This window comes from Arachis ipaensis, chromosome B2 (genome assembly GCF_059453495.1).
Source record: "Arachis ipaensis isolate K30076 ecotype BB chromosome B2, ASM5945349v1, whole genome shotgun sequence".
NCBI classification, from domain to species: domain Eukaryota; kingdom Viridiplantae; phylum Streptophyta; class Magnoliopsida; order Fabales; family Fabaceae; genus Arachis; species Arachis ipaensis.
The window spans coordinates 40,933,270-41,005,358 of NC_142437.1; the positions used below are offsets into that span (position 1 = coordinate 40,933,270).

A 72,089-nucleotide genomic window follows, 5' to 3' on the forward strand; every position below is an offset into this window, starting at 1 on the left:
GCTTTATATAGGGAAGGGAGGGGGTTTAGGTTTCGACTATATGGGTGGGTTTGGGTGGGAAATTGATTTTGAATTTTGAAGGTAGGTGGAGTTTATTGGGTAGGTTTATGGGGAAGAGTGGGTGGATGTGAGTGGTGAAGGGTTAATAGGGAAGAGAGATGGAGGTGATGGGTGAAGGGTTTTGGGGAAGAGTGTTTATGGGATTGTGTGAAAGAGGGGTGAGAAGAGAGTGAGTGGAGGTAGGTGGGGATCCTGTGGGGTCCACAGATCCTAAGATGATCCTGTGGGGTCCACAGATCCTGAGGTGTTCAAGTATTTACAACCTTGCACCAAATGAGACATGTAAAATGCCCTTGCACCCAATTCTGGGCGTTCAGCGCCAGGTTGGTGCCCATTTTGGGCGTTCAACGCCCATTTGTTGCCCATTTCTGGCGTTGAACGCCAGAACCATGCTTGTTCTGGGCGTTCAGCGCCAGCTCTTCTCCAAGGCGTAATTCTGGCGTTCAGCGCCCAGATGCTGCCCATTTTGGGCGTTCAGCGCCCAGATACTGCCCATTTTGGGCGTTCAGCGCTAGAACCATGCTCTGTTCTGGCGTTGAACGCCAGACAGGTGCTTCCTCCAGGGTGTGATTTTTCTTCTGCTGTTTTTGATTCCGTTTTCAAAATTTTTTTATTTATTTTGTGACTCCACATGATCATGAACCTATAAAGACATATAACTAAGAAAAATATAGTTAGATATATAAAAATTGGGTTGCCTCCCAACAAGTGCTTCTTTAATGTTAATAGCTTGACAGTGGGCTCTCATGGAGCCTCACAGATGTGCAGAGCTTTGTTGAGACCTCCCAACACCAAACTTAGAGTTTGACTATGGGGGCTTTGGTTGACTCTGCTTTGAGAGAAGCTTTTTATGCTTCCTCTCCATGGATGCAGAGAGAGATCCTTGAGTTGTAAACCCAAGGTTGTCCTCATTTATTTGAAGGATCAATTCTCCTCTGTCCACATCAATCACAGCTCTTGCTGTGGCTAGGAAAGGTCTTCCTAGGATGATGGATTCATCCTCTTCCTTTCCAGTATCCAGGACTATGAAATCAGCAGGGATGTAAAGGCCTTCAACCTTTACTAACACGTCCTCTACTTGTCCATAAGCCTGTTTTCTTGAATTGTCTGTCATCTCTAATGAGATTTTAGCAGCTTGCACCCCATAGATTCCCAGTTTCTCTATTACATAGAGGGGTATGAGGTTTATTCCTGAACCAAGGTCACACAGAGCCTTAAAGATCATGGTGCCTATAGTACAAGGTATTATGAACTTTCCAGGATCCTGTCTCTTCTGAGGCAATGTCAGTTGATCCAGATCACTTAGTTCATTGGTGAACAAGGGAGGTTCATCTTCCCAAGTTTCAATGCCAAATAATTTGGCATTCAGCTTCATGATTGCACCAAGACACTTGGCAGCTTGCTCTTCAGTAACATCCTCATTCTCTTCAGAAGAGGAATACTTATCAGAGCTCATGAATGGCATAAGGAGGTTTAATGGAATCTCTATGGTCTCTAGCTGAGCCTCAGATTCCTTTGGTTCCTCAGAGGGAAGCTCCTTATTGATCACTGGACGTCCCAGGAGGTCTTCTTCCTTGGGATTCAGGTCCTTCTCCTCTCTTGTGGGTTCGGCCATGGTAGTTAATTCAATGGCCTTGCACTCTCCTTTTGGATTCTCTTCTGTATTGCTTAGGAGAGTACTAGGAGGGATTTCAGTGATCCTTTTACTCAGCTGGCCCACTTGTGCTTTCAAATTTCTAATGGAAGACCTTGTTTCATTCATGAAACTCACAGTGGCCTTAGATAGATCAGAGACTAAATTTGCTAAGCTAGATGGATTCTGCTCAGAATTCTCTGTCTGTTGCTGAGTGGATGATGGAAAAGGCTTGCTATTGCTAAACCTGTTTCTTCCACCATTATTAAAGCCTTGTTGAGGCCTTTGATCCTTCCATGAGAGATTTGGGTGATTTCTCCATGATGGATTATAGGTGTTTCCATAAGGTTCACCTAAGTAATTTACCTCTGCTATTGCAGGGTTCTCAGGATCATAAGCTTCTTCTTCAGAAGATGCCTCTTGAGTACTGTTGGATGCAGCTTGCATTCCATTCAGACTCTGAGAAATCATATTGACTTGCTGAGTCAATATTTTATTCTGAGCCAATATGGCATTCAGAGTATCAATTTCAAGAACTCCCTTCTTCATAGGCGTCCCATTACTCACAGGACTCCTCTCAGAAGTGTACATAAACTGGTTATTAGCAACCATGTCAATGAGTTCTTGAGCTTCTGCAGGCATTTTCTTTAGGTGAATGGATCCACCTGCAGAAGTATCCAATGACATCTTTGATAGTTCAGATAAACCATCATAGAATATGTCCAGGATGGTCCATTCTAAAAGCATGTTAGAAGGACACTTTTTGGTCAGCTGCTTGTATCTTTCCCAAGCTTCATAGAGGGATTCACCTTCTGTCTATCTGAAGGTTTGAACATCCACTCTAAGCTTGCTCAGTTTTTGAGGAGGAAAGAACTTGGCTAAGAAAGCCGTGACCAGCTTATCCCAAGAGTTCAAGCTGTCTTTGGGTTGAGAGTCCAACCACACTCTAGCTCTGTCTCTTACAGCAAAAGGAAAAAGCATGAGCCTGTAGACTTCAGGATCTACTCCATTAGTCTTAACAGTATCAAAGATCTGCAAGAATTCAGTTAAGAACTGGAAAGGATCTTTAGATGGAAGTCCATGAAACTTGCAGTTCTGCTGCATCAGAGAAACTAGTTGAGGTTTCAGCTCAAAGTTGTTTGCTCCAATGGCAGGAATGGAGATGCTTCTTCCATGTAAATTGGAATTAGGTGCAGTAAAGTCACCAAGCATTCTCCTTGCATTATTGTTGTTGGGTTCGGCTGCCATCTCCTTTACTTGTTCGAAATTTTCAATAAGGTTGTCTCTGGTTTGTTGTAATTTAGCTTCTCTTAGTTTCCTCTTCAGAGTCCTTTCAGGTTCTGGATCAGCTTCAACAAGAATGCCTTTTTCTTTGTCCCTTCTCATAAGAAAGAGAAGAGAAAAAGAGAAGAAGAGGAATCCTCTATGTCACAGTAAAGAGGTTCCTTATTGTTAGTAGAAGAAGAAAAGAAGAAAAAAATTCGAACACAGATAGAAGAGGGGGTTCGAATTTGGTGAGTGATGTGAGGAAGAGATGTTAGTAGATGAATAAATAAATAGAATAAGATGAGAGAGGAAGAGAATTTTCAAAAATTATTTTTTTAAAAAAAAAAGAGTTAGTGATTTTCGAAAATAGTTTTTGAAAAAGGTTAGAAATTTTCGAAAAAATATCAAAAATTAAAATAATTAGTTAATTAAAAAGAATTTTTGAAAAAGAGGGAAGATATTTTCGAAAATTAGAGAGAGAGAGTTAGTTAGGTAGTTTTGAAAAAGGTAAGAAACAAACAAAAAGTTAGTTAGTTAGTTCAAACAAATTTTGAAAAGATAAGAAGTTAGGAAGTTAGAAAAGATATTTTGCAATCACTTTTTTGAAAAAGGTAAGATAAGAAGATATTTTTGAAAAGATATGATTGAAATTAGTTTTTGAAAAAGATTTGATTTTTAAAATCACAATTAATGACTTGATTCACAAGAAATCACAAGATATGATTCTAGACTTAAAGTTTGAATCTTTCTTAACAAGCAAGTAACAAACTTTAAATTTTTGAATCAAAACATTAATTGATGATGTTATTTTCGAAAATATGATGTAAAATTAAGAAAAAGATTTTTGAAAAATATTTTTGAAATTTTCGAAAATAACTAAAAAAATTGAAAAAGATTTGATTTTTGAAAAAGATTTTGAAAAAGATAAGATTTTCAAATTGAAAATTTGATTTGACTCATAAGAACAACTTGATTTTAAAATTTTTTTTGAAAAAGTCAACTCAAATTTTCGAATTTGATGAGACAAAAAGGGGAAAGATATTTTTTTGATTTTTGAATTTTTATGATGAGAGAGAAAAACAACAAAAATGATGTAAAGCATGAAAATTTTAGATCAAAACATGTGATGAATGCAAGAACACTATGAATGTCAAGATGAACACCAAGAACACTTTGAATGTCAAGATGAACACCAAGAACATATTTTTGAAAAATTTTTAATGCAAAGAAAACATGCAAGACACCAAACTTAGAATTCTTTAATGCTTAGACACTAAGAATTCAAGAATGCATATGAAAAATAAGAAAAGACACAAAACATGCAAATGCAAAGATCAAACAAGAAGACTTACCAAGAACAACTTGAAGATCATGAAGAACACTATGAATGCATGAAAATTTTCGAAAAATGCAAGACGAGTATGCAATTGACACCAAACTTATAACATGACTCAAGACTCAAACAAGAGACACAAAAAATATTTTTGATTTTTATGATTTTCTAATTTTTTTTTTTGTATTTTTATTCTATAATTTTCGAAAATCATTTTGAAAAAGAAAAATAAGGATTCCAAAATCTTTAAGAAGAATTCCAGGAATTTTTCAATATTAGCCCAAAGCTCCAATCAAAGGGTTGGACATGGCTTAATAGCCAGTCAGCTTTAGGATGGAATTACATGCATTGTGGTGATTAGTTGAAGACCAATCCCAAAGCGGTTTGGGTGTGGCTTTACAGCCAGATAGGATTCAACATGTAACCATGAAACTCTAGAATTCATTCTTGAAAGTTTTGAAGCCATAGAATAATTTAAAAAAAAAAATTTTTCGAAAACAAAGGAGAAATTTTTGAAAACAAAACAAAAAGAAAATTACCTAATCTGAGCAACAAGATGAACTGTCAGTTGTCCAAACTCGAACAATCCCCGGCAACGGCGCCAAAAACTTGGTAAACGAAATTGTGATCTCTGGTAATGGCTCCAAAAACTTGGTGCTCTAATCTCAATTCATAATTTGTCACAACTTCGATACAACTAACCAGCAAGTGCACTGGGTCGTCCAAGTAATACCTTACGTGAGTAAGGGTCGAATCCCACGGAGATTGTTGGTATGAAGCAAGCTATGGTCACCTTGTAAATCTCAGTCAGGCGGATAATAATTGATTATGGAGTTTTCGAAAATAATACTAATTAAACAGAAAATAAGGATAGAAACACTTATGTAATTCATTGGTGAGAATTTCAGATAAGCGCATAGAGATGCATTCGTTCCTCTGAATCTCCGCTTTCCTGCTGTCTTCATCCAATCAGTCTTACTCCTTTCTATGGCTGACTTTATGTAAGGATGTCACCGGTGCCACTGGCTACTTTCAATCCTCTCGAGAAAATGGTCCAAATGCTCTGCAACAGCACGGCTAATCGTCTGGAGGCATCACCCTTGTCGTTGGTTACATCCTATTCCTCTCTGTGAAAATGGTCTGATGCGCTGTCACTGCATGGCTAATCATCTTGGAGGTTCTCGATCATACTGGAATAGAATTTACTATCATTTTGCGTCTGTCACTACGCCCAGCACTCGTGAGTTTTGAGTTTGTCACAGTCATTCAATCCCAGAGTCCTACTCGGAATACCACGGACAAGGTTTAGACTTTCTGGACTCTCATGAATGCCACCATCAATCTAGCTTATACCACGAAGATTCTGATTAAGAGATCTAAGAGATACTCATTCAATCTAATGTAGAACGGAAGTGGTTGTCAGGCACGCGTTCATAGGGAATGATGATGATTGTCACGTTCATCACATTCAGGTTGAAGTGCGAATGAATATCTTAGAAGCGAAATTAGATGAATTGAATAGAAAACAGTAGTACTTTGCATTAATCTTTGAGGAACAGCAGAGCTCCACACCTTAATCTATGGAGTGCAGAAACTCTACCGTTTGAAAATACATAAGTGAAAAGTTCAGGCATGGCCGAATGGCCAGCCCCTCTGATCTAAGAACCAGGCGTCCAAGATGTCTAATACAATAGTAAAAGGTCCTATTTATAATAAACTAGCTACTAGGGTTTACAGAAGTAAGTAATTGATGCATAAATCCACTTCCGGGGCTCACTTGGTGTGTGCTTGGGCTGAGCTTGAAGTCTGCACGTGGAGAGGTCATTCTTGGAGTTGAACGCCAGCTTTTGTGCCAGTTTGGGCGTTGAACTCCACTTTGCAACTTGTTTCTGGCGCTGGACGCTAGAATTGGGCAGAGAGCTGGCGTTGAACGCCAGTTTGCATCGTCTAAACTTGGGCAAAGTATGAACTATTATATATTGCTGGAAAGCCCTGGATGTCTACTTTCCAACGCAATTAAAAGCGTGCCATTTTGATTTCTATAGCTCCAGAAAATCCATTTTGAGTGCAGGGAGGTCAGAATCCAACAGCATCAGCAGTCCTTCTTCAACCTCTGAATCTGATTTTTGCTCAAGTCCCTCAATTTCAGCCAGAAAATACCTGAAATCACAGAAAAACACACAAACTCATAGTAAAGTCCAGAAATGTGAATTTAACATAAAAACTAATGAAAACATCCCTAAAAGTAACTAGATTCTACTAAAAACATACTAAAAACAATGCCAAAAAGCGTATAAATTTTTCGCTCATCACACACCCCCTTGAAATTTTTCAGGGTGTGCATACGCACACCCCCTTGTACGTAAGAACGAGTCACCGCACACGCTTTGGTCCATGCGTGCACACGATAGTGTGCGTGGGCACACAACCAGAATTTCTGCAATTTTACAGATTTCAGTTTTTTGCACCTAACTTCCAACATTTATAACTTTCTCTACGAAATTTTTATTTCTCTATTCTTTATATCGTCTTAAAACTCTCTCAACCATCTTTAATTTGAAATAAATTTCACTCGAATCCAAACTCCAAGGGCTAAGTTATGGCCCGTTGAAATTAGTTAAAAAAAAAGATTTTACCCAATTTGCCAAATCCTCAAAAATACCAAATCTCTCAATTCAAACCAATTTTACTCACAACCTAAACAATACCAAAATAACTCAAGACTTTATATCAAATATTCCTTAATTATTCAACCTAGATCACATCGACGCTCTTCAATTTTCATTAATCCACATCAACATCACCCTCAATATTCAACATCAATCATAATCAATATTATTAATCATCATCAATCATAACCAACATCAATACTCATCATTTTATCATCATAATTATACTCCAACACATGCAACTCATTCAATCTTCATCATAATTCATATACCACATATATCCAAGACTCCACATCATCATCATCATCATCATCATCATCATCATCATACACTCATCATCAAACATAACAATTTACATAAATTAATCATACACCTAATTATTCAATCCTATCTTAAAGGTCACTAGCCTAAATTTCACAAAACATTTCATATTAACTAAAGAAAACTGAAACCATACTTTGGCCGATTCCCACACAAGCAAAACTTTACCAAATTGATTCCTTAAACAAGCTCAACCATGCCTAGCCACCAAGGATCAACTCCAAGTGCACCATTCTTCAATTCAACTCCAACTCAACAATAATTCAAGCTATAACCATACAAGTTACCAAAAATCAATCTTAGGGTTTAACAAATTGACAACCCACAAGGTTTAAGAGCTTTCTTATCTTATCCACTGTGGATTGGGATAAAACCCAATAATTTTTCAATGTTGGATACCACCTAAACAATCAAAAGCACAAAATCTACTCAACAACCAAATCCAAAATGCAAAATCTGTTAGGACAGAGAATTGGAGTATAGACTTCGAATTCTTACCAACTTTGTTTAGCTAAAAATGACGGGCTCAACGAGAGTTTTGCGTGGCCATAAAGGGCACATAAATCGGAGCTCTATAACTCAAGTTATGAGCTTGAAAAAGTGATGAATGAATAGTGGAAACTCAAACCCTTTCTTCTTCAATTCAGCTGCACACTTTCCTTTTTGTGTGTGTTATGATGCTGAATGGCCTCTAATTAGCTTATATACATGTTGGGTTTGGGCCCAACTTGGGTCCGGTCTAACCAGTTAACATTTTTGGTTTGTTTAGCCCAACTTCGGGCTAAAATCTATAGAATTAGCATCCGATTTTCAATTCTAAATATTTTTCTAAATTTTTCTGTAGTTTTATTTTCTAACTCACAGTATTGGACAAACTTAATCCGGTACTGCCGGCTAATTTATCGGTATGCATTTTAACACAATTTTTTGCAGAAAATTATATTTTTCTACTCGAAAAAATCACTGAATTCAAATCTCACCTTTAAATTTTTAAATTATGTCTAAATTTTGGAACTTATTTCGAACAATTAATTTATTATTTTATCTTATCTAAGCGATTAATTTAATTCTGATTCTTACACATAGCTTAACGAATCAGTTGCGATATCGATGGGTATGCATGCTACGAAAGATAGGATAGAGTCTGATACATCAACCATCTACTCAATATCCTTGTACGAGTCCACAATTACTACACTAGATGAACCTTGATTTGGTGAATTGAAGTTGGCCTAAGGTGTAAAAGGACTCCCAGTTATTGCGCGCAATCGTATACTGAGGTGTTCCCTACCGGTTGTTGGTACGACGTGAGCCAGGCCTCCACTCAAAAAGATGAAGGGTCCAAACAAAGGTCAAAATAGGGGGTACAAATGCCCAGGGCAGAAAACGAATCGACATCTCGATGTGATATAAGCCTTTTCAATTTTAATTGGGAAAAAACGATGAAGTCCATCCGAACTGTCCAATGAGGAACAAATAAGAGAAGAGCAAAACCCCAATATTGTGTGAAGCGCATGCGAAATAGGCACAAAGATAAATAAGTGTGGAGGATAAGAAGTTGAGCTCATTCTCTTCGTTTTCTGAGCCCTAAGCAGTGTAGTCTTTAATGGCGAAATCCTTGATTGGAGGCTTTTTGTTGCACTACTTAAATACAAAAAGACTTTTTTTAGTCATATATATTAATAGAAAGATAGATCCATCTATCCTATCCAATTTAGATTTATATAAGAAAGAATTTTTTTTATTCAATGATTGATTCAAAGAACTGTGCTAAACCCCCTTCTCCCATCATGAAAAGGCTCTGCTGCAATAGATGGCAAAGGGTCCGTAGTATCTAAAGCACTGGATTAATCTAGTAGCCAGGAAGGGGCTTAGAAGTTCCTACTACTATACCACACTACACTCGGTACTAAAATTTACAAAGCTAACCCCTGTCCAGTCCTTGGCAGAATGAAGGGGGTTTCGGTCCTTTTTCCCTATCCCCTCGCCCAGGCAGGCTAACGGGGCCTTACTTATTCTGGGGGAGAGTAGAGCCCAGAGATGCACTGTATAGAGGAAGATCCTCGGCCCCTCCTCATTCTCTACATTGTTCTAAACCTTTCTTTAACATAGGTGACAACGAGCAGGGCAAAATAGAACAGATCGAACACGAGAATAAGAAGCAAGCTCGCTTTCCTTTTTGATCATTTTGATAGAGAGGGATGGAGAAAATGGACAAATCGGAGTAGCATTTTTCAGTCGAAAAGAGATGGGTTCTCATCTTGCATTTCTCATCAAACAAATACGGAAAAAAATCATATTAAAAAATGTTCTAACCCACCAACCCCTTCCTTCATAGAACTGTGTATTGTAAGTGATCCGAACATGCCCAGAGTGAGTCTCCCATAAAGGCAAGTGAAGTTGGTGAGCCGTAATATGGGCAACTATCTCCTGCAGTTCAGAGAGGACTCAGCTGTTAGTTAGTACTCCCTTTCGGGGTGGACCTTTCACCCTATTTTATTATATACGCTTAGCAAAAAGAATATTTTTTGATACACCTAGGACATCGATTTTATATGAACCAATGGATCGTGACAAGTCTTGTTACTACTAGCAATGACTTTGTCTTTCATTACTTTATCAGTTCATCCTTTCCATATCCCTCTCCCTTGTTCTCAGTTACTCATCAAATGGCACTCAGTTCATATTTTTAAATTTGATCATTGACAAGGTTCAAAGAAAAGGTGGGCTATTGATAAAGAATGGATTCCAAAGCGTAATGCTAGCAAGGGCCTCCACTTTTCTTTTCATTAAAGATAGTTCCATTCTATTAGTTAGCTCATAATCAGTCTTTACTTAATTGAAAAAGCAAGAAAACGGATGCGCATCATTAGCGCAACGGCTTTCACCTAGCTCAATCCCTTGCTTGTTCTCAAAAGTTCCAATAATGGGGAACTGGCCTTCGACTTCATAGCCTGCTTTCTTAGCTCTCAAAAAGGAATTTGATGTCAAATATTATAGAATAGCACAGTCTAATACTTAGATCTCTGCTAATAGAAAATAACGATTCTTTCCTTTGGATGTTCGAAAAAGTCATTAATGATATCTAGAGCCTTATAGAATGAAGAAAGGCCTTTGGTTCACAGAGTAACCAAACCTGTAGGTTAGCGGCTTACATACCTATTGGTAAAGCTGCCTACACGACCGTCTAAGAAGGAAAGAAACATGTTTTTCCTATGATTTGAGGCCATCAGACCTTTTAGCTATGAGTGATTATGTTCCTTAAACCTACTTGCTGTAGAATTCATCTTTTTATTCACCATAGGAGGATTCACTGGAATAATCCCGGCTAATTCTGGGTTAGACATTGCTCTATATGGGCGAGCCTTCCCCTTTGCTGTATCTTTTGCCTTGTAAGAGTAGAAATTTTCTGGCAGCCTAAGTGCAGTTGAGGTGGCAATTTGGCAACGGTATTACATATTTTAAAATATAATATTTTCTTTTTATTAAGTGACATATTTTGGTTCGATTGCCATGTAACATTTACTCAATTTCGTATTGTAGGTTTGAGGATATGTGCCAACTCATAAAACTTTTGGGATAAACTTATGGAGGATGAAATTATTTTGTATGTGTGATTATGTGTGAGAATGACCAATCATTAGTTGGAAAACTTGGAATTTCCTACTTTTATGTAGCCTAAAACAGATAGTTACAATTGATATTAAGGTGAAGGATTGATGTTTGCTAAAGTGAGCTAGTGGGAAGAAGGATGGGGGATGAAGATGACATGTTTAGTTCTTACTTTTTATAGATGCTGTCATTCTAATCTACCAACAAAGCGAGCTCCCTACCTATGCTAAACCTACTAGACCACCTCCACCTAAGGTATCCAAAAAGTGCCATTTGCCATCCCTACAACTGTCTCAATTCAATAAGCTAGAGAGTCATAGCCACCACAAGCAGCCATCATAGACGTCATCTTATTTGTGTGATGTGAATCTAAAAAACTTGGATTCAATAAAAGTATGAAATGCATACCCTAGCATAGTTACCTTAAAGTCACAAGACAAGAAAACATAAGTTTGGAAAAAGACATAAGGTTTCGATTTTAGTTCACAGACTAAATTTAGTAGATGTTTCCCTTTCAAGATGTTGATATTTCTAATTTGAACATCATGTCATCCTCCTTGATCTACCATCTCGATTGACAAAGAAAACAAACCACCTCAAGAAATTAGACAGCTCAAAACATCAGCACTGCTAGTGCTAACTTCATTAACATGAAACCGAAAAATTTTTGGAATGAATCTTTGAGAAGTGTTTGCTTGAACTCGACTTGGCCCATGGAACTAAAGGAATGCTTAATAAGCTGGGAGGTATTCCAATCCCATCAAAAGATAAGACGTGCTAATTGATGATATTTTTTGCAGTAGTGTGGTGCATTTGGAATTACAGAAATAAAAAGATTTTTCAATCAAAAGAGATCAAATTTAATGAGATAAAATAGAAAATAATACAAATGATTAAGAATTGGGAGTGGGAGCTTGAAACAGGTGGCTGCTGGTTGTTCACTTTTATTTATTAGTATCTCCTATCTAGTTGTGTTTTTGTAGTGCCTGTATGCTTATTTGTTGTGTGCCTTTTGATTTTTTTGTTGTCTCTCACTTCCCGTTGGGAGCTTTGTGAGCGGTGTTGTATCGGAAAAAAAAAAGCAACCTGAGTTGATATGACAATTTTGCAAAGCAAGACGATGTCATCATTAATTCCAATGTGACTTCAATGAGCTCCTGGAGGTGGTTGCTTTGGAGGCATGTTCGTGTGTTTGACTTTAGCAAGATTAGTCGAGGAAGAGGATGAGAAGAAGGCAAAGGCAGAAGCGATGGGGGGAGAAAGAAAGAAGAAGAAATGGAGGCAGATTTCGGAAACGGTTGTAGTGGCAGAGGAAAACGCTGAAGAAAAGAGGCTGAGAAATAAAGGAAATATAATTTTAGAAAATGTTATCTCACCCTAATACACATAGGTAGACTAAATACAAAGCCAAGAAACAATAACAAGTAACACACATAACAGAAGATCATAAATAGTACAACAAAATCGTAGATACATGTAAGATATTTAAACCATGACCAAACAAACAACAATAATAAATGAAAAATGGCATGGTCACCATTTGAATTGCCTCCAAGGCTCTATTTTGTCAAATTCCCTAAGTATTTAGATGGAGCAACCAGTAGTGGACGATGTCAAATGACGCCTTGATGGGAGCCAGTGAGGGAAATACCAATGAAATAAAGGCAAGGTGGCCAACTACCCAAGGGGGAGAGAGTTGCTAGCCACCATTACTTAGGAGTTAGGAGCGGCAGTCAACAGATGAAGCTAATGACATCCGAACACAAGGTGGCATTTGAAGATGAAGGGGCAAGAAACAGGAGGAAATAAGGCAAGGACTATCAGCAGCTGCCAGGGTTAACGACGTCAACTCCTAACAACAGCTCTAATAGTTGACAGCAGCTACCCATATAATAAAATGGTAATGCTAAGGAGATCATATTTAAAGTTATCTTATATAACATAACATCTATAATTTTATACACATAATATCTGTAAATATATATTTATTACATTTAAAATTGCACAATTATTTTAGCGATAATTAATAAATACTAAATAAGATAATTTTAGACTATTTGAACAAATTTTTTATTATTTTTCAAACATTATTGATGGTAAAAAGTGGCTATCACTCCAAAAACTTGGCTAATTTTTTATATGAAAAAATATTGGTATTTTTGTTGGAAATGAGATTATTTGGTGTAATTACAAGTGGATGAATTTTGTAGGTGGAGGTCAACACATGGGAGACATGTTGCCTACGTGGCAACATCCTAGCCAATACACAGAGGGTGTTAGACCATCTCCTGTAGGGAACTCATCCCATTTCCTATTTATGGCCTATCTATCATAAAAAGTAACTTCACATCAGTTTTTGTATTATAAACAGTAAATAGGAACTCAAAGCATCTCTCTCTTCTTTATTAGGAGGAACTAACTTTAGTCCGTGTTGTGGTCCCACTTAATTAATTAATTAAAATAATTAAAATTAATGTAGTTACTATTTTTTTCGATAATACTATTTAAATTTATAAATTTAAAAATAATTCACTATTAAAATATATTAATATTAAAAAAATTCATATATAACAATAATACACAATATATAATTCGGGATTACACTAATTTGTAAAATTACTTAATACAAAGAAAAACATAGTTAAGCTCTATAGTTGACGACAAGCATTGTGAAATTGTCATATGTATTCAATCAAGTCCTCTTTCAACTATCTATGCTGCTGCCTATTTCGAAGTTGGGCATTTCTTTGGAGAAATTGATGGTATAGTGCAAAATCTTCCTCTCCCAGCTGAGGTTATGATAAGCCATTTTCGACATTGTCATACTCTAAGCCTTGAGTAAAACTTCCTGGATAATTGTCTCTTTCATCCTCAACAATCATATTATGCAATATAATACAAGCTCTCATTATGTTTGCAAGTTTCTTCTTTTTCCAAAAGCAAGCTGGACCACGTATAATTGCAAAGCGTACTTGCAACACTCCGAATGCTCGCTTCACATCTTTTTTTTGCTCTTCTTGGTATTGTGCAAATAACTTGTGTTTTTTCCCTTGTGGCCTTGAGATTGATTTGACAAATGTGGCCCATTCAGGATAAATACCATCTGTTAAATAGTATCCCATAGTATAATTATTACCATTAATCGTATAATTTACCTCCGGAGCACGGTCATTTAGAATATCATCGAACATTGGAGAACGATCTAAGACGTTGATATCGTTATTTGAACCAGAAAGTCCAAAGAACGCATGCCATATCCAAAGGTCTGAAGATAATACAACCTCAAGTATTATGGTTGCAACTCCACGATAACCACTCATGTACATACCTTTCCACACCTTTGGACAATTTTTTCATTGCCAATTCATGCAGTCAATGCTACCCAACATGCCAAGGAAGCCACGACCCTCCGCCATTTGTAGCAGGTGTCGTACATCATTTGGATTTGGTTTTTGTTAGTATTCATCCTCGAACACCGAAATGACACCTTCAACAAATTTTTTCAAGCATTCAATTGTAGTACTCTCGTCTATGCGCACATAATCATCAACAGCATCAGCTGCTACGCCATATGCTAACATCCATATCGCAGTGGTTCATTTTTAGAGTGGTGACAAGCCTCTTCTTCTGGTTGCATCGACCCTCTTTGGAAATACGGATAGACGTTTGAGAGAGCGTCTACTATCCAAAGGAACACATGTCTTCTCATTCGAAATCTCCGTCGGAAAATGTCAGCATTATACACCGGTTCATTTGCAAAGTAATCTTGGAAAAGGCGATTTTGTCCTGCTTCTCGATCTCTGTTGATCCATCTACGAGTAGTTGGGATAGAGCTTCTATTGATATCTTCTTCTTCTGAATCATCGAATAAACACTCATTGATCCAATTATCCATGAGTGTGTTATCTTGCCGTCTTGTTTGACCATACAAACTCTCATTAAACATATCATCAAAATTTCTAGCCATATCCATGCATTTTTTAGTATTTTTTTTAGTATTTTTAATGTATTTTTTAATATTTTTAGTATTTTTTATGTATTTTTTATGTATTTTTTATTATTCTTTTTTTAGTTTTTAGTATTATTTTTTAGCCATATCTTTCTAGCCATATAGGCCAACTCCTTTATATCATGAGTGTTTGAACCACTTCTTATGTTTCGACTAGCTTGATTGTAGCAACCAGCAAATTGTGCAACAGTCTTGTTGATCTTATACCATCGTTTCTTACATGCAACTACCCCCTTGTCATGTTGGCGCAAAATTCTACACAGTAGCTGTGAATTCGACTCCAAAATGTTTCGCCCTTTTGATCAGTATCAACTATAGGGTCAATTGAAACATTTAACCATGCACTAATCAACATCTCATCCTCTTTCCAATACCAGTGTTGAATACTATCTTGCCTCCGATTTTTAATATCATTATCATTGAGGTAGATAGCATCTAATCCACGAGGGTTGACAAAATCTGAATATTACAAATTTGGACTAGATTGTATCGGAATCTGAGAGGATGGGTTAGAAGCGCCACCAACACCAGATGAGTTATGTTTTGATGCACTGAAATGAGTTGGAAACGGCAAAGATGTTGGAGTAACATTTTCGATAGAGGGGTTAAATATGGATAAAAATGGAAAATGTGGTGTTTGTGAATTTTTGATTTTGTGGTTGGAATATAGGAAATTGATTATTATAAGGAGTTTGAAAATTGAAATTAGAAAAATTTTATGGATTTGGATTTTGAAATGTATTTGGTAGTGTGAAGTTTTGGTTTAGAACTTGAGAGTTTGAGGTTTGAGATTGTTGGGTATTTGGAGTTTGAGAAAAATTTTGTAAATAATTGAAAAAATAGTTGAGTTGTTTTGGATCCATTTTTTCGAACAAAAAATAATATCAGCAGAACTTTGATTTCGTAAACTTGGAAGAGGATGAAGAAGAATAGAACAAAGTGTGAGAATAGAAGTGTATGTAAGTAGTATATATAGAGTAATAAAATATTAATTTATTAATAATAACGGTAACATAGTAACGGCTAGTTTTCAACGGCTAATTTAACAACGGCTAGTTTTGCAACGGCTAATTTTAATAATGTGGTTAGCATTTTAAATTTTATAAATAAAAATAACCAACCCAACAAAAAATTATTTTATAAGGTGCAAAAATTAAATTTTTTTATGTAAATAAATTTAATTAATTATAATTTAATATAATAATATAAATAATATTCAATATTAATTATGATATAAATAATTAATATAAATTATTAATCAAATAAAAATTTAATTATTTAATATAATTAATTATTTTAATTATTAATAAATTAATTATGATTTAATTATTTAATTAATTATTATTTAAATAATTAATATAAATTATTAATTAATTATAAATATAATTATTTAATTAATTAAGATTTTATATAATTATTTATTTTTATAATAACATGCCAAGTGACATGTTATTATTGAATAATACAAGTCTCCATTCAGAGAGATTCTTTCTTCTTAAAATACGTGCAAAAATTCCTTTTTTCTTCTCTTCACATGTGAAAAAAATTATAATGAAAATTGGACCGTTAAAAATACTCTTATAGCAACACATCCCTTATATGTTGTATCAACATTTTCTGTATATCTATAATATTATAATATATTTCAAATATTAATATTCAACTAAAACATCATCTCTATTTTCATATTAAAAAAAAATTCTGCCAAAAACTCCTGGATACACTAGGTTGAATACATTTTGGGACAAATTGACAAAATTATTTTACCTCCACAAAATTCATACAATGAGGGGGCCACGTGGAGAGTTAGTCAAGAACACTTCTTAAAATACATTGAATTCTATCCAGGATTTAACTTTCAATCATGATACATATAAACAAAAAATCAATCATCAATCATTTAGGCATTGCATATAAAATACGTATTTGACTTCTAATAAAAAAATTGTCATACTTATAAACAGATTTGATCATTTGTCTATGGCAGATTTAATTATTTTATCGCAAAATTAATTATTCTAGTGACTGGTTATTTAATTAAAAGAAGAGTAAAATAACTAGATTTTTGAAGATATTGACCTTGAACTAATTTGTATAGTTATCAGAATTGAACCAGTAATTAAACCGGTCAAATTATTAGGTCACTAATTTAACCGATAAATTACTAGTCGAACCGGTTAATCCGGTATAATTAAATAATTATATAAAATTTAATTATTTTTTATTATAAGTATTTTTATTTTATTTTTATAAAAATAATTATTATTTTCAAATTTTAATACTTTATTAATTAGTTTATATTTATTTTATTATTATGTTATTGATGGAGGAAAACTGTTGGTAAAGATTTTCACAAAAATATCGCGTTACAAGTATAGTTCTAAACCAACAAATTATCCTCAGTCAACGTTTAATTAGGTTGTGACAAGTACAAACCCCAATAAAAATAAACCGAAGTATTCAAACCTCGGGTCGTCTCTCAAGGAATTGCAGGGAAGTGTATTTATTATTGGTTATGGGAAAGTATATTTTTGGGGTTTTGAAATAAGGAACAAGAAAATATAAATTGTGAGAAAAATAAACTAACAACTAAGAAAGGTCATAGCAAGGATTGAGAATTGGAATTCCTATCCTCATTATCATCGTCAATTGTGATGATAAGTGCAAATCGCTTTCACTTAGTTATCCTTTAACAAATGAAGAAAAGTCAAGGGAGCAAAATCGACTTAAGTTCACAAGTCCTAATCAAAGACTAGATTTAGTGAGACTCAAGCCAACTAGCAACTTTCAATCTCCAACCAACAAACGAATTTTGATAACTCAAGAGTCTCTAATTAATCAATCCAAGTCAAGAACATAAAAATCTATTTTAAAATCCAACCAAGCATTTTATCAAACACTTGGAAGGCACAAAATAAAAGTATGGAAAAGTAACAAGAAATAGTAAAATCTAAGATTAACAAATGCAAGGGATCAATAACCAACAATTAAAGAAAGAAGCAATAAACATGAAATACCTCAAATTGCATAAAAAGGAAATTGAATCTAACAAGAAGAGTTCATAAACTAAATTGAAAAAATAAAGAAATCGATAAGAGAAGATAAACTAAGATGCTAGAATAATAAAAGGCAGAAGAAAACTAAATTAAAGCAAGATGGAAATCTGAATTTTAGAAGAAAAAAAAAACTAAAAGAAACCCTAAAACTTAGAGAGAGGAGAAAGCCTCTCTCTCTAGAAACCTACATCTAAAACCTAAAGTGTGAATGAATGAATGATACGAATCCTTGTCCAGCTCCACTCTACAGCCTCTTGTCTTCGTTTTCGGTCCTGAAACTAGGTCAAAAGCAGTCTAGAAATCACCCCCAGCGAATTCTGTTAATTGCAGCACGTGACGCTCGTCACACGTATGCATCAGCCACGCGTACGCGTCGCTTGGACGAATTCCTGGTCACGCGTGCGCGTCATTTGCTTATGGCTTGGTCACGCATATGCGTGGATACTAGCTTCTCAAAACTTCAATTTCTTGTGTTCCTTCCACTTTTCCATGCTTCCTTTCCATCCTCTAAGCCATTCATACCCTATAAGCTCTGAAAACACTTAACAAACATATTATAGCATCGAATGGTAATAAAAGATTATTAAAAATTAGTAATTTAAAGACCTAGAAAGCATGTTTTCAATTACAGTACAAAATTCGGAAGGAAACTTAAAAACATGCAATTTACATGAATAAGTATAAGAATAGTGAACAAAATCCACTCAATTCAATCCTAAATATACCATAAAATAGTGAGTTATCAGTTATTATAGGTAAAAACTCACATATAGTTATTTTCATGTCAAGTTAATATTTAAGAACCGTTAAATGATTTGACAAGTTTGACTAAATATCATCTAACGATTTTCAACTATCAACTTCATATGAAAACAACTGCAAATGAGTCTTTACTTATTATTATATAATTTATTAAAAAAATAATATTAATAGATATCATATAATCATGAAAAGAAAAAATAAATTCTGATTAATAAAATTTTTTTATTTATTTTTTTAATTTGTATATATTTAATAAAATTTATAGTTAAATAAAATATAATTGATTTAAAAATGAGTGACTTTATAATTAAAATAAATTGAATATAAATAAAATAAAAGATTGCTATATGTATTATAATTTATACACAAATTAGTAAGAAGCACTGCAGCTAGGAGGTACAATTATCTTTGTTGCCTTCTAAAGTGAAGGGGTTCAAACCCTATCATGGCTATTTTGGAAAATTTTCTAAAATCCGCAAACCTTGACACTTGGCAAGACATGGAGCATATGGAGCACGGTAGAACGCTAATGCGTCGATGCATCGTAGGTTTCCTTTCAACTGCGACCCGAGCGGTTCAATCCGGTCTGGTTTTTACCAGATTTAACTGATTTTTATCGGTTCATTTTGGATTTGACTGATTCGTGCCGACTGGTATTATATCCAGTTTACCGGTCGAATCGGCCGATCCAGTCCGGTTTTTTTACTCTTAAAAGAATTTGTAATCCAATTGTCCTGTCCGCTAAGGAAACTTAAGAAAGTGCTAAATCATGTCTTTGTAATCCACCATGATTTGTCGTAATCCAATTTTAATCACAACAAAAATTAGAGAGGAATGGGGAATAGTATGTCAAAGAAATAGCACTGATTTATAAATACATGAATTACAGAATGGAAGGATCTTTGTATCTCTTGAAAATGTCTTCAATGTCAGCCATAACTTCTGCTGGTAAGGGGCGCTCAGTTTTTGTGAAAGCATCAATGTCTTCTTTGAGTTGGTCCAGAGAGGTAGCACCAATGATTGAGCTTGTCATGAATGGACGGTCTCTTACGAATCCAAGGGCAAGCTCAACAGGAGTTAGAGCATGTCTTTTGGCCAATTCAAGATATTGTACAGTTGCTTCCTGAAATTCAGCCACATGCTCAACATCAAACATATAAACAAACGAACAGGCGAGTATGTGTAATATTTCATTTATAAGTGCACATTTGGTAATACTGTAATAGTTTAGGCTGAGTTTGTTTCAATTGCTTTTTTCTAACAGAAGAGAAGAAAGAAAATCTAACTAGAAAAAACATTTTTTAAGACATCTATGAATACAAGTTTTAAAATGTCTATATAAGATTTAATTTTGAGGTTATTAAAAAAAAAAGCTAAAGAAAGCATCCTACAATAACAGAGGTTCAAGTCCTCTGAGGGTTATTGTTTTGAATTTTGATGTGTTTACAGACGGAAAAAAAATTCCTCCCAGCTACTATGAACGGTCATTGAGTTTAGCGGCATGACCCTAACCTTAGTGGATTGATCAATGCTGAACTTAACTAAACCTTTTAAAATGATAGAATATTCTTTTAAACTTAATGAGCTCTCTAAAGAATTCAGATGAGATACTCTTTTTAAATCCTAACACAAACTTTCCCTACCTTAAACTTTACTGTCAACAAGCTGCTCTGAATCTCATAAATTTATCTAAATAAAAGAGAAACGAAAATCCTTAAGTGGTGGCTTTTACTGTGCTATGAAATGTAAATTAAATACAAGAACTAGCATTCTGGCATACCCGTGCAATTGATTTGTTATATCTTTCCATATAGCCAGGGAAGAGGTTCAATCTTCCCTTTTTTGCAGCTTCAGAATTTATATCTATATATTTTCCAGTGAGTGATCCACCTCCAAGTGGGGAGTAGGATAGCAACCCAATGTTACAGTTGTTTGGATGGCAAACTTCCACAAGATCAACTGCAATAAATAAAACCAACAAAGAACCTGAATTATATTGAGATATATTATTAATTCTCAGAACTGCAATCAAGACACATAAATAAACCAATGCTGATGCGATATTCTCAAAACAATCATGAGCCGAACACCAGAGAGATTCAAAAGACATAATATATAGGCCATCGAAATCCTTTAAATATATGTGCCTTTGCAGTCTGCACCAGCTAAATGCACCGGATAACAGCAAAGTTAATAAATAGCCACATAATTTAAGCAGCTTTACCCAAATGCATTTAAACAAACATAAAAAATTGCTGCTATAAAATAGAAGGCATAGCCAGTGCTTATAGAAAGTTCTGAAAAGGTATTAACGGAAGAAAAATGGCTGTACCGCATACATGTATAGTTGTGCTGTTAATATGCTAGTATAGAATGTGGTAACATGATGGGAAAAACAGTAATGTGAGGGCAAGATCAAGTTTCAGATTTCCAGGTAAGTTGGCCAGATGAATCTATAATGGTGCTGAAACGGAATAAATGCTGAAACAGGGATTGACAGAGAACAACCGAGAAGAACTTAGAATCCAGATTCCAAACTCGTGTCAGGACTTAGAGAGAATTGAAACAAAATCACTTGCCTCTCTATCATTCTAACCTTTGTTGAGTGAAAAGCAGCCAAATTTCTAAGGACCATGAATAGAAAAGAAATCCTTGGCAGGAATTTTCCACAAAGTAGAAAGAATAAGGTAATGAAGGTACTATATATAATGTAACATATACAACTGTTAACAAGAGCAAACAGCCTGTTCCAAAATTCAGATGCAAACATTTCTTTCATTTCGGAATGTTTAGCAAGAATGTATTATTTATTTCTGAATTTGCTATGAGTTGTACAATAAAATCTAACAAAGCAATTTGACACAGGTTTCAAATCATCAGAACAAGAGAGTAGCAGCTTTGCTTCACAAAACACGATAATATTAAGTAAAATGAGTTCTGCCCGTGAGACACTTACTTTCAAACCGCAATCTAGCGAGCAAGCTATAGCTGTTTTGAATACTAACAATCTTGGGAAGTCCTTCAACTTTAGCTGCATGTACAAACTCCATCACTCCATAAGAAGTCTCGTTAGATACACCTATGTAGCGTACCTAAACCATACAAAAGTCTCTGAATCCCAAAAACAAGCATGAGAAAATGGACATGGTATCATGATCAATGTAAGAATTTTACAATAGAATCAGCACATGGTATACAGAAAAGGAGAGAGTAGAGGTAGTGAATCCCATATTGGTTATTATAGTTCATCTTTGTTTAGGAACTTGTCATCCCCTAGAATATGTGCCATGTGCCACACAGTGACAGCACAAGAAAGTAGCAACGGAAGTATATTTTACAGCCGTTCCACCCATCATCCAACTAAAAATGATTTTTTATATAAAAGTTAATTTTGTAACAGTCGTCTTCTTATACTTCTCCTCTATTCTTCTATTTTTCTCATTTTCTTTATGTATCTTCCTTGTCTATTTGATTCTTTGTGTATTTTTAAAAATTTTATAAAGAATAAGAAAAAAAAGAAAAGAAAAGAAAAAGAAAAGAAAAAGAAAAAATGCATATGACAAAACACAGAAATTCATTAAACAAAACACAGAAATGTGGTGATGATAAACAAATAAATTTTTAAAAGTCAAACGAAACATTTTGAAGAGACACATAGAAAGAAAATATAGAAATATATTGAAGAAAATTACAGAAATTTTACAACGATAAACACAAAAATATTTTGAAGGAAAACACAATCTTTTAAAGAGAAACAAAGGAAGAAAACATAGAAAGATATTGACGATAAACAAACTTTTTAAAGAGAAATACAGGAAGAAACAAAAATTTACGGATTATAAGCACAGAAAGTTTGTGGAACACAGAAATTTTTTTAAGGTCAACACAACTTTTTGACTGGAAAATAGAAAGAAAACACAAATTTATTGAAGAAAAACAAAGAAATTTTGTTATGTTAAACAATGAAATATTTTGAAGGTAAAGTAAATACACAATATCTTTAAGAGAAACACACAAAGAAAACACAAATTTATTAACGATAAACACAGAATTTTGGTGATGATAAACGTACAAAATTTTTTTAAGGTATTGAGAGAAAACGGAGAAATTTTATGCTCATAAACACCAATTTTTAAGGTAAACACAACTTTTTGTATAGAAACAAAGGAAGAAAATATAGAAATTTATTGATGAGAGAATTTGTGTGATAAATACAGAAATTTTTTTTAACGTAAACACAAATTTTTGAAGAGAAATATAGGAAGAAAACAAAGAAATTTATTGAGATAAAGCAGAAAAAATTTTGACGATAAACAAAGAATTTTTTTAAAGGAAACACTACTTTTTTGAAGAAAAGGTAAAACGCATAAGTTTGTTATGATAAAAACAAGCTTTTCTAAAGTAAATACACAAGCTTTTAAAGAAAAACAAACAAAGAAAACACAGAAGCTTATTGTTGATAAACATAGAAATTTGGTTATCATGATCACGGATACTTTTGAAGGTAAAAAACTTTTTGAAGATAAACATAGGAAAAGAATACAGAAATTTATTAATGATATATTGTAAGAATGCACATAAATTTTATGACAATAAAGACATAAATTTTTTGAAGTTAAACACAACATTCTAAAGGAAAACAAATGAAGAAAACACAGAAATTTATTGATGATAAACACACAAATTCTGTGATTATAAACACACAAATTTTTTGAAGGTAAATACAACTCTTTGAAGAGAAACATAGAAAGACAACACTAAATTTATTAAAAATAAACACAAAAATTGTGGTAATAAATACAGAAATTAATTTGTGTTATTCAAGTTGTATTTATGTGTTATTCAACTAAAATATTTGCACAATTCAATTTACATTTTAGTGTTATTCAACTAAAGTTTATGTGTTTTTAACTAAAATTTTTGTGTTATTCTTCTTTATCCTTTAACTAAAGCATCAACACAATTCAAAATAAATTTTTTGTTTTTCTTTGTTATGTTTATGTATAATTCAACTTAAAAACTTATTGTTTAAGTAAAATCTTCCATTTTTGAAGAAAAAATATAAAAAGACAGAAATTATTTTGCATCAATTGTAAAACATGAAAAAGAGAAGAAAAAGAAGAAACTAAAAAATAAAAAATAAAGAAGGAAAAAAAAAGACACAATAGCAGAACAAGAAGAAGCAACAATATCAGCAGAAAAAAAGTGTGATTTTACGTGCACGTTTGTGTGGGTGATTTTGTTGTGCCAATAAGTTATTTAACCAATTTGGTTGGATTTGGTTACCCAAAAAACTAGTCCATGTAACAGTACCTTTTCTCCAACAAATATGGCACTAAAACTAAGCAAAGAAAATTACAATATCAGCTTGAACCTACGGAAAAAAAAAAAAGAGTGAAAAATAAAAAGAAGTTCAAACCACCTGTAAGCCACAACTAGCATTCATAGGACCATACAGTAAAATGATAGAACTCAATTACCTTTCCTTCATTGATAAGTTCTTGAAAAGCTTGCAACTGTTCAACAAACGGGACACTCGGCCTCCATTGTGAAGGATCATAGGAATAAGCACCAAACAGTGGAACATAGCGATCTGGCCTAAAATAAAACAGAGAAAAAGTCATTCAAAAAACAATAGCTCAAACAGATTATAGTTCAGCTTTATGACTAAAGAAGCAAACAGGATAACATTTTCCTCATGACTGGCTGCATCTAGTAAACATTTTTTGTAATTGAAAAAAGAGGCACCGCATTGCAAAAGACTCCCACAAGCTTGGACCTCCAAGGTATATGCATCCAACCATACCCCAACAAGACTATGTGCCTAAATAATATAACTAGAAACTAAGAAAGGATGAAAGTGACACAGATCAGGCATTTGATTAGGTAGTAATTAGCTAAAATATATAAGTTGGGCAGGAAAGAGAGTGAGGCAGTTAAACACAAAGTAGGAAGGGAATAGGAGAGTTGCATGTCCCTCAAATACCCTCTATATATCTTGCAGTTTCAGCTTCTTTTATCAGGTCGATCTTGAGTTATTCTCGAATTGAATACATTCCTTTGATTTTCCATACCAGTTTATTTTTAGTGGATAAATGGCATGTGAACCAGTTACGTACTATGCATATTGATAAGGATAGAAAAGACAATAGTCTTAATAATATAACGAGTATAGTATAGCAAAATCATTATATTAATACTGCAATTTCTACTAATAACCAAGGTCAAGTGCAACTGTGTGTTGAACACAAATCCAGCCTCATGTATTGACTATATTTTATGTGCTTAACATTCTGAGCAGGGTGCCTATAATGGGTGTTGAAAATTAAGTTTGATGCAATTCTACTATACTTAGTAAACAAATTTGCATCTTGCTACACGTTATACCTTTAGGTGGTGGACTGTTACATGCTTAGTTCAACATATACTATGTCTTAAGATTCCAAAAACTGTATGAGTTCTAAGTTCCTGGAATTTTACAAGGAACAGTTCACACATGTTGAATAATACATTTACCACATTCTGTTAGGAACCACACACACAGAATAATAGAAGGGATAGGAGCATATGTATTATTAACACGCAGTGAAGCTGGATCTCAGCTTACTGATGAAGATGAGAATTAACTAAACAGAAGGAAAATGCACGGGACTATAGTGGCCCCTCAGTCCCTTCTCATACACTCGCAGATGCATAGGAAATTTATCTTAATGATAAAAAAACTAAGATTTAATTACTTTGTCGGTCCCTATAGTTTCACTGAATTTTTAATTAGGTCCCTATACATTTTTTCTTTTCAATTGGGTCCCTATACCATATTAGATTTTGTAACTAAGTCCCTACCAAAAGCATTGCAATTAACGGAATATTCTGTTAAACTATACAAAATATTCAGTCAAATATTAGGTATATTCGTTTTGTTTACAGAATATTCTGTTAATTCCAACGTTTTTGTCACAGCAAGGACTTAATTACAAAATCTAATATGGTATAGAGACTCAATCGAAAAAAATATATAGAGATCTAATTAAAAATTCAGTGAAACTATAGGACCGACAGAATAATTAAACCAAAAACTAATGTCAAATACTTCAGTTTTCACCCATAAAATAATGCAGAAAAAAAAAAGGCAATACATGGATGTTTAAACTCTGTAGACTCACCAGTGAATTTGTAACAGATCAATATAATCAGTGCCAAGGCGCTTAAGACTTTTCTCTACACTTTCCTTTATATTTGCAGCATCTACCCGCAAAACTTTTGCATTGTCCCGTAGGTAACTTGACCTCTCGGAATAACCACATACTTTTGTTGCTAAAATAATCTGTCGAGAAAAGTGGTATACAATCCTAGTTAAAGAAGGAACTTGGCAAAATTCTTCGGAAATACAGATAAAAGTGAATCTCAATCTTAAACAAGGTCAATATGTTATACAGGGGAAATTTTCCCCAAAATTCAACTTTAGTTTAATAAGCACCTTTACAGAATGCAAAGAATAACTTGTTGAAAATCCCTCAGGCAAACAGAAACGACAATTACTATTTAAAAACTGTATAACCTTAATAGTTTTTCAATGAAAGTAACCAAGCACTAATACTTACTTTCTTTTTCTTTTTCTATTTTTCCTTCCAATTGTCAGTTACTCTCTTTCTTAAAATAAGAAATAAGAATAAAACAAGCATCCAATACCTTGTCACGAGATTGAGACTTCAGCCAGCTAGCAATATACAGATCAGTTCTTCCCTGTGTCTCTTTCTTCATTGGAATTGGATACTGTAAATCAATACCTAATTGTCAATACATCTGACAACATAATAGCAGCATAAGATGAAACTGAAGTGTATCATAGGAACATCGCTGTTAATTGTTAGGGACAACAAACAACTTATGAAAATGAAAAAGAACAGTTTTGAAGGCTATTGTCAATACATTAGACAACAAATGGTGTAAAATGGTGAATAATAACGCAATAATATGATAACAGTTTGACAGAAAAAGCAACTTCGTCAGCAGTGTAAGGCTTACTAGGTAATTCCATATGGCATGTTGAGCACAAAGTACCAGATATGATGAAAGAGAGGTTCATTAATCATTATAGAATTGTTGGCTAAACCGAGAAAATCCATTACAAAAATGAAAAGTGACTATACTGATTCAAAATATTTTAGTTCAAGTGTTCAACCGATAAATAGTTGGTTGGAGTAGAATTCAGATTCAAGTCCTGGGTACGAAGTAATGCTTCGGGCAGACCCATGCACCTTATACAATCTCCAATGGTTGATTAGGGTTGCCTCCAATAAGAGGATAACTATGGTTCCACCAAGAGATAATTAAGTACATGTAGTTTCTATATTGAGAGATAATATGATACAAGAATCAAAGAAGCTACAACAAACAGCTAAGTGTTTGGTCTGTGGCCAATTGCTCACTCAGTGGGGGTGTTTGGGCAAAATCCCTTCCAAAAGTTACGACATTAGCATTGAAAGCTCTAGAATAACAATTTGCATACATAAATTGCCTGGCATTAGGTTGCAATCCACTTCCACTGTGACCAAGTACTCTTTAATACAGAGAGCCAAACACTATATGCATCAGTGGCAGAAAGAAGATCAAATAATAGTCTTAAGTTCAAAATCAAACTATAGCAATAAAAAGTTCTCTTAGAATGAGGACAAAAGTGTGTATTTCTAAACCACCTATGACTTGGAAGAGTTAGCTATCACAATTTGCTATAAAATAGTGAACCTTTTGTGTCTAATGGGAATAAAGAAAACAAAAACGAAAACATCATATGAAGCATGTCAATCATATTGAAACTAAGCAGTAAGCACAGAATTTTCAATTTTTCAAATGGAAATGGAAGCAATGCAATTTTATGATTTGAAGAATTACCGCCTCAGCAGTATCCAAAGCATTAATGCCATTCTCAAATGCATAACTGAGAATGCCATGAGATTCTTTCTCTGTGTTCTGCTCCCCAAACGTCATCTAAAACAATTGCACCAATCAATCATCAACTATCACACAATGCAGAATTCAAAATTGAAAAAGAAAAAGAATATGAAACAAGTCCTCTCCATTTGTGCAAAAATTCAGAATTTGAATGAGAAACCATAAACAATAAAATTTTACAGTTCCAAGAGTGATTTCACTGATGTTGAGGTCAGAGTCACCAAGCTTCCTATATTCCAATGCGTTCTTCTGGCCATGGCAAGCACAAACGAGATGCCTCAAGGTGCTTCTAGTTCTTGTTGTTGAAGGTATAGAAATGAGAGGCATTGATGGTGCGAGGGGTTGAGAAAGGGAACGTGCCATGACAAAGGAAGAAGAATTTGGGAAGGAGAAGGAGCAGGGGGATGCCATGGCTCAACGGAAGAGTACTGAGTGCCTGAACCTCTCCCTTAGCTTATCGTTTACTCCCCAAACGTTGTGGAAGCTGGTTCGCTCCTGATTCGGTAAGACCAATGAGATCATCGATCGACTTTGTAATTTTGTTGAAAAATCTATTTCATCCTCGTCAAATATTATATGACCCAAAAATCAATCATTAAATTAGGTATAATATACTTTTATATAGTATATATTGTTTAATTTATTTTTAATATATATTTTATAAAATAATAATTTAATAATTAATTTTTATTTATATATAATATAATTGATCTGTTATATATTTTTGTTCATAATATTATTATAAAATTATAAATTTTTTAAAATAAATTTTATTTTGATGTTTAATTTAACTATAAATTTTAAAATTAATAATACTATTGGTGTTATAATAAATATTAAAAATTTTATCAAATATAAAAAATACGATATTCGTGTTCTACTTCAACACCTCTTATATAATTAACACCTTATTAATTAGCGTTTTCTTTGTTAAAAGCATTTTTTGGATATGTATTTTTCAGTTAAAATACTAAAAGAAATAGATTTTTTATTTAAATAAATATTTTATTTATTAAAATAAATAATTATAAAATTCATTAAAAAAATACGTCTCAATCTTATCTCGTTTACATGGTATATGAGATATATAAAATTTGAAAAAATATACATATCTTATTTATAGTGTAAACAAGATATATTTATAATTATCTTGTTTACCGTGTAAATGAGATATGTGTATTTATAAATATAAAAATATAATTTTTAAAAATAATAAAAAATATTAAAAATTTAAATTGGACCTGTAACAACTCAAATTTTTATGTCAATACGATGTTTTTTGAAAAAATTTATTTTCAGCAATTAGTTCTATTTCGATAAGTTAATTCCGAGTTTCGAAATAAAATAAAGGATAATATAATTTTATTATTTTGTTATTAATTTATTTTTCATGCTATAATTATAACAGAGCCTAGATAATAATATTATTATTATTATCAAGTCCGATATTTGTCAATATAAATAATTATCAGTATTTCTTAATGAGTTTAGAGTTGTTAATGCTTCATCAAACATTTTTTATCCGTAAGTTACTAATATCATTTATATTAGTAACTCATATATATTTAACTATACATATATTATTATTTGTATTTTAATATATCGAGTTTTTATAATTATTCATTTAAAATATTTATAACTTGAACCCCGGCTCAGCAGTTTTAGAACTTGACACCTAGCCACTAAATCACCATTAATCATTATCGTTACCTTAGTTCCATTCACTTTGGCTGAAGAGAAATTTCTTTGCGGAACCATATGAATCAAGAGCGAGAATTTGATACAGGGCATTCCACCAGGCATCTATATAATTATAGTAGGGGTAGTGTTGTGATTCAAATTTTCTAGTAAAATTTTTACAATGAAAGGGAGGTTTTTTCCATTCTGATAATGTTATTACTTTCATAATCTTAATTTTTAGGAATATTAAATCTTTTGTGGTTAGGTCTTTATTATGAGTTAATTCAATGGATCTAGTGTCTATTAAGATAAATTCATACAGAAATCAAAACAGAAAAAGAATATTCTTCTGATGATTCAGAAAATTTTATACAACAATTAGATATACCATCTTCTTCAGAATCTTCTAAAATAGAGAAAAATTTGTGTCTAGGACTAAGAATATGTAACTGTGATAGTTGCATAAAATCTTTAAATATAATTACGAGAACTCAAAAGTCAATCAATACCTTAACTAGAGAACAAACAAACACTTTAATTTCTATAATAGATAAATTAGAAGATTCTCCCTTAAAAGATGAATTCTTATTTCAATTAAATGATCTGACTAGGAAAGAAGAAAAATCTAAAGAAGAAATAAGGCCAGTAGAAATTAAAGAAATATATAATAGGTTTAGAACACCTAAAGAAGAAACTTCTTTAAAACATTTACAAGAAGAGATAAAAATGTTAAAATTCAAAATTTATGAATTAAAATAACAAAATATATTTCTTGACAATAGAATACTAAAATTAGAAGGAGAAAACATAGTAAGATTATAAAAAGAAAAAGAAAGATTAGAATCAATAGAAAAAGAAGAAAAAATTATAAATCCAATTAATTATATTAATGAATTAACATTATTAATTAATCAGAAATGGTATATGGTATGCGAAATTGTTACTCAAGTTGTGAATTATTGTTCGAAATTGATTCCCTGGCGATGGCACCAAAAACGGATGCACAGAACCATGGTCTAAACATATCTTCAAAACTTCGCATAACTAACCAGCAAGTGCACTGGGTCGTCCAAGTAATAAACCTTACGTGAGTAAGGGTCGATCCCACGGAGATTGTTGGTATGAAGCAAGCTATGGTCACCTTGCAAATCTCAGTCAGGCGGATATAATATAGTTATGGAGTTTTCGAAAATAAATAATAAACTAAGGATAGAAATACTTATGTAAATCATTGGTGAGAATTTCAGATAAGCGCATAGAGATGCTTTCGTTCCTCTAAACCTCTGCTTTCCTGCTGTCTTCATCCAATCAGTCTTACTCCTTTCTATGGCTGGCTTTATGTAAGGGCATCACCGTTGTCAATGGCTACATCCCATCCTCTTGTGAAAATGGTCCAAATGCTCTGTCACAGCACGGCTAATCATCTGAGGTTCCCGATCATGCTGGAATAGGATTCACCCTCCTTTTGAGTCTGTCACTACGCCCAGCAATCACGAGTTTGAAGCTCGTCACAGTCATTCAATCCCAGAATCCTACTCGGAATACCACAGACAAGGTTTAGACTTTCCGGATTCTCATGAATGCCGCCATCAATCTAGCTTACGCCACGAGGATTCTGATTAAGAGATCCAAGAGATAATCATTCAATCAAAGGTAGAACGGAAGTGGTTGTCAGGCACGCGTTCATGGGGAATGATGATGATTGTCACGTTCATCACATTCAGGTTGAAGTGCGAATGAATATTTTAGAAGCGGAATAAGTTGAATTGAGTAGAAAAACAGTAGTACTTTGCATTAATCTTTGAGGAACAGCAGAGCTCCACACCTTAATCTATGGAGTGTAGAAACTCCACCGTTGAAAAATACATAAGTGAATATAGGGTAAGCATGGCCGAGTGGCCAGCCTCCCATGGAGGTCTAGAGATCTAAAAATGATCAAAAGATGTCTAATACAATAGTAAGAAGTCCTATTTATAATAAACTAGCCACTAGGGTTTACAAAAGTAAGTAATTGATGCATAAATCCACTTCCGGGGCCCACTTGGTGTGTGCTTGGGCTGAGCTTGAAGTCTACACGTGGAGAGGTCATTCTTGGAGTTGAACGCCAGCTTTTGTGCCAGTTTGGATGTTGAACTCCACTTTGCAACTTGTTTCTAGTGCTGGACGCCAGAATTGGGCAGAGAGCTGGCGTTGAACGCCAGTTTGCGTCGTCTAAACTTGAGCAAAGTATGGACTATTATATATTGCTGGAAAGCCCTGGATGTTTACTTTCCAATGCAATTGGAAGCGCGCTATTTTGAGTTCTGTAGCTCCAGAAAATCCATTTTGAGTGCAGGGAGGTCAGAATCCAACAGCATCAGCAGTCCTTCTTCAACCTCTGAATCTGATTTTTGCTCAAGTCCCTCAATTTCAGCCAGAAAATACCTGAAATCACAGAAAAACACACAAACTCATAGTAAAGTCCAGAAATATGAATTTAACATAAAAACTAATGAAAACATCCCTAAAAGTAACCAGATTCTACTAAAAACATACTAAAAACAATGCCAAAAGCGTATAAATTATCCGCTCATCACAACACCAAACTTAAATTTTTGCTTGTCCCCAAGCAACTGAAAATCAAATAGGATAAAAAGAAGAGAATATACTATAAATTCCAAACTATCAATGAAACATAGCTCCAATCAGATGAGCGGGACTTGTAGCTTTTTGCCTCTTGAATAGTTTTGGCATCTCACTTTATCCATTGAAGTTCAGAATGATTGGCATCTATAGGAACTCAGAGTTCAGATAGTGTTATTGATTCTCCTAGTTTAGTATGATGATTCTTGAACACAGCTATTTTATGAGTCTTGGCCGTGGCCCTAAGCACTTTGTTTTCCAGTATTACCACCGGATACATAAATGCCACAGACACATAATTGGGTGAACCTTTTCAGATTGTGACTCAGCTTTGCTAAAGTCCCCAATTAGAGGTGTCCAGGGTTCTTAAGCACACTCTTTTTTTGCTTTGGACCTTGACTTTAACCGCTCAGTCTCAAGTTTTCACTTGACACCTTCACGCCACAAGCACATGGTTAGGGACAACTTGGTTTAGCCGCTTAGACCAGGATTTTATTCCTTTAGGCCCTCCTATCCACTGATGCTCAAAGCCTTGGGATCCTTTTTATTTGCACTTGCCTTTTGGTTTTAAGGGTTATTGGCTTTTTGCTCTTGCCTCTTGGTTTTAAGAGCTTTTGGCTTTTTCTGCTTGCTTTTTCTTTCTATTTTTTTTCGCTATTTTTTTTTCTCTTTTTTTTTCTGTAAGCTTTGTTCTTTGCTGCTTTTTCTTGCTTCAAGAATTATTTTTATGATTTTTCAGATTACCAAATAACATGTCTCCTTGTCATCATTCTTTCAAGAGCCAACATATTTAACATTCTTAAACAACAACTTCAAAAGAAATATGCACTGTTCAAGCATTCATTCAGAAAACAAGAAGCATTGTCACCACATCAATATAATTAAACTAAGTTCAAGGATAAATTCGAAACTCCTGTACTTCTTGTTCTTTTGAATTAAAACAGTTTTCATTTAAGAGAGGTGATGGATTCATATTCACTACTTTAAGGCATAGTTACTAAATACTAATGATCATGTAATGAAGACACAAACATGGATAAGCACTTAACATAGAAAATGAAAAACAGAGAATGTAAGAACAAGGAATGAGTCCACCTTAGTGATGGTGGCGTTTCCTTCTTGAGGAACCAATGATGTCCTTGAGCTCTTCTATGTCTCTTCCTTGTCTTTGTTGCTCCTTCCTCATTGCTTTTTGATCTTCTCTTATTTCATGAAGGATGATGGAGTGCTCTTGATGTTCCACCCTTAGTTATCCCATGTTGGAACTTAATTCTCCTAGGGAGGTGTTGATTTGCTCCCAATAGTTTTGTGGAGGAAAATGCATTTGAGGCATCTCCGGGACCTCATGGTGATGAGCTTCCTGCGCCTCTTGAGCTCCATGAATGGGCTCTCTTGCTTGCTCCATCCTTTTCTTAGTGATGGGCTTGTGAGATGAATCTTTCCATCTCTCATGGCTCAGAGGTGGAAGCAATTGTCTTCCCTTTCCTCTTTTTTTGAGGTTTCTCTGGCTTTTTAGTTGCCATCAATGGTAATGGAAAAACAAAAAGCTTATGCTTTTACCACACCAAACTTAAAATATTGCTCGCCCTCGAGCAAGAGAAGAAAGAAGGTATGAAGAAGAAGAAGAAATGGAGGAGAGGGAGAGAGAGGGATGTGTTTCGGCCATATAGGGTGGTTTGGGTGGGAAATTGATTTTGAATTTTGAAGGTAGGTGGAGTTTATGAGGTAGGTTTATGGGGAAGAGTGGATGGATGTGAATGGTGAAGTAGTGATAGGGAAGAGAGATTGAGGTGATTGGTGAAGAGTTTTGGGGAAGAGTGTTTATGGGATTGGGTGAAAGAGGGGTGAGAAGAAGTGAGTGGAGGTAGGTGGGGATCCTGTGGGGTCCACAGATCCTGAGGTGTTCAAGGATTTACAACCTTGCACCAAATTAGGCATGCAAAATGCCCTTGCACACAACTCTGGGTGTTCAGCGCCAGATTGGTGCTTGTTCTGGGCGTTGAACGCCCATTTGTTGCCCATTTCTGGCGTTGAACGCCAGAACCATGCTTGTTCTGGGCGTTCAGCGCCAGCTCTTCTCCAGGGTGCTGCCCATTTCTGACATTCAGCGCCAGAACCATGCTCTGTTCTGGCGTTGAACGCCCAAAACATGCTTCTTACTGGCGTTTAAACGCTAGTAAGGTCTTCCTCCAGGGTGTGATTTTTCTTCTGCTGTTTTTGATTCCGTTTTCAATTTTTTGATTTATTTTGTGACTCCACATGATCATGAACCTAATAAAACATGAAAAACAATGAAAATTAGATAAATAAACATTGGGTTGCCTCCCAACAAGCACTTCTTTAATGTCAATAGCTTGACAGTGGGCTCTCATGGAGCCCCACAGATGTTCAGAGCATTATTGAGACTCCCCAACACCAAACTTAGAGTTTGGATATGGGAGTTCAACACCAAACTTAGAATTTGGTTGTGGCCTCCCAACACCAAACTTAGAGTTTGACTGTGGGGGCTCTGTTTGACTCTGCTTTGAGAGAAGCTTTTTATGCTTCCTCTCCATGGATGCAGAGAGAGATCCTTGAGTTGTAAACACAAGGTTGTCCTTATTTAATTGAAGAATCAATTCTTCTCTGTCCACATCAATCACAGCTCTTGCTGTGGCTAGGAAAGGTCTTCCTAGGATGATGGATTCATCCTCTTCCTTTCCAGTGTCCAGGACTATGAAATCAGCAGGGATGTAAAGGCCTTCAACCTTTACTAACACGTCCTCTACTTGTCCATAAGCCTGTTTTCTTGAATTGTCTGCCATCTCTAATGAGATTTTAGCAGCTTGCACCCCATAGATTCCCAGTTTCTCTATTACAGAGAGAGGCATGAGGTTTATCCCTGAACCAAGGTCACACAGAGCCTTAAAGATCATGGTGCCTATGGTACAAGGTATTATGAACTTTCCAGGATCCTATTTCTTCTGAGGCAATGTCAGTTGATCCAGATCACTTAGTTCATTGGTGAATAAGGGAGGTTTATCTTCCCAAGTTTCAATACCAAATAATTTGGCATTTAGCTTCATGATTGCACCAAGGAACTTGGCAGCTTGCTCTTCAGTAACATCCTCATTCTCTTCAGAAGAGGAATACTCATCAGAGCTCATGAATGGCATAAGGAGGTTCAATGAAATCTCTATGGTCTCTAGATGAGTCTCAGATTTCTTAGGTTCCTCAGAGGGAAGCTCCTTATTGATCACTGGACATCCCAGGAGGTCTTTCTCCTTGGGATTCACGTCCTTCTCCTCTCTTGTGGGTTCGGCCATGGTAATTAATTCAATGGCCTTGCACTCTCCCTTTGGATTCTCTTCTGTATTGCTTAGGAGAGTACTAGGAGGGATTTTCGTGATCCTTTTACTCAGCTGGCCCACTTGTGCTTCCAAATTTCTAATGGAAGACCTTGTTTCATTTATGAAACTCACAGTGGCCTTAGATAGATCAGAGACTAAATTTGCTAAGCTAGATGGATTCTGCTCAGAATTCTCTGTCTGTTGCTGAGTGGATGATGGAAAAGGCTTGCTATTGCTAAACCTGTTTTTTCCACCATTATTAAAGCCTTGTTGAGGCTTTTGATCCTTCCATGAGAGATTTGGGTGATTTCTCCATGATGGATTGTAGGTGTTTCCATATGGTTCACCCATGTATTTTAACTCTGCTATTGCAGGGTTCTTAGGATCATAAGCTTCTTCCTCAGAAGATGCCTCTTGAGTACTGTTGGATGCAGCTTGCATTCCATTCAGACTCTGAGAAATCATATTGACTTGCTGAGTCAATATTTTATTCTGAGCTAATATGGCATTCAGAGTATCAATTTCAAGAACTCCCTTCTTCATAGGCGTCCCATTACTCACAGGATTCCTCTCAGAAGTGTACATAAACTGGTTATTAGCAACCATATCAATGAGTTCTTGAGCTTCTGCAGGCATTTTCTTTAGGTGAATGGATCCACCTGCAGAAGTATCCAATGACATCTTTGATAGCTCAGATAAACCATCATAGAATATATCCAGGATGGTCCATTCTGAAAGCATGTCAGAAGGACACTTTTTGGTCAGCTGCTTGTATCTTTCCCAAGCTTCATAGAGGGATTCACCTTCTTTCTGTCTGAAGGTTTGAACATCAGCTCTAAGCTTGCTCAGCTTTTGAGGAGGAAAGAACTTGGCTAAGAAAGCCGTGACCAGCTTATCCCAAGAGTTCAGGCTGTCTTTGGGTTGAGAGTCCAACCATATTCTAGCTCTGTCTCTTACAGCAAAAGGGAAAAGCGTGAGCCTGTAGACTTCAGGATCTACTCCATTAGTCTTAACAGTATCACAGATCTGCAAGAATTCAGTTAAGAACTGAAAAGGATCTTCAGATGGAAGTCCATGAAACTTGCAGTTCTGCTGCATCAGAGAAACTAGCTGAGGTTTCAGCTCAAAATTGTTTGCTCCAATGGTAGGAATGGAGATGCTTCTTCCATGTAAATTGGAATTAGGTGCAGTAAAGTCACCAAGCATTCTCCTTGCATTATTATTATTTTCAGCTGCCATCTCCTCTTCCTGTTCAAAAATTTCTGAAAGGTTATCTCTGGATTCTTGTAATTTAGCTTCTCTTAGTTTCCTCTTCAGAGTCCTTTCAGGTTCTGGATCTGCTTCAACAAGAATATTCTTGTCCTTGCTCCTGCTCATATGACAAAGAAGAGGGCACAGAAAAAATAATAATAATAATAATAAGGATCCTTTATACCACAGTATAGAAGTCCCTGTGTGAGTGGAAGAAAGGAAAGGGACAAAGAATGTAATGTAAGGAAAGAAACACAAGGGTGAGGAGAGCAGAGATGTGAGGTGAGGAGATGTTAATAGATGAATAAATAAATAGAATAAGATGAGAGAGGGAAAATTTCGAAAATAATTTTTTTGAAAAAGAGTTAGTGATTTTCGAAAATAGTTTTTGAAAAAGGTTAGTAGTTTTTCGAAAATTCAAATAAAAAAATAAAATAATTAGTCTAATTAAAAAGAAATTTTGAAAAAGAGGGAAGATTTTTTCGAAAATTAGAGAGAGAGAGTTGGTTAGATGGTTTTCAAAAAGATAAGAAACAAACAAAAAGTTAGTTAGTTAGTTGAAACAAATTTTTGAAAAGATAAGAAGTTAGGAAGTTAGAAAAGATATTTTGCAATCACTTTTTTGAAAAATGTAAGATAAGAAGATATTTTTGAAAAGATATGATAGAAATTAGTTTTTTTGAAAAAGATTTGATTTTTAAAATCTCAATTAATGACTTGATTCACAAGAAATCACAAGATATGATTCTAGAACTTAAAGTTTGAATCTTTCTTAACAAGTAAGTAACAAACTTGAAATTTTTGAATCATAACATTAATTGATGATGTTATTTTCGAAAATATGATGTAAAATTAAGAAAAAGATTTTTGAAAAATATTTTTGAAATTTTCGAAAATAACTAAAAAAAATTGAAAAAAAAGATTTGATTTTTGAAAAAGATTTTGAAAAAGATAAGATTTTTTTTTAACTTGAAAATTTGATTTGACTCATAAAAACAACTAGATTTTAAAAATTTTTGAAAAAGTCAAATCTAATTTTCGAAATTTTAAAAGAGAAAAAAGGAAAGATATTTTTTTGATTTTTGAATTTTTATGATGAGAGAGAAAAACAAGAAAAATGATGTAATGAATGAAAGTTATGGATCAAAACAATGAATGCATGCAAGAATGCTATGAATGTCAAGATGAACACCAAGAACACTATGAAGATCATGATGAACATCAAGAACACATTTTTGAAAAGTTTTTAATGCAAAGAAAACATGCAAGACACCAAACTTAGAATTCTTTAATGCTTAGACATAAAGAATTCAGGAATGCATATGAAAAACAAGAAAAGACACAAAACATGCAAATGCAAAGATCAAACAAGAAGACTTACCAAGAACAACTCGAAGATCATGAAGAACACTATGAATGCATGAATTTTTTCAAAAAATGCAAGATGAACATGCAATTGACACCAAACTTATAACATGACTCAAAACTCAAACAAGAAACACAAAAGATATTTTTGATTTTTATGATTTTCTAATTTTTTTGTATTTTTTTTTCGAAAATTATTTTGAAAAAGGAAAATAAGGATTCCAAAATTTTTAATATGAATTCCAGGAATCTTATGCTCTTTAGTCTAAAGCTCCAATCAAAGGGTCAGGCATGGCTTAATAGCCAGCCAAGCTTTAGTATGTATCCAGACATGACACGCCTAACATGCCCTACAGTCAGCCAGGCTTCAACATGCTTCATGAAACACTAGAATTCATTCTTAAAAATTCTGAAGAAAAATATATTTTTTTTGAAAATATTTTTATTTAAAAAAATTTTTTTTTTCAAAAACAAAGGAGAAATTTTTGAAAGATTTTTGAAAACTTTTTGAAAAGAAAACAAAAAGAAAGTTACCTAATCTGAGCAACAAGATGAACCGTCAGTTGTCCAAACTCAAACAATCCCCGGCAACGGCGCCAAAAACTTGGTATGCGAAATTGTTACTCAGGTTGTGAATTATTGTTCGAAATTGATTCCCTGGCGATGGCACCAAAAACGGATGCATAGAACCATGGTCTAAACATATCTTCACAACTTCGCATAACTAACCAGCAAGTGCATTGGGTCGTCCAAGTAATAAACCTTACGTGAGTAAGGGTCGATCCCACGGAGATTGTTAGTATGAAGCAAGCTATGGTCACCTTGTAAATCTCAGTCAGGCGGATATAAAATAGTTATGGAGTTTTCGAAAATAAATAATAAACTAAGGATAGAAATACTTATGTAAATCATTGGTGAGAATTTCAGATAAGCGCATAGAGATGCTTTCGTTCCTCTGAACCTCTGCTTTCCTGCTGTCTTCATCCAATCAGTCTTACTCCTTTCTATGGCTGGCTTTATGCAAGGGCATCACCGTTGTCAATGGTTACATCCCCTCCTCTTGTGAAAATGGTCCAAATGCTCTGTCACAGCACGGCTAATCATCTGAGGTTCCCGATCATGCTGGAATAGGATTCACCCTCCTTTTGCGTCTGTCACTACGCCCAGCAATCGCGAGTTTGAAGCTCGTCACAGTCATTCAATCCCAGAATCCTACTCGGAATACCACAGACAAGGTTTAGACTTTCCGGATTCTCATGAATGCCGCCATCAATCTAGCTTACGCCACGAGGATTCTGATTAAGAGATCCAAGAGATAATCATTCAATCAAAGGTAGAACGGAAGTGGTTGTCAGGCACGCGTTCATGGGGAATGATGATGATTGTCACGTTCATCACATTCAGGTTGAAGTGCGAATGAATATCTTAGAAGCGGAATAAGTTGAATTGAATAGAAAAATAGTAGTACTTTGCATTAATCTTTGAGGAACAGCAGAGCTCCACACCTTAATCTATGGAGTGTAGAAACTCTACCGTTGAAAAATACATAAGTGAATATAGGATAAGCATGGCCGAGTGGCCAGCCTCCCATGGAGGTCTAGAGATCTAAAAATGATCAAAAGATGTCTAATACAATAGTAAGAAGTCCTATTTATAATAAACTAGCCACTAGGGTTTACAGAAGTAAGTAATTGATGCATAAATCCACTTCCGGTGCCCACTTGGTGTGTGCTTGGGCTGAGCTTGAAGTCTACATGTGGAGAGGTCATTCTTGGAGTTGAATGCCAGCTTTTGTGCCAGTTTGGGCGTTGAACTCCACTTTGCAACTTGTTTCTGGCGCTGGACGCCAGAATTGGGCAGAGAGCTGGCGTTGAACACCAGTTTGTGTCGTCTAAACTTGGGCAAAGTGTAAACCCCGGTTAAATTAGTAGATAATTAGTTAATAAATTATTTTTTAATAAGGAGGATTAGAAATGCGAATATTATATCAAAATAGGGTAGAGCTCATCGAAACGAGAATTTTGACACCAATTTCGAAGAAATCGGTCCAAGATTGGACCGAACGGGCCGAACCGGTTGAACCGGGCAAAACCGGGCCCATGGGCCCAACCGGACCAGCAATTAAAAAGAGAGCCACGGGCTCTTCTTTCTCCCCACTTTCATAACGACGCAGGAAGCCTTCCAGGGGAGGAAAAGAGAGAAACCATACGTTGACGGTAAAATCAATTTGCCGTAACTTCTCCGTCCGAGCTCCAATCGCCGCACCGTTTGCGGCCACGCGTTCACCGCGTTGAGCTCTACATTTCTATCGGAACAATTTCATAGGTAACTTGTTTAATCACTCTCAGCTTCATCTTCCCCCAATTTTTGAATTTTAAGTGGGAATATTGAATTTCTTTGATTTCTGATGTTTTAGGATCCAATTAGCTTGAGAGAAACATTCACTCTTGCTTATGTGAAGCTTGGGTAAGGTGAGGATACGATAATTCTATTTTAATTTCATTAAATTTGAGCTTTGAGTATTAAATTGGGTATATATGTATTATGAATGTGTATTAGGTTGAAAATAAATAATTGGAGCTTGAAATTATGAATATTGGAACTTGGAGGAAGCGGATTAGTTGAGTTTTGAGGGGCTGTTTTGGTTTTGAATAAATAGCTTTGGTCGTTACGTGGAAATCGGCTAAGGTATGGTTTAGGTTTCTTGCATTTAATATATAATGTTCTGTGAAAACTTAGGCTAGATGACCATTGGATAAGTTGGAATGCAGGTGTATGTTTAATGTTTAGTAATTTATCGATGAATATATTTGGTTGAAGTTTATTGGATAATTAGTTTTTAATTTTGGATGGTGAATGTTGTTATGTTAATTTGGAGAGAATTATGGTTGAATGTTATTGTTGATTAACTAATGATTTGGTGAATTATTGATTTGAGGTATAACTATTGTGGAGGTTGTTGTGATAATGAGGTATTTTGTGTTAAAAGCCTAGGATATGTTGAATTGAAAAGAATACAGGTTTGGACCCGAACAGGGTGGCAAAGTCCGAGTTTTAGAGGAGATGCTGCCGAAATTTTATAAAAATTAGAGATTTTGTTTATATGATTATTTAAAAAGATTTAGATTCAAAGGTTATATGGTTCGATTTTGAGTTATTAAGAAAATGAGCATGTTTTAAGTTTGATTCATTTAGAAAAGAATGAATTATGTTTTGAATTGGAACTATTGATGGATGGAATGGGAAGCGTGATAATGAAGGATAAGGATTGTATATGATTGATGTATGATGATGAATGATATGCGATTGAGAATGATGTTGATGTTGATGAATTATAATTGAATTATTTATATGGCTTGTGAATTTGAATAATCTGAGATACGAGATTCCCTGGATTAAGTGCCGTGGCTTGCCACCACGTGTACCAGGTTGAAAACTCGATACTCTGTTGACCCTACGACGTAAGTGTGACCGGGCACTATATAAATTCCCGGGAATGTTACCCCCATTGAGCAATACTGATTATTTGAGAAAAATCTATGCATAGACTCTTGGGGATGCACGTCGGGGGACAGTCTAAGGACAATTCAGACTTGTCGGGTTGGCTGGATAACCGACAGATGAGCCTCATCAGCCATAGGACAGGCATGCATCATATGCATATTACTTGAATTACTTGCTTGTGCTCTAATTGGGTGTGCCTATCTGTATTTGCCATGCTAAATGTATATTTGTTATCTGCAGTACTTGTAACCTTCTTGTGTTTGCCTTTGTCTGTTTAGTTGTCTGTGAAAATGCATGATGGAGTTGGAGGTATGGAGGAATGGCAGTATGGGATTTAGATTTAAGGTTAAGTTAAGTTAGGATTAAATATTTTTAGAGAACCACCTTTTATGGCTTCTGTTTAATACTTTAAGCTCTACAATCTGAGTGTCGGCGTTCTAGGATTGCCTCTGGCATTCCCAGGACCTTATATATTATGTGTGTGGCACCTTTACCATACTGAGAACCTCCGGTTCACATTCCATACTATGTTGTTATTTTTCAGATGCAGGTCGAGAGGCATCTCGTTAGGCGTCTGGACTCTTGAAACGGAGTGGTTACTAGGATATTTTGTTATGCTATGATGTATATATATGTACTTAGTTTTCTCTCCGCATGACTTATTCTTTTTGATCCTCTTAGAGGTTTATGGAGAGGCAGGATTGTGTATATGTACTTTTGGGTTTTGGATATGTATGTATATATATGTGTAAATATTCTCCGGCCAGTCTTGACTTCGCAGGCTGAGTTAGGAGCTTGATATTTTGTATCTTTGGCACTCTGTTCCCACTTCTGTTAGCTTATGTTTGATAGTTATGGTTTTCTTAGCACGTAAGTTAACTCGTTCCTTGAGCGTTGCGCCTTTATTGTGCGATTTTTATTTCCCCCTTTTCTTCAAGGCTCCTAGCATATTATAACTCTTCTGCTATTATATGTACTTATTTTATTTTAAAGGTCGTAATACCACATCACCTCTGTTTTACGACTTAAGCGTAAAGCTTTGTGTGGTAGGGTGTTACATTAATGGTATCAGAGCAGTTCGTTCCTATAGAGCCTGAAAGACGGACTGATTGTGCTTCTGTGCATTCTCTGTATATGTGTTTATGTGCTATTAGGATATCTGATTGATATATATGGCATAAACGTTTGTGAGCATGCATTTGGAACTTAAAGCATTAGACCTGCGATATTGAGACTGATCAACTTAATATCACTTGTTTGGTGTGTATAGGGACCAGATGTCGACTCGCGGACGCGGTCGCGGGCGAGGTAGAGGTAGGACAGGCACCGTTACTCCTGTACCCACAGGGACTGATCCAGTAGACTTTATGGCTGCCTTGGGAAATATGGCTGCAGCTATGCAGGCAACAGCTGAGGCACTGGGTAATCAGATAAATCAGGGTAATCATGGGAACAATAATGATGGAGACGGTCCTATGACACTTGCTACATTTCTGAAAGTTCGCCCTCCGACTTTTAGGGGAACCTCAAATCCCACTGATGCAGATAATTGGATTCAGGCTATGGAAAGGGCATTACAGGCACAACAGGTTCCTGAAGAGCAATGGGTTGAATTTGGAACTTATCAGTTGCAAGGTGAAGCTCAGTATTGGTGGCAGGGAACACGACGTATCCTGCAGCCTGATGGTGCTGCGATTCCTTGGGAGGTTTTCCGGACAGAGTTCTATAAGAAATATTTTCCTAATTCAGCCAGAAATGCCAAGGAACTTGAATTAATGCAGTTAAAGCAGGGACAGATGACTATTGCTGAGTATACTAGCAAATTTGAGGAGTTATGTCGCTTTTCTCGTATCTGTCAAGGTGCGCCTGAAGATTTTGCTGAATGGAAGTGTATTAAATATGAGGGAGGTCTTCGGAGCGATATTCTGAGCTTCGTTGCCCCAATGGAGATCAGGGTATTTTCTGAATTGGTGAATAAGAGTAGGGTGGCTGAGGATTGTGTGAGGAAGGCGGCAGCAGAGAAAGGGAGTTTGAGGATGCCTTTTCAGAGGCCTTCAGGGAGGAACTTTGCTCCGAGAGGTAGGAATTTCAAACGTGGAGGTTTTGTTTCGCAGCAGACTCAGGGTCAAGGTAATTACAGAAGGCCGAATACCAATGCTAGTCAAGGAAAAAGGTTTGGGAAGCAGCCACAGCAAGATCTGAATTGTCAGAAGTGCGGAAAGTATCATCCTGGAGTTCCATGCAGACTAGGACTTGGAGTGTGTTATTCCTGTGGACAGCCCGGGCATATAGCCAGTAATTGCCCTGAGAAGAAGAAGTATGAGACTGGTAGGGTGCAGCAGCCGGGGAGAGTATACACCACTTCTACCATTGGTGCTGAGGGATCTGAGACACTGATTAGAGGTAATTGTGAAATGGCTGGTAAAATCTTAAATGCTTTATTTGATTCAGGAGCAATTCATTCATTTATTGCATTTGAAAAGGCCCATGAATTAGGATTGAGAATGGTGGTTCTAGGTTATGATTTGAAAGTATATAATGCTACTCATGAAGCTATGGTGACTAGGATAGAATGTCCACAAGTTCCTTTTCGAGTGCAACAGCGTGAATTTGTGCATGATTTGATTTGTTTGCCTATGACTGGTCTTGATCTTATTTTGGGATTGGATTGGTTATCCAAGAATCATGTTTTACTTGATTGTTCTGAAAAGTCAGTACAGTTTATGCCGGAAGGGTCAGAAGCACCGGTTGTGGTGAATAGTTACTATTTGAATTCTATGATAGTAAACTGTTCTGGAACCGAATGTCAGGGTATTATGTTATTAACTGCGGGAGTATCAGGTGATGATCAGAGTTTAGAGCAGATTCCTGTTGTATGTGAATTTCCAGATGTGTTTCCGGAAGATATTAATGAATTCCCACCTAACCGAGAGGTTGAATTTGTAATTGAGTTGGTACCTGGATCCGGTCCGATTTCAATTACTCCTTATAGGATGTCGCCTTTAGAAATGGCTGAACTGAAAGCTCAGCTGGAAGATCTGTTGGGTAAGCATTTTATCCGACCAAGTGTTTCTCCGTGGGGAGCGCCAGTGTTACTGGTAAAGAAGAAGGATGGGAGTATGCGGCTGTGTGTCGATTATCGGCAATTGAATAAGATCACTGTGAAGAATAAATATCCGTTGCCTAGAATCGATGATCTAATGGATCAGTTACAGGGTGCCGGTGTATTTTCTAAGATTGATTTGCGATCCGGATATCATCAGATAAGGGTTAGAGACGAGGATATTCCGAAAACTGCTTTCAGAACCCGTTATGGTCATTATGAGTATACAGTGATGTCTTTCGGGTTAACTAATGCCCCGGCAGTATTTATGGATTATATGAACAGGATTTTTCGACCGTATCTGGACAAGTTTGTTATTGTCTTCATTGATGACATTCTTGTTTATTCTAAGACTGAAGAGGAACATGCTGATCACTTGCGGATTGTGCTTCAAATTCTGAGAGATAGGAAGTTATATGCTAAGTTATCTAAATGTGAGTTCTGGAAGAGTGAAGTGAAGTTTCTTGGCCACGTGGTGAGTAAGCAGGGGATAGCTGTGGATCCTGCTAAGGTGGAAGCAGTGATGAATTGGGAGCGACCAACTTCAGTGACAGAGATCAGGAGTTTCCTAGGTTTGGCGGGGTATTATCGTAGATTCATTAAGGGATTTTCACAGCTCGCCTTACCTTTAACTAAGTTGACTAGGAAGGATACGCCTTTTATCTGGACTCCGGAATGTGAAGAGAGTTTCCAGGCATTGAAGCACAAGTTGACTACTGCACCTGTATTGGTATTACCTAAACCAAGTGAACTGTTTGAAGTGTATTGTGATGCATCTCTGAAAGGGTTGGGGTGTGTTCTGATGCAGCACCAGAATGTTGTAGCATACGCCTCACGGCAGTTAAGGCCGCATGAGATGAACTACCCGACACATGATTTAGAACTTGCTGCTGTTGTGTTTGCTTTAAAGATTTGGAGGCACTATCTCTATGGTGTTAAGTTTCTTGTTTTCTCAGACCATAAGAGTTTGAAGTATCTTTTTGAGCAGAAAGAGTTGAATATGCGTCAGAGGAGGTGGATGGAGCTTCTGAAAGATTATGATTTTGAATTGAATTATCATCCAGGAAAAGCGAATGTTGTAGCGGACGCTTTGAGTCGGAAGTCTTTATATGCAGCTTGGATGATGCTACGGGAGGAAGAGTTACTGAAGGCATTCCAAGGTTTGAATTTGGGAGTTAGAGAAGAATCTGGAATCCTGTGTTTGAGTCAGTTGCAAATTTCTAGTGATTTTAAATCAGAACTTCTGAAGGCTCATCAAGATAGTGAAGCGTTACGTAAGGTATTACCAGCAGTTGAACAGGGAAAACAGTGGAGAATGTCAGAAGGTCATGATGGTTTATGGAGGTTCAAGAACCGGATTATTGTGCCTGATGTTGGAGACCTACGACAAAGTATCTTGAAGGAAGCTCACAAGAGCGGGTTTTCAATTCACCCAGGGAGCACTAAAATGTATCAAGATCTGAAAGCGATGTTCTGGTGGCCAGGTATGAAGAATGATGTGGCATTGTATGTATCTAAATGTTTAACGTGTCAGAAGGTTAAGATTGAGCATCAGAGACCATCAGAGACCCTTCAGCCTTTGGAGATTCCACAATGGAAATGGGAGAGTATTGCAATGGATTTTGTGATAGGTTTGCCTAGAACCCGATCTGGTTGTGACGCTATTTGGGTGGTTGTAGATCGACTAACAAAATCAGCTCATTTTCTTCCTATCCGAATAAGTTGCACAATGGAAGAATTGGCTCGAATGTATATCAAAGAGATTGTCAGGTTACATGGTGTGCCCTCTACTATTATATCTGATAGAGATCCCCGTTTTACATCAAGGTTCTGGGGAGCTTTTCAGCGTGCATTTGGGACTCAGTTAAGCTTGAGTACTGCGTATCACCCTCAGACAGATGGTCAGTCAGAAAGAACTATTCAGACCTTGGAGGATATGCTAAGGGCTTGTGTTTTGGACCAGCCGGTAAGCTGGGACCGGTATATGCCATTAGTAGAGTTTGCTTATAATAATAGCTATCATGCGAGCATCGGAATGGCTCCATATGAGGCTCTGTATGGCAGGAAATGTCAGTCTCCGTTGTGTTGGTATGAAAATGGAGAAAAGAGTTTATTAGGGCCTGAGATGATAGCTGAAACGACTGAGCAGATAAAGAAGATTCGTAATCGAATGCTTATAGCCCAGAGCCGCCAGAAAAGTTATGCTGATCAGAGGCGAAAGCCTTTGGAATTTGAGGAAGGAGAACATGTTTTTCTGAAAGTAACACCAACCACTGGAGTGGGAAGAGCTATTAAGACCAAGAAACTGAATCCCCGTTATATTGGACCGTTTGAGATTCTGAAGAGAATTGGACCAGTGGCTTATAGAATTGCCTTACCGCCGTACCTTTCGAATTTGCACGATGTATTTCATGTATCACAGCTTCGGAAGTATACTCCTGATGCAAGTCATGTTCTAGAACCAGAACCAATCCAAGTGAGAGAAGATCTAACACTCCCAGTAATTCCGGTGAGGATTGATGACACCAGTGTTAAACGATTACGAGGAAGGGAAGTATCATTGGTAAAAGTAGCTTGGAGACGAGCTGGTATCGAGGAACATACCTGGGAACTCGAATCAGATATGCGAAAGGACTATCCACATCTCTTTTCAGGTAACTATATTTGAATTTTGAGGGCAAAATTCTTTATTAGGTGGGTAGGATGTAAACCCCGGTTAAATTAGTAGATAATTAGTTAATAAATTATTTTTTAATAAGGAGGATTAGAAATGCGAATATTATATCAAAATAGGGTAGAGCTCATCGAAACGAGAATTTTGACACCAATTTCGAAGAAATCGGTCCAAGATTGGACCGAACGGGCCGAACCGGTTGAACCGGGCCCAAACCGGGCCCATGGGCCCAACCGGACCAGCAATTAAAAAGAGAGCCACGGGCTCTTCTTTCTCCCCACTTTCATAACGACGCAGGAAGCCTTCCAGGGGAGGAAAAGAGAGAAACCATACGTTGACGGTAAAATCAATTTGCCGTAACTTCTCCGTCCGAGCTCCAATCGCCGCACCGTTTGCGGCCACGCGTTCACCGCGTTGAGCTCTATATTTCTATCGGAACAATTTCATAGGTAACTTGTTTAATCACTCTCAGCTTCATCTTCTCCCAATTTTCGAATTTTAAGTGGGAATATTGAATTTCTTTGATTTCTGATGTTTTAGGATCCAATTAGCTTGAGAGAAACGTTCACTCTTGCTTATGTGAAGCTTGGGTAAGGTGAGGATACGATAATTCTATTTTAATTTCATTAAATTTGAGCTTTGAGTATTAAATTGGGTATATATGTATTATGAATGTGTATTAGGTTGAAAATAAATAATTGGAGCTTGAAATTATGAATATTGGAACTTGGAGGAAGCGGATTAGTTGAGTTTTGAGGGGCTGTTTTGGTTTTGAATAAATAGCTTTGGTCGTTACGTGGAAATCGGCTAAGGTATGGTTTAGGTTTCTTGCATTTAATATATAATGTTCTGTGAAAACTTAGGCTAGATGACCATTGGATAAGTTGGAATGCAGGTGTATGTTTAATGTTTAGTAATTTATCGATGAATATATTTGGTTGAAGTTTATTGGATAATTAGTTTTTAATTTTGGATGGTGAATGTTGTTATGTTAATTTGGAGAGAATTATGGTTGAATGTTATTGTTGATTAACTAATGATTTGGTGAATTATTGATTTGAGGTATAACTATTGTGGAGGTTGTTGTGATAATGAGGTATTTTGTGTTAAAAGCCTAGGATATGTTGAATTGAAAAGAATACAGGTTTGGACCCGAACAGGGTGGCAAAGTCCGAGTTTTAGAGGAGATGCTGCCGAAATTTTATAAAAATTAGAGATTTTGTTTATATGATTATTTAAAAAGATTTAGATTCAAAGGTTATATGGTTCGATTTTGAGTTATTAAGAAAATGAGCATGTTTTAAGTTTGATTCATTTAGAAAAGAATGAATTATGTTTTGAATTGGAACTATTGATGGACGGAATGGGAAGCGTGATAATGAAGGATAAGGATTGTATATGATTGATGTATGATGATGAATGATATGCGATTGAGAATGATGTTGATGTTGATGAATTATAATTGAATTATTTATATGGCTTGTGAATTTGAATAATCTGAGATACGAGATTCCCTGGATTAAGTGCCGTGGCTTGCCACCACGTGTACCAGGTTGAAAACTCGATACTCTGTTGACCCTACGACGTAAGTGTGACCGGGCACTATATAAATTCCCGGGAATGTTACCCCCATTGAGCAATATTGATTATTTGAGAAAAATCTATGCATAGACTCTTGGGGATGCACGTCGGGGGACAGTCTAAGGACAATTCAGACTTGTCGGGTTGGCTGGATAACCGACAGATGAGCCTCATCAGCCATAGGACAGGCATGCATCATATGCATATTACTTGAATTACTTGCTTGTGCTCTAATTGGGTGTGCCTATCTGTATTTGCCATGCTAAATGTATATTTGTTATCTGCAGTACTTGTAACCTTCTTGTGTTTGCCTTTGTCTGTTTAGTTGTCTGTGAAAATGCATGATGGAGTTGGAGGTATGGAGGAATGGCAGTATGGGATTTAGATTTAAGGTTAAGTTAAGTTAGGATTAAATATTTTTAGAGAACCACCTTTTATGGCTTCTGTTTAATACTTTAAGCTCTACAATCTGAGTGTCGGCGTTCTAGGATTGCCTCTGGCATTCCCAGGACCTTATATATTATGTGTGTGGCACCTTTACCATACTGAGAACCTCTGGTTCACATTCCATACTATGTTGTTATTTTTCAGATGCAGGTCGAGAGGCATCTCGTTAGGCGTCTGGACTCTTGAAACGGAGTGGTTACTGGGATATTTTGTTATGCTATGATGTATATATATGTACTTAGTTTTCTCTCCGCATGACTTATTCTTTTTGATCCTCTTAGAGGTTTATGGAGAGGCAGGATTGTGTATATGTACTTTTGGGTTTTGGATATGTATGTATATATATGTGTAAATATTCTCCGGCCAGTCTTGACTTCGCAGGCTGAGTTAGGAGCTTGATATTTTGTATCTTTGGCACTCTGTTCCCACTTCTGTTAGCTTATGTTTGATAGTTATGGTTTTCTTAGCACGTAAGTTAACTCGTTCCTTGAGCGTTGCGCCTTTATTGTGCGATTTTTATTTCCCCCTTTTCTTCAAGGCTCCTAGCATATTATAACTCTTCTGCTATTATATGTACTTATTTTATTTTAAAGGTCGTAATACCACATCACCTCTGTTTTACGACTTAAGCGTAAAGCTTTGTGTGGTAGGGTGTTACATTAATGGTATCAGAGCAGTTCGTTCCTATAGAGCCTGAAAGACGGACTGATTGTGCTTCTGTGCATTCTCTGTATATGTGTTTATGTGCTATTAGGATATCTGATTGATATATATGGCATAAACGTTTGTGAGCATGCATTTGGAACTTAAAGCATTAGACCTGCGATATTGAGACTGATCAACTTAATATCACTTGTTTGGTGTGTATAGGGACCAGATGTCGACTCGCGGACGCGGTCGCGGGCGAGGTAGAGGTAGGACAGGCACCGTTACTCCTGTACCCACAGGGACTGATCCAGTAGACTTTATGGCTGCCTTGGGAAATATGGCTGCAGCTATGCAGGCAACAGCTGAGGCACTGGGTAATCAGATAAATCAGGGTAATCATGGGAACAATAATGATGGAGACGGTCCTATGACACTTGCTACATTTCTGAAAGTTCGCCCTCCGACTTTTAGGGGAACCTCAAATCCCACTGATGCAGATAATTGGATTCAGGCTATGGAAAGGGCATTACAGGCACAACAGGTTCCTGAAGAGCAATGGGTTGAATTTGGAACTTATCAGTTGCAAGGTGAAGCTCAGTATTGGTGGCAGGGAACACGACGTATCCTGCAGCCTGATGGTGCTGCGATTCCTTGGGAGGTTTTCCGGACAGAGTTCTATAAGAAATATTTTCCTAATTCAGCCAGAAATGCCAAGGAACTTGAATTAATGCAGTTAAAGCAGGGACAGATGACTATTGCTGAGTATACTAGCAAATTTGAGGAGTTATGTCGCTTTTCTCGTATCTGTCAAGGTGCGCCTGAAGATTTTGCTGAATAGAAGTGTATTAAATATGAGGGAGGTCTTCGGAGCGATATTCTGAGCTTCGTTGCCCCAATGGAGATCAGGGTATTTTCTGAATTGGTGAATAAGAGTAGGGTGCCTGAGAATTGTGTGAGGAAGGCGGCAGCAGAGAAAGGGAGTTTGAGGATGCCTTTTCAGAGGCCTTCAGGGAGGAACTTTGCTCCGAGAGGTAGGAATTTCAAACGTGGAGGTTTTGTTTCGTAGCAGACTCAGGGTCAAGGTAATTACAGAAGGCCGAATACCAATGCTAGTCAAGGAAAAAGGTTTGGGAAGCAGCCACAACAAGATCTGAATTGTCAGAAGTGCGGAAAGTATCATCCTGGAGTTCCATGCAGACTAGGACTTGGAGTGTGTTATTCCTGTGGACAGCCCGGGCATATAGCCAGTAATTGCCCTGAGAAGAAGAAGTATGAGACTGGTAGGGTGCAGCAGCCGGGGAGAGTATACACCACTTCTACCATTGGTGCTGAGGGATCTGAGACACTGATTAGAGGTAATTGTGAAATGGCTGGTAAAATCTTAAATGCTTTATTTGAGTCAGGAGCAAGTCATTCATTTATTGCATTTGAAAAGGCCCATGAATTAGGATTGAGAATGGTGGTTCTAGGTTATGATTTGAAAGTATATAATGCTACTCATGAAGCTATGGTGACTAGGATAGAATGTCCACAAGTTCCTTTTCGAGTGCAACAGCGTGAATTTGTGCATGATTTGATTTGTTTGCCTATGACTGGTCTTGATCTTATTTTGGGATTGGATTGGTTATCCAAGAATCATGTTTTACTTGATTGTTCTGAAAAGTCAGTACAGTTTATGCCGGAAGGGTCAGAAGCACCGGTTGTGGTGAATAGTTACTATTTGAATTCTATGATAGTAAACTGTTCTGGAACCGAATGTCAGGGTATTATGTTATTAACTGCGGGAGTATCAGGTGATGATCAGAGTTTAGAGCAGATTCCCGTTGTATGTGAATTTCCAGATGTGTTTCCGGAAGATATTAATGAATTCCCACCTAACCGAGAGGTTGAATTTGTAATTGAGTTGGTACCTGGATCCGGTCCGATTTCAATTACTCCTTATAGGATGTCGCCTTTAGAAATGGCTGAACTGAAAGCTCAGCTGGAAGATCTGTTGGGTAAGCATTTTATCCGACCAAGTGTTTCTCCGTGGGGAGCGCCAGTGTTACTGGTAAAGAAGAAGGATGGGAGTATGCGGCTGTGTGTCGATTATCGGCAATTGAATAAGATCACTGTGAAGAATAAATATCCGTTGCCTAGAATCGATGATCTAATGGATCAGTTACAGGGTGCCGGTGTATTTTCTAAGATTGATTTGCGATCCGGATATCATCAGATAAGGGTTAGAGACGAGGATATTCCGAAAACTGCTTTCAGAACCCGTTATGGTCATTATGAGTATACAGTGATGTCTTTCGGGTTAACTAATGCCCCGGCAGTATTTATGGATTATATGAACAGGATTTTTCGACCGTATCTGGACAAGTTTGTTATTGTCTTCATTGATGACATTCTTGTTTATTCTAAGACTGAAGAGGAACATGCTGATCACTTGCGGATTGTGCTTCAAATTCTGAGAGATAGGAAGTTATATGCTAAGTTATCTAAATGTGAGTTCTGGAAGAGTGAAGTGAAGTTTCTTGGCCACGTGGTGAGTAAGCAGGGGATAGCTGTGGATCCTGCTAAGGTGGAAGCAGTGATGAATTGGGAGCGACCAACTTCAGTGACAGAGATCAGGAGTTTCCTAGGTTTGGCGGGGTATTATCGTAGATTCATTAAGGGATTTTCACAGCTCGCCTTACCTTTAACTAAGTTGACTAGGAAGGATACGCCTTTTATCTGGACTCCGGAATGTGAAGAGAGTTTCCAGGCATTGAAGCACAAGTTGACTACTGCACCTGTATTGGTATTACCTAAACCAAGTGAACCGTTTGAAGTGTATTGTGATGCATCTCTGAAAGGGTTGGGGTGTGTTCTAATGCAGCACCAGAATGTTGTAGCATACGCCTCACGGCAGTTAAGGCCGCATGAGATGAACTACCCGACACATGATTTAGAACTTGCTGCTGTTGTGTTTGCTTTAAAGATTTGGAGGCACTATCTCTATGGTGTTAAGTTTCTTGTTTTCTCAGACCATAAGAGTTTGAAGTATCTTTTTGAGCAGAAAGAGTTGAATATGCGTCAGAGGAGGTGGATGGAGCTTCTGAAAGATTATGATTTTGAATTGAATTATCATCCAGGAAAAGCGAATGTTGTAGCGGACGCTTTGAGTCGGAAGTCTTTATATGCAGCTTGGATGATGCTACGGGAGGAAGAGTTACTGAAGGCATTCCAAGGTTTGAATTTGGGAGTTAGAGAAGAATCTGGAATCCTGTGTTTGAGTCAGTTGCAAATTTCTAGTGATTTTAAATCAGAACTTCTGAAGGCTCATCAAGATAGTGAAGCGTTACGTAAGGTATTACCAGCAGTTGAACAGGGAAAACAGTGGAGAATGTCAGAAGGTCATGATGGTTTATGGAGGTTCAAGAACCGGATTATTGTGCCTGATGTTGGAGACCTACGACAAAGTATCTTGAAGGAAGCTCACAAGAGCGGGTTTTCAATTCACCCAGGGAGCACTAAAATGTATCAAGATCTGAAAGCGATGTTCTGGTGGCCAGGTATGAAGAATGATGTGGCATTGTATGTATCTAAATGTTTAACGTGTCAGAAGGTTAAGATTGAGCATCAGAGACCATCAGAGACCCTTCAGCCTTTGGAGATTCCACAATGGAAATGGGAGAGTATTGCAATGGATTTTGTGATAGGTTTGCCTAGAACCCGATCTGGTTGTGACGCTATTTGGGTGGTTGTAGATCGACTAACAAAATCAGCTCATTTTCTTCCTATCCGAATAAGTTGCACAATGGAAGAATTGGCTCGAATGTATATCAAAGAGATTGTCAGGTTACATGGTGTGCCCTCTACTATTATATCTGATAGAGATCCCCGTTTTACATCAAGGTTCTGGGGAGCTTTTCAGCGTGCATTTGGGACTCAGTTAAGCTTGAGTACTGCGTATCACCCTCAGACAGATGGTCAGTCAGAAAGAACTATTCAGACCTTGGAGGATATGCTAAGGGCTTGTGTTTTGGACCAGCCGGTAAGCTGGGACCGGTATATGCCATTAGTAGAGTTTGCTTATAATAATAGCTATCATGCGAGCATCGGAATGGCTCCATATGAGGCTCTGTATGGCAGGAAATGTCAGTCTCCGTTGTGTTGGTATGAAAATGGAGAAAAGAGTTTATTAGGGCCTGAGATGATAGCTGAAACGACTGAGCAGATAAAGAAGATTCGTAATCGAATGCTTATAGCCCAGAGCCGCCAGAAAAGTTATGCTGATCAGAGGCGAAAGCCTTTGGAATTTGAGGAAGGAGAACATGTTTTTCTGAAAGTAACACCAACCACTGGAGTGGGAAGAGCTATTAAGACCAAGAAACTGAATCCCCGTTATATTGGACCGTTTGAGATTCTGAAGAGAATTGGACCAGTGGCTTATAGAATTGCCTTACCGCCGTACCTTTCGAATTTGCACGATGTATTTCATGTATCACAGCTTCGGAAGTATACTCCTGATGCAAGTCATGTTCTAGAACCAGAACCAATCCAAGTGAGAGAAGATCTAACACTCCCAGTAATTCCGGTGAGGATTGATGACACCAGTGTTAAACGATTACGAGGAAGGGAAGTATCATTGGTAAAAGTAGCTTGGAGACGAGCTGGTATCGAGGAACATACCTGGGAACTCGAATCAGATATGCGAAAGGACTATCCACATCTCTTTTCAGGTAACTATATTTGAATTTTGAGGGCAAAATTCTTTATTAGGTGGGTAGGATGTAAACCCCGGTTAAATTAGTAGATAATTAGTTAATAAATTATTTTTTAATAAGGAGGATTAGAAATGCGAATATTATATCAAAATAGGGTAGAGCTCATCGAAACGAGAATTTTGACACCAATTTCGAAGAAATCGGTCCAAGATTGGACCGAACGGGCCGAACCGGTTGAACCGGGCCCAAACCGGGCCCATGGGCCCAACCGGACCAGCAATTAAAAAGAGAGCCACGGGCTCTTCTTTCTCCCCACTTTCATAACGACGCAGGAAGCCTTCCAGGGGAGGAAAAGAGAGAAACCATACGTTGACGGTAAAATCAATTTGCCGTAACTTCTCCGTCCGAGCTCCAATCGCCGCACCGTTTGCGGCCACGCGTTCACCGCGTTGAGCTCTACATTTCTATCGGAACAATTTCATAGGTAACTTGTTTAATCACTCTCAGCTTCATCTTCTCCCAATTTTCGAATTTTAAGTGGGAATATTGAATTTCTTTGATTTCTGATGTTTTAGGATCCAATTAGCTTGAGAGAAACGTTCACTCTTGCTTATGTGAAGCTTGGGTAAGGTGAGGATACGATAATTCTATTTTAATTTCATTAAATTTGAGCTTTGAGTATTAAATTGGGTATATATGTATTATGAATGTGTATTAGGTTGAAAATAAATAATTGGAGCTTGAAATTATGAATATTGGAACTTGGAGGAAGCGGATTAGTTGAGTTTTGAGGGGCTGTTTTGGTTTTGAATAAATAGCTTTGGTCGTTACGTGGAAATCGGCTAAGGTATGGTTTAGGTTTCTTGCATTTAATATATAATGTTCTGTGAAAACTTAGGCTAGATGACCATTGGATAAGTTGGAATGCAGGTGTATGTTTAATGTTTAGTAATTTATCGATGAATATATTTGGTTGAAGTTTATTGGATAATTAGTTTTTAATTTTGGATGGTGAATGTTGTTATGTTAATTTGGAGAGAATTATGGTTGAATGTTATTGTTGATTAACTAATGATTTGGTGAATTATTGATTTGAGGTATAACTATTGTGGAGGTTGTTGTGATAATGAGGTATTTTGTGTTAAAAGCCTAGGATATGTTGAATTGAAAAGAATACAGGTTTGGACCCGAACAGGGTGGCAAAGTCCGAGTTTTAGAGGAGATGCTGCCGAAATTTTATAAAAATTAGAGATTTTGTTTATATGATTATTTAAAAAGATTTAGATTCAAAGGTTATATGGTTCGATTTTGAGTTATTAAGAAAATGAGCATGTTTTAAGTTTGATTCATTTAGAAAAGAATGAATTATGTTTTGAATTGGAACTATTGATGGACGGAATGGGAAGCGTGATAATGAAGGATAAGGATTGTATATGATTGATGTATGATGATGAATGATATGCGATTGAGAATGATGTTGATGTTGATGAATTATAATTGAATTATTTATATGGCTTGTGAATTTGAATAATCTGAGATACGAGATTCCCTGGATTAAGTGCCGTGGCTTGCCACCACGTGTACCAGGTTGAAAACTCGATACTCTGTTGACCCTACGACGTAAGTGTGACCGGGCACTATATAAATTCCCGAGAATGTTACCCCCATTGAGCAATATTGATTATTTGAGAAAAATCTATGCATAGACTCTTGGGGATGCACGTCGGGGGACAGTCTAAGGACAATTCAGACTTGTCGGGTTGGCTGGATAACCGACAGATGAGCCTCATCAGCCATAGGACAGGCATGCATCATATGCATATTACTTAAATTACTTGCTTGTGCTCTAATTGGGTGTGCGTATCTGTATTTGCCATGCTAAATGTATATTTGTTATCTGCAGTACTTGTAACCTTCTTGTGTTTGCCTTTGTCTGTTTAGTTGTCTGTGAAAATGCATGATGGAGTTGGAGGTATGGAGGAATGGCAGTATGGGATTTAGATTTAAGGTTAAGTTAAGTTAGGATTAAATATTTTTAGAGAACCACCTTTTATGGCTTCTGTTTAATACTTTAAGCTCTACAATCTGAGTGTCGGCGTTCTAGGATTGCCTCTGGCATTCCCAGGACCTTATATATTATGTGTGTGGCACCTTTACCATACTGAGAACCTCCGGTTCACATTCCATACTATGTTGTTATTTTTCAGATGCAGGTCGAGAGGCATCTCGTTAGGCGTCTGGACTCTTGAAACGGAGTGGTTACTGGGATATTTTGTTATGCTATGATGTATATATATGTACTTAGTTTTCTCTCCGCATGACTTATTCTTTTTGATCCTCTTAGAGGTTTATGGAGAGGCAGGATTGTGTATATGTACTTTTGGGTTTTGGATATGTATGTATATATATGTGTAAATATTCTCCGGCCAGTCTTGACTTCGCAGGCTGAGTTAGGAGCTTGATATTTTGTATCTTTGGCACTCTGTTCCCACTTCTGTTAGCTTATGTTTGATAGTTATGGTTTTCTTAGCACGTAAGTTAACTCGTTCCTTGAGCGTTGCGCCTTTATTGTGCGATTTTTATTTCCCCCTTTTCTTCAAGGCTCCTAGCATATTATAACTCTTCTGCTATTATATGTACTTATTTTATTTTAAAGGTCGTAATACCACATCACCTCTGTTTTACGACTTAAGCGTAAAGCTTTGTGTGGTAGGGTGTTACATTAATGGTATCAGAGCAGTTCGTTCCTATAGAGCCTGAAAGACGGACTGATTGTGCTTCTGTGCATTCTCTGTATATGTGTTTATGTGCTATTAGGATATCTGATTGATATATATGGCATAAACGTTTGTGAGCATGCATTTGGAACTTAAAGCATTAGACCTGCGATATTGAGACTGATCAACTTAATATCACTTGTTTGGTGTGTATAGGGACCAGATGTCGACTCGCGGACGCGGTCGCGGGCGAGGTAGAGGTAGGACAGGCACCGTTACTCCTGTACCCACAGGGACTGATCCAGTAGACTTTATGGCTGCCTTGGGAAATATGGCTGCAGCTATGCAGGCAACAGCTGAGGCACTGGGTAATCAGATAAATCAGGGTAATCATGGGAACAATAATGATGGAGACGGTCCTATGACACTTGCTACATTTCTGAAAGTTCGCCCTCCGACTTTTAGGGGAACCTCAAATCCCACTGATGCAGATAATTGGATTCAGGCTATGGAAAGGGCATTACAGGCACAACAGGTTCCTGAAGAGCAATGGGTTGAATTTGGAACTTATCAGTTGCAAGGTGAAGCTCAGTATTGGTGGCAGGGAACACGACGTATCCTGCAGCCTGATGGTGCTGCGATTCCTTGGGAGGTTTTCCGGACAGAGTTCTATAAGAAATATTTTCCTAATTCAGCCAGAAATGCCAAGGAACTTGAATTAATGCAGTTAAAGCAGGGACAGATGACTATTGCTGAGTATACTAGCAAATTTGAGGAGTTATGTCGCTTTTCTCGTATCTGTCAAGGTGCGCCTGAAGATTTTGCTGAATAGAAGTGTATTAAATATGAGGGAGGTCTTCGGAGCGATATTCTGAGCTTCGTTGCCCCAATGGAGATCAGGGTATTTTCTGAATTGGTGAATAAGAGTAGGGTGGCTGAGGATTGTGTGAGGAAGGCGGCAGCAGAGAAAGGGAGTTTGAGGATGCCTTTTCAGAGGCCTTCAGGGAGGAACTTTGCTCCGAGAGGTAGGAATTTCAAACGTGGAGGTTTTGTTTCGCAGCAGACTCAGGGTCAAGGTAATTACAGAAGGCCGAATACCAATGCTAGTCAAGGAAAAAGGTTTGGGAAGCAGCCACATCAAGATCTGAATTGTCAGAAGTGCGGAAAGTATCATCCTGGAGTTCCATGCAGACTAGGACTTGGAGTGTGTTATTCCTGTGGACAGCCCGGGCATATAGCCAGTAATTGCCCTGAGAAGAAGAAGTATGAGACTGGTAGGGTGCAGCAGCCGGGGAGAGTATACACCACTTCTACCATTGGTGCTGAGGGATCTGAGACACTGATTAGAGGTAATTGTGAAATGGCTGGTAAAATCTTAAATGCTTTATTTGAGTCAGGAGCAAGTCATTCATTTATTGCATTTGAAAAGGCCCATGAATTAGGATTGAGAATGGTGGTTCTAGGTTATGATTTGAAAGTATATAATGCTACTCATGAAGCTATGGTGACTAGGATAGAATGTCCACAAGTTCCTTTTCGAGTGCAACAGCGTGAATTTGTGCATGATTTGATTTGTTTGCCTATGACTGGTCTTGATCTTATTTTGGGATTGGATTGGTTATCCAAGAATCATGTTTTACTTGATTGTTCTGAAAAGTCAGTACAGTTTATGCCGGAAGGGTCAGAAGCACCGGTTGTGGTGAATAGTTACTATTTGAATTCTATGATAGTAAACTGTTCTGGAACCGAATGTCAGGGTATTATGTTATTAACTGCGGGAGTATCAGGTGATGATCAGAGTTTAGAGCAGATTCCCGTTGTATGTGAATTTCCAGATGTGTTTCCGGAAGATATTAATGAATTCCCACCTAACCGAGAGGTTGAATTTGTAATTGAGTTGGTACCTGGATCCGGTCCGATTTCAATTACTCCTTATAGGATGTCGCCTTTAGAAATGGCTGAACTGAAAGCTCAGCTGGAAGATCTGTTGGGTAAGCATTTTATCCGACCAAGTGTTTCTCCGTGGGGAGCGCCAGTGTTACTGGTAAAGAAGAAGGATGGGAGTATGCGGCTGTGTGTCGATTATCGGCAATTGAATAAGATCACTGTGAAGAATAAATATCCGTTGCCTAGAATCGATGATCTAATGGATCAGTTACAGGGTGCCGGTGTATTTTCTAAGATTGATTTGCGATCCGGATATCATCAGATAAGGGTTAGAGACGAGGATATTCCGAAAACTGCTTTCAGAACCCGTTATGGTCATTATGAGTATACAGTGATGTCTTTCGGGTTAACTAATGCCCCGGCAGTATTTATGGATTATATGAACAGGATTTTTCGACCGTATCTGGACAAGTTTGTTATTGTCTTCATTGATGACATTCTTGTTTATTCTAAGACTGAAGAGGAACATGCTGATCACTTGCGGATTGTGCTTCAAATTCTGAGAGATAGGAAGTTATATGCTAAGTTATCTAAATGTGAGTTCTGGAAGAGTGAAGTGAAGTTTCTTGGCCACGTGGTGAGTAAGCAGGGGATAGCTGTGGATCCTGCTAAGGTGGAAGCAGTGATGAATTGGGAGCGACCAACTTCAGTGACAGAGATCAGGAGTTTCCTAGGTTTGGCGGGGTATTATCGTAGATTCATTAAGGGATTTTCACAGCTCGCCTTACCTTTAACTAAGTTGACTAGGAAGGATACGCCTTTTATCTGGACTCCGGAATGTGAAGAGAGTTTCCAGGCATTGAAGCACAAGTTGACTACTGCACCTGTATTGGTATTACCTAAACCAAGTGAACCGTTTGAAGTGTATTGTGATACATCTCTGAAAGGGTTGGGGTGTGTTCTGATGCAGCACCAGAATGTTGTAGCATACGCCTCACGGCAGTTAAGGCCGCATGAGATGAACTACCCGACACATGATTTAGAACTTGCTGCTGTTGTGTTTGCTTTAAAGATTTGGAGGCACTATCTCTATGGTGTTAAGTTTCTTGTTTTCTCAGACCATAAGAGTTTGAAGTATCTTTTTGAGCAGAAAGAGTTGAATATGCGTCAGAGGAGGTGGATGGAGCTTCTGAAAGATTATGATTTTGAATTGAATTATCATCCAGGAAAAGCGAATGTTGTAGCGGACGCTTTGAGTCGGAAGTCTTTATATGCAGCTTGGATGATGCTACGGGAGGAAGAGTTACTGAAGGCATTCCAAGGTTTGAATTTGGGAGTTAGAGAAGAATCTGGAATCCTGTGTTTGAGTCAGTTGCAAATTTCTAGTGATTTTAAATTAGAACTTCTGAAGGCTCATCAAGATAGTGAAGCGTTACGTAAGGTATTACCAGCAGTTGAACAGGGAAAACAGTGGAGAATGTCAGAAGGTCATGATGGTTTATGGAGGTTCAAGAACCGGATTATTGTGCCTGATGTTGGAGACCTACGACAAAGTATCTTGAAGGAAGCTCACAAGAGAAGGATTAATACCTACCAAGTACTATGAAAAAACAACTGAAACTATTGTCAAAGCAGAAAATGACAAAATGACTATAAACTATAAGACTTCTAAAGTAAAAATTTGTAAGGAAAATGTATGCTTTTCAACTACCTTTTTTCTAGCAAAAAAAAAAAGTCTCAACAAGTTATATTAGAAAATTCCTTTACTCTGCTATTATACCCTTTTATGGTAAATGTAGATGGTGTAACCACCTATTGTATACCAAACCAACCTATTCTATTTGAATTTATACCAAAATCCAAAAGGAAGGAACTAAATTTACTAAAACAAATGGCTACTTCACAAATCAATATAATAGAAAGAAAAAAAAAGTTAATTTTCTGAACCAAGAAATTGTATATAAGAAAATAGAACAACAATTAGGAAGCCAAAAAATTAAAACTCTAATAAAAGGGATAGAAGATAGGATAAAAAAAGACTTGTGCAGCCTAAACCCAAAAGCTTTTCATTATAGAAAATTATATGAAATATCTCTACCCTATGAAAATGACTTTAATGAAAAAGATATCTCCACTAAAGCCAAATTGATACAAATGAACAAAGAATTATTGACATATTGTAAAAAAAAAATCCGAAAATACTTAGATAAATTGTTAATATCATATTAATAACAAAAATATTCAAATTAATAAGAAATAAAGTACTAAAAAGTACTGTCAATAGTATAATAAAATCTAATAAACCAATAATGAACTAAATATTAATACTCACTTGATGATGGAGTAATATGAACTTGTATTATAATTCAGAGGCTTGAACCAAAATACAAAGGATGAAACTTTTAATACAAAGATTGCAATGAAAGCTTAAAAGTGTTTTAGAGTATGAGAGGATGTGTGTAAAATTGCAAATGATCTACAACCCCCTCCCCTCTCCCTTTTATAGTGGGCTATGCCCTTTATTCTTTTACATTTTAACCCCCTGATTTTGCTAATCTGTTTGCTCTTTCTGTGGGCTTATTCAGAGGCTCTGTCTCCGAATTAATATCTTCTGTTCTAGTTTTTTGAAAACTGGTAGCTGGTTTTGTCTTTTCTATTGTGATTCTGTTGGAATCATACTGATGACCTTTGTTCTTTTCTACATGCGATGCTTTTGTTGCTTTCTGAGTTTGTCTTGACACCTTCTCTCTTAATTTTGTACAAGTGTCTGTTTTTCAATTTCAGGATTTTTTTTTTATTCTTCAAATAGATCTTGGGTATCTAGTATATACAGTCTTGGGCTGGACTGGACTTCTTCATCTTCGTCTGTTGGCTATACTTTTATTGCTTTTAGAGAATTATGGATTTCTTCTTCTGAGGTGGCCGCTGCAAGGGCCGCCATCATTTATTTTTTATGGACTAGAAAGCGAGTTTCTTTTTTAAATGATATTTTTTTGAACCCTGAACTGTGATTTGGAGGTTCTGCTCTTTTTTGGGACATAGCCATCCAATTATCAATTACTCTTTTGCTAATTAAGTTCAGGTCAAATTTATTCCACAATTTCACTTTTATGTTTCTAATTAAATATTGCATGCTTGGAGTGTCTTCATATCATACGGAATCATATTCCCAGATCATTATCCAGCATATTTTCATAGTGGGAATGAAGGAAATCAGCTTATATCCATCCAGAAATGATGTTTTATTTTTGAAATATTCATAAGCCATGCTGGCTTCTTTTGGAAAATTATTTCTATTGGTCCAAACTCTTGAAACCATGTCTGGAACCATTTGAAAAATTCTAGAGAAATCCTTTTGCGGAACCATATGAACCAAGAGTGAGGATTTGGAGAAAGATACAGGGCGTTTCACTAGGCATCTATATAATCATAGTAGGAGTAGTGTTGTGATTCAAATTTTCTAGTAAAACTTTTACAATGAAAGGGAGGTTATTCCCATTATGATAATGTTATTACTTTCATAATCTTAATTTTTGAGAATATTGTATCTTTTGTGGTCAGATCTTTATTATGAGTTAATTCAATGGATCCTGTGTCTATTAAGATAAATTCATAAAAGGTTCGGATTTTTTGGATGTTTGTTGGAGGATAATGAAAAGTATTTGGAAAAACTGTTTTATAAAGGGTTCTTCTATCCATCTTAAACCACTCTTTTTCTAAAACCATTATTTTTAGAGGTATTGATTTTTCATGGTAAGGATGTTCTTCAGATAATGGTTTAGTTTTAAACAAATCTGATGGCTGCAATAATGTATATCTGTTAATTGTAGGAACCTCATATAAGCTTTTAGTTGATGTTAATGATTTTTTACTTTTAACAACCTGTGACATCGTCAGGGGTTTAATAAATAATTATTTAACTTGTATTGAAGTTGCTGGTTGGTTAAAGGTTGACCATAATTTTCACTGTTTGCTTGTTTCTTACTCATTTTTACCTTGCAAAAATTCTCTTGTTAGAAAATCAGGTAATGCATTTGATTCTCCTTTAATATGCTCAATAGAAAAATCAAAGCATAATAATATAGTTTGCCATCTAGTAAACATTTTTTTAGAAACTAGATTTTTAATATCATTCTTTAATACATTAGGAGCTGCTTTGCAATTAGTTCTGATCAAGAAGGTTTTATTGAAAAAATCTTCTTGAAAACGTAAAACACATAGGACAATGACTAATATTTCTTTTTTAATGGTAGCATAATTTTTCTAGGCTGAATTTCATACACCTGAATGATATTTAACTATTTGTTCTTTTGAGGAGTTTGGAAGAACTTGTTTAAGTATTCCTCCATACCCTAATTCTGAAGCATCTGTTTCTACGATTAGACTCGCCTTAGAGTCTGGTATACTCAAATAAGGAATTTCTTTTACTAAATATTTAATTTTTTGAACTATTTTAGACATGTCTTCTGTCCAAGGAAGAGGCTGTTTTCTTAGCCTTTTATATAAAGTTTCACATAAAGTTCTTATTCCTGGTAGAAATTCGGCTACATAATTAAGACATCTTAAGAATCTTTGTAATTGTTTCTTGTCGATAATTTTATTTGAAAATTTTTCTGCAAATTCAACAGATCTCTTAATCGGAGTAATTGTTCCTTGAAAAATTTCATATCCTAGAAACCTTACTTTTGTTATAAATATTTTCATTTTCTTTTCAGATAAGACAAGACCATTTTCTTTTATAATATTAATAAATTTTTCTAGGTGTTAAATATATTGGTTTATTTCTTTAGAGTATACAAGAATATCGTCTAAGTAGACTATGGTAAAATCTAGATATAAATAAAAAATATTATTCATAATTTCTTGAAATTCACTTGGTGCATTTTTTAATCCTTGGGGCATTACATTCTATTCATAATGTCCAAAGAGTAATATAAAAGCTGTTTTATATCGGTCTTCTTCTTTTAGGTAGCGTTTGTTTTGAGGTATTGAGATAGAGACTGAGAGACTGAGACTCAGTATCGTGTTTGTTAATTCAGAGACTGGTACTAAAATTTCTGTCTCTATCTCTAAAATTTCAGTATTTCAGTACCTCCAAAAAGTAGGGACACAGGGGACTGAAATTTTTAGAGATGGAAACTGAAACTTTAATAACATTTTATACCTAAAATACTTTTATTTTAATTAATTAATTCCAATTTTACCCTTTGTGCAAATTAAATTAGAGTTTTATTCTTGTTTCAATTCCTGTCTCCCATTTTGCACCAAACAGAATACTGAGATTTATTTCAATCCCTGTCTCTTAGTCTCTGTCTCTGTCTCTCAGTCTCAGTCTTTCCGTCTCTGTCTTTCCACCAAACGCTACCTTACTGATATTTGATAGTATCCGGATTTGAAATCAAATTTAGAAAATACAATAGCCTTATTTAGTCTTTTAATAAGTTATTTTTATTTGGTAAGGGATATCTTATCCATTTTAAGGCTTTATTTAAAGGCTTGTAATTAATTATTAACTTTAGAGCTCCTCTTTCGACTTCTGAAACTTTTATTACATAGAATCCTATGCAACTCCAAGGAGATTTTGATGGCCTAATTAATCCTCTATCTAAGTATTCTTGGATTCTTTTTTTACAATATGCCAATAATTTTTTGTTCATTTGTATCCATTTGGCTTTAGTGGGGATATCTTTTTTATTAAATTCATCTTCATAGAATAGAGATATTTCATGTAATTTTCTATAATAAAAAGCTTTTGGGTGTAGGCTGCACAAGTCCTTTTTATCCTATCTACTATCCCTTTCTATTATATTGATTTGTGAAGTAGCCATTTGTTGTAGTAAATTTAGTTCCTTTTTTTGGGTTTTTGTATAAATTTAAATAGAATAAGTTGATTTGATATACAATAGGTGGTTATACCATCTACATCTACCATAAAAGGGTATAATAGCAGAGTGAAAGGGTTTCTTAATATAACTTGTTGAGATATTCTTTTTGCTAGAAAAAAGGTAGTTGAAAAGCATATTTTTTCTTACAAATTTTTGCTTTAGAAGTCTTATAGTTTATAGTCATGTTGTCATTTTCTGCATTGACAATAGTTTCAGTTATATTTTCATAGTACTTGGTAGGTATTAATCCTTCTTAGATACAATTTACATCTGTCCCTGAGTCTATCATAGCCATAAACTCGAATTTCTCTGTTCCGATTATTATGACTATAGGGGTATACCATTTCTGGTTAATTAATAATGTTAATTCGTTAATATAATTAGTTGGATTTATAATTTCTTCTTCTTCTATTGATTCTAATCTTTCTTTTCCTTTCATGTTTTCTCCTTCTAATTTTAGTATTCTATAGTCAAGAGATATATTTTATTGTTTCAATTCATAAATTTCGAATTTTAACATTTTTATCTCTTCTTGTAAATATTTTAAAGAAGTTTCTTCTTTAGGTGTTCTAAACCTATTATATATTTTCTTAATTTCTACTGGCCTTATTTCTTATTTAGATTTTTTTTCTTTCCTGATCACATCATTTAATTGAAATAAGAATTCATCTTTTGAGGGAGAATCTCCTAATTTATCTTAAAGTGTTTGTTTGTTCTCCAGTTAAGGTATTGATTGACTTTTGAGTTCTCATAATTACATTTAAAGATTTTATACAACTATCACAGTTACATATTCCTGGTCCTAGACACGAATCTTCCTTTATTTCAGAAGACTCTGAAGAAGATGGTATATCTAATTATTGTATAAAATTTTCTGAATCATCAGAAGAATATTCTTTTTCCGTTTCAATTTCTGAGTCACTATCAATTTGTATAGCCGCTAAAACTTTTCTTACTTCTTTATTACTAATTTTTTTATTTTTTCTTCTGTTTTATAGTTATTAGCATAATAACCTGATTTTTTACACTTCCAAAAACTATTTGTTTCTTGTTACTTTTTTTTATTATTCCAATTTTTGTTTTTTCTTGTAATTTTCTTTTGGCTTATTTCCTGTTGTGTAAGGTTCTTTCAATTGATACCTATACCTATTCCCATAAATTTTTCTTCTCTTAATGACTCTATTTTGATTGTTAGGTGCTTTTTCAGTTGTAATGCCATATTGTGACCAAATTTTTCTAATTCTCGTTTATTGTTTATATTTTCTTTTCGCATTTTTTCTTGTAATCTAGTGTCAGTACATATTTCTACTCTAGTTTGTACTACTATATTATGTATTTGGCCAAAAGTTAGGCCTTCATATGATATTTGAGTACCGAATAGAGATTGAAATTTTTGTAAAACTTTTTCTGAAAAGAATTTGGGTAGGGCAGCTATAAATCTTTCTTTCCAAAAAAGGGCTGCTGCATCATCTCTCATCATAACTTTAGAAATAAAATCATCCTTATACCATCGGTAGTCAGACATTGTAGGACATCATAAGTTCATTAGTTGGGTTCCTATTCTATCTTTAAAAATATTTGGGTCTCCTAAAAAGTTTTTTATGATTGTAAAAATTAAGGTTGCTGTGGCGTCTTGTGATTGGTCTTCTGGTTTTATACTACTTAAGATTAATTCTCTTTCTGGTATAGTTAAAAAGTTATCCCACCATCCTTTTAATTGCCCCGTGAACTCTTGTGTGATCATGACTGCTACTTCTCTATCAGTAGCTCATTTTGCCTTATAAGCAGTTGCTGCCATAGTCATACTACATATTAGATCTAAAATGGCATGTTCACTTAAACCATCTAAATTCTATTCTACTAATTCGAATCCGGTAAAACTATTTTTTATTAGCTTTGTTCTTTCTTCAAGGATTACGTCAGCTGGGGTTGGTCTTGGATAACAATTTCTTAACTTTGGATAATACTGATTCTTATGTGTCATTTTGTTAATTTCTATTATATTAACAACTGTTTTTTCTAGACTTATAGACTTAAGTTTTTCTTTTAACTCATCAATGTTTGCTTCCACATTTGTTCTGAGTTTGATTATATCAGGACTTTGAAACTTATATATAGATTTTTCTATGAGCTTAAGTTGTTCATGTTTATGTTCAATTCTTTCTAACTGGTTTTTTATAATATCTAGGATTGTGTTGGTATAATTAAGTTGTTAATGTACTTTTTTAATGTCTCTTTTATCTACACTTCCTTCTATTCCACTATCTTTATATCGGGTGGCTTCTAGTTCTAAATTTTGTGCTATCTGTAATTTTATAGTTTTTTTTTTGTAGATATTGAGATTCTATGGTTTGTCCTGTACTCTTTTTTCAAGTAGTGGTTGTCTTAGTTAAAGGACAAAATTCTTTTTTAAAATCGTGAAAGTAATTTTTTAACCAGTAGAAGAAATATAAATTGATTTTATTTTTTATTAAGTAATCATAAAATTCTTTTCTTATTTCTACAGTTTTCTTTTTAGAATGTCTAGTAAAATATCATTTTCTTAATCCTGTATTATATTTTGCATAAAAATCTTTGCTAATCCAATTTTTATCAATCTCAAAAGGTTCTTTTTTTATTATAACTCCTAGGATTTGAGAGGTAGTTAGTGAATAATTATTTTCTGTTCCATATAAAGAAGTTGCTATATGTGTTTTATTGTTATTTATTCCTATAACTTCAACGTTTATGACAAAATTATCTATAGAATGTCTAGGTGAAATTTCTTCTTTATTCCGGTAATTTGGTATTCTAACTGAATGGGACCTATTCATTCTTAGTCTAATATTTGGACCTTCTCTAATAATGTACCTAATTTCTATATTTTCTATTTTGTCTTTTTCTACTATATCTTCTAAAATCCATTCTTCATGGATATTTCCCATTAGTTCTTCATGTTGAAGTTTTTTAGGTGTTTGAACAAAAGACCTTCGTAAATTAGCATGAATAATAATAGTTTTGTCTTTTGATGATTCTCTTCTACCCCTAAAATTATAATTTACCCTTGTAATTTTATAATATATTCTATAAATTACTTCAAAAGGATCATATTTTTTATCAATGATGTCTTTAGGTATTTTAATATATAATTTAAGAGTTTCAGAGGTGTATTCATTTTTAAGACTCATGAAAAAATTTGGATAACAATTAAAAAATACTGGGCCATCATGACAATTACTTTCTAATATGGCTATTAGTGAGTCTCTAAATTTTTTAAACCTTGTATCCCGTAAAACCATTAAGATAGGTATGTTAATTCCTAGTCTAAAGTTAGGTTTGGCGGCTACTTGGATAAGTCCTATATGAATAAAATTATAACCTTTTTATTGATGCTCTTTTAGTTTTTCTTCCTCTAGTATGTTTATGATGTGATTATTACTAGTTCCTGAGTAGCTGTACTCTAACATATGTATTTCATTATCTTTTTGTTCCTAAAATGCTTGTTTTTTATAAACTTCGTTTTTGCTTATAAGAGGTACAGACTATTTATGAAACTTTTCTTCTAATTTTACTACTTATAATTCTGAGGATGAACTTGAGACTTTAGTATCATTATTACTTATTATTATTGAATTATTCTTTCCTTTGTTTAATTCAGCTAAAGATTTTAGAATTCCAGCCATTATCTGTTTAGAGACTTATGCTACGGGACCACCCTAACTTACCAATGATTTTATTTCCTTTAAAGAGGACTTATCACCAGGTGTGCTCACTGGGCTGACCAACGTATGGACGGCTTTCACCGCTATACTTATCTTTAATAGATTATGGAATAGAATTCTACAAGGTCTTTAGTTGTTTAACAAAGTTTAGAATAATAATAAAGGTATAAGGATACAAATATATTAAAGAAGTAAGATAGAACAAAGTTTAAAGATTATAGTAAAGCCTAGTATTATAACGTAAAAATTTAATCGCTAATAATTGATTATAAAGGATCTCCTCATCTTGAATTATATAGTTTGTTTCATTTGGATAATAATAATAAGGACAAAGTTTAATTGATCTTCTCATGGTACTATGTTTATATGGTGGTCTCTTCAGTTGTTCGGTCAAAAAGCTTTTCTGGAGTTTTCGTTATCTTGATTTCACACAGAGGTAAAATTTTGGTAATTTTTTACCAGTTAAATTTGTATTGGATAAGTGAATTGATGTTGTGATTGATTGTTGGTTGGATTTGATTGAATTTATGTTGAATTCTTGTGATATATTGATATTTGTGATAAGTTTTGAGGTTCGGTCAGTTTAAGTACAGCCAAGAACTGGATTATTTTGATGAATTCGAGGCTAAGATTATTTTAGAAATCAAGTAAAATTTTGTGTAACTAAAGGGCCGAGAGATTAAATTAAAAGATGTGAAGAATCGGTAACCGTAAAGCTCGAAAATGAATTTAAAGTTATATATATATATATATATTTACGAATTGATTATAAAAGATATTTTTGGGTTTAAAGAACTGTATTTAATACCATGATAATATTATTAATTTGAGAATAAAATTGTCTTTAGATAAAAATTGAGGTTGATTTTATAAATAAATAAGTTTAGAAGTATTTTGAGTAAAAAGTAATTGTTTGGGAATGAATGGGTATTTTTATAAAAACTCAAAGTTACTTTTGTAAATATTAATAAAAAAAGAGCTAATTAGTAGTTTTCTAAAAATATTGGGTTAAAAGTAGTATAATTAAAAGTTTGAGGTTTAAAACATAATTAATAAAAGTTTAGAAGTAAATCTTAAAAGAGTTAAGTTTTCAAGGAAGTTATAAATACTATTTATTACTTAAATTATTTTATTTGTATTACAGAAAATCATTATTATTGTTATTAATTTATTAAGAATATTATTTAGTAAAGATATCATTATTATTAATATTATTAAGGTTTAATTACTTTGTTGGTCCCTATAGTTTCGCAAAATTTTTAATTAGGTCCCTATACTTTTTTTTTCCTTTTAATCGAGTCCTTGCACCAAATTTTTTTTTAGTTGAGTCCCTACACTTTTTTTTCTTTTTATTTGAGTCCCTGCACCACATTTTTTTTTAGCTGAGACCCTATACAATTAAGCCAATTACTACCAAGAGAGACCTAATTGAAAAAAAAAATTGGTGCAGGGACCTAATTAAAAGGAAAAAAGTATAGGGACCTAATTGAAAATTTCACAAAACTATAGGGACCAATAGAGTAATTAAACCTATTATTAATGGTAAGATAGAACAGAGATTAGGATCCGTATGTACGTTCTGCGCGACCACCCTTTCCGTCATTCGATTAACACTCCGCTCTTTATCTCTGATATGCCTTATGAGTTCCCGTTGCATTGGCTTCATTCTGATGCTCTGTTTCACCCATTCCATGATGGACCTGTACTTTATCAGCACCCTAATTAGCTTAAGGATCAAGTGGTCCCTGAGCCTGAGCCCATGGAGGAGCATGTACCAGAGCTTATACCTAAGTGGGATATTCCTGTAGAGCAGGTCTCAGTGTCTTCGTCTGAGCCTTGATCTAAGGAGCTACACACCACCTCCATTAATGGACCGACGAGTGTGGGACAGAGTAGTAGTATGAGTGCCAGGACCCTCTTGAGATTATTGAGATTTCTGATGATGAGGACGAGGATCTTGAGGAGTATTCAGAAGTGATTGAGATTTTCTCTGACAACGACAGTTGATGCTTGGGAGATGAGTATGTGACTTCTGGGAGTTTTTTTGTGTGTTAGCCTAGATTTTTGTGTTTAATCTCTCACTTTTGATTAGACTCATAAGAGAGTGTAGGATGTATAGAGTTGACTAGGCTAGTTTTTGGGCGTTAACTTAGGGGCTTCCTATATATATATATATTATCTCTATCTCTAATGTTTGTGTTATTTTATATTTTTATCGTACTTATTTAATTATTTCTTTAAAAAAAAGAAAAGAAAGTTTTTCGAAAATTCGACCGCGCGCTAATACGATTATAAGTTTAATAATAAATATTTAGTTAATTTTTAGAAAAGCAAGTTAGTGACACTTGATTTTCAATATGATCATGATGTACTGAAAATTTGGTCGTTACAATTTGGTATCAGAGCAGTTTGTTCCTATTAAAGCCTAGGAAAATGGACCGAATCATGCTTCACTGCATACTCTGAGTTGTGTCTCATGCATATAGGATATCCTTGTGATATATATTTAATGAGTGTCACTGTGCATCCATTTCAGGGACTATTCACATTTTATCTGAGATGTTAAAACTGATCACCTTAATATTAAATGTAGGGTGTGAACGGGATCTTGATGGCTGCACAGGGACGAGGACGTGGTAGGCGTGGTGCAAGCCCTGTAGATGATCTGATGAGGGATGCGAATGCTTTTACAGCTGTGGTAAATACCATGGCTGAGGCTATGCGTGAAATAGCAACTGCTACAACGCGAGCAATTGACTGTTTAGGAGAGAGGAATGGAGATCGTAATGGGGGAGATAATGGTGAGCATAGTGGAGACTGTAATGGTAATGAAGGCATTGAAAATCATGATAACCCTATGATGCTGGCAACTTTTCTAAAAATAAATCCGCCCCAAGTTTAGAGGAACGCTGGTGGCTACTGAATTTAATAACTGGTTTCGTGGTATCAAAAAATCGTTGTGAGCGTAACATATTCCAGAAGGACAACATGTGGAGTTTGCAACCTATATATTGGAGGGAGAAGCTGAACACTGGTGGCATGGAGTGCAACGCTTGTTGAGACAGGAGGTGGAAGAGATTGTCTGGAATACTTTTAAGGAGGAATTTTATAAAAAATATTTTTCTAGATCTGTTCGTGATGCTAAAGAGATGGAATTAATGCAGTTGAAACAATGAAATATGTTAGTGGCAGAGTATACCTGAAAATTTGAGAATTTGTGCTGATTCTCTAAGATCTGTCAGGGAAATCCAGATGACTTTGAAGAGTGGAAGTATTTGAAATACGAATGAGGACTTTGCGATGAGCTAATGCATTCGTTAGTACCATT

The 72,089-nt window shown here is 35.6% G+C and overlaps 3 protein-coding genes and 1 non-coding gene across 4 annotated transcripts; 1 reads left to right on the top strand and 3 right to left on the bottom strand.

The window, feature by feature from the left end:
• Positions 1-13,689: 13,689 nt before the first annotated feature.
• Positions 13,690-14,214, bottom strand: LOC107627146 (uncharacterized). Its single transcript, XM_088505828.1, has one exon. The coding sequence runs from the start codon at positions 14,212-14,214 to the stop codon at positions 13,690-13,692; it is 525 nt and encodes a 174-aa protein (XP_088361954.1).
• Positions 14,215-14,349: 135 nt separating this feature from the next.
• On the bottom strand, positions 14,350-14,861 carry LOC148573717 (uncharacterized). The gene is made up of 2 exons (XM_088505829.1): positions 14,510-14,861; positions 14,350-14,468 (listed from the first exon to the last, which is right to left on the bottom strand). Exons 1-2 carry the CDS (start codon positions 14,859-14,861, stop codon positions 14,350-14,352), a joined length of 471 nt encoding a protein of 156 aa, XP_088361955.1.
• Positions 14,862-19,472: 4,611 nt separating this feature from the next.
• Positions 19,473-28,219, bottom strand: LOC107625222 (uncharacterized). The gene is made up of 8 exons (XM_016327802.3): positions 27,854-28,219; positions 27,614-27,709; positions 26,411-26,494; positions 25,885-26,045; positions 24,202-24,319; positions 21,678-21,813; positions 20,502-20,680; positions 19,473-19,844 (listed from the first exon to the last, which is right to left on the bottom strand). The coding sequence occupies exons 1-8, from the start codon at positions 28,082-28,084 to the stop codon at positions 19,605-19,607; spliced, it is 1,245 nt and encodes a 414-aa protein (XP_016183288.1). The 5' UTR covers positions 28,085-28,219; the 3' UTR covers positions 19,473-19,604.
• Positions 28,220-36,039: 7,820 nt separating this feature from the next.
• On the top strand, positions 36,040-36,147 carry LOC148573718 (small nucleolar RNA R71). Its single transcript, XR_015905914.1, has one exon. It is a non-coding gene; the product is annotated as a small nucleolar RNA R71 (small nucleolar RNA).
• The last annotated feature ends 35,942 nt before the right edge of the window (positions 36,148-72,089 follow it).

Excerpts from the sequence above, each read along its gene's own strand:
- LOC107627146 (XM_088505828.1), bottom strand. The coding sequence starts at position 14,214 with ATGAGTGGTTATCGTGGAGTTGCAACCATAATACTTGAGGTTGTATTA.
- LOC148573717 (XM_088505829.1), bottom strand. The coding sequence starts at position 14,861 with ATGGCTAGAAATTTTGATGATATGTTTAATGAGAGTTTGTATGGTCAA. Across the intron at positions 14,469-14,509 it reads GCAACCAGAAGAAGAGGCTT|CATATGGCGTAGCAGCTGAT; the intron begins GTCACCACTCTA and ends TATGGATGTTAG.
- LOC107625222 (XM_016327802.3), bottom strand. The coding sequence starts at position 28,084 with ATGGCATCCCCCTGCTCCTTCTCCTTCCCAAATTCTTCTTCCTTTGTC. Across the intron at positions 26,495-27,613 it reads CTTTGGATACTGCTGAGGCG|TATCCAATTCCAATGAAGAA; the intron begins GTAATTCTTCAA and ends ATTGATTTACAG. Across the intron at positions 21,814-24,201 it reads AACTTATCAATGAAGGAAAG|GTACGCTACATAGGTGTATC; the intron begins GTAATTGAGTTC and ends TGTATGGTTTAG.